We start from the raw sequence: 62,861 nt of genomic DNA on the forward strand, positions 1-62,861 counted from the left end.
TGTTCGAAGGATCAACAGTACTCGAAGGATTACTGTTGACTCTCGAACAATGATCTCGAAAGACTCAAGAACACGAAGGATTCCCTTTTGAAAGATCCTTATCTTTCGTGTTAAATCCTTATCTTTCGATCAACAAGTCTCGAAAGATTCACCAATACGAAGGATCCTAATCTTTCGGACACTAATCTTTCGAAAAGATTCCTTTCTCGAAGGATATGTTTCAGACTTCAAAGGATGGGTCGAAGGATATAAATCTTTCGAGCCCTCCTTGATCGAAAGATATCGAAGGATGATCTTTCGATGTCGAAAGATATCTTTCGATAGGTTCTGACACAACTGACTTTGATGTGAAAGGTTGGTGAAAAGGTGACAGGTTGGTAAGGTCAACTTTCGGCAAAGAGGTATGGGCAGGCTGTCCTATCACCACCAACTTTGAAAGTTTGCCAAAAATGACAACCCTATCTTCAACACCAGTCACCGGAATTTTAAACCGGAATATAGCCGGAAAATTCAAACTCACTTAAAACAATTTTTCAAGTTACCCAACCCCACTTTAAACACTCCCGGTTAGTTTAGACACGTTTTTACTCAAAGAAAATGCAAGAAATCAAGTAAAAACAGGTGCAAACACCAAGTGTTTCAACACACCAAAACTTGTAAAAACCCGGTTTTAAACAAGGTTAAGAGCCTTAGCTCTGATACCACTTGTAGGTCCCTTTTCGCGGAGGATTACGAACCTAAACCTTGTTATACAAACCTACTAGCAAGTGCGGAATCCAAGCTAGCAAGCAAACCGAGTTAGTAGCAAGTAGAGAAACAAACACACGAGGATTCACCGATTAACACAACTTGTATTAATGCAATGAGGGTTCGGTTACAAGCTCAATGTTTACAGAAGTGTTCTATAAACTCTCAAAGTGTGTGTGTGAGTTCTGGACAGAATGCTCTCAATGCTCTCTATCTCTCGGGTGTGCAAATGGCAGAACTCTGTCTCACACAACACATGCATGGGTATATATACCCAGCTCAGCAGGTCTGCTCGAAGGATCCGAAAGATGGGCCGAAGGATCATCTTTCGGATACAATGCTTTCGAAGGATAAGCAGGGACCTTGAAGGATAGTCTTTCGAGGTCTATCGTTCGAAGCATATCTTTCGATGAGATCGAAGGATCCAAGTTATCCTTCGATCTCTACATCATCCTTCGATCAGAACATCTCTCAACATACAATCTGTTGTCCAAGTCAAACCGGAGGATGGTTGACTTGGTCAACTTACAACACAAATCAGGACATCGTTACATAAGACCGAATACAGACAAAGTACAGACACAAGTGCACCAACAAAACGAATTGTGGTTTAGATAGAGTGATAGAAAGATTATATTGGATCCATCAAAGTAAAACGGGTCAAGTTGATCCGGGTAAGATCCAAGCGGGTATCAGCTGTTGAAAACAATTTTTCAACACTTTGTGCTTAAATGATTGTACAATGGGCTTCAAATGGTTGTACAATGGCAAATGACCATTCTTGCCCTTCCTATAGGAGAAGGATCCGTTAGGAAGGACCCTTTATTGCGAGAACCGCGAGAACCAATGTGAACACAACCAAAAATACCTAAAAATAGCTAAAAAACACAATTTTTTTAATATTTTTTATAAAAAAATCGCTACTTTTAGTAGCAAAAAAAAATTTAGCGATTTTAATGTAAAACATATTAAAAAAGAATTTTTTTTTTTTTTGTGTTTTTTTGATTTTAATGTAAAACATATTAAAAAAGAAAAATAATGGAATCAATTTAACTCATGCAATCATGAGATCCAACTCCCAAAGCAATCCGTACCGATAACGTTTTATGTAACAACGATCTATTAGCAACCAATATACAAGTATAATAAAACCAATATACAAGTATAATAAACAAGAGAATAATACTAGAGATCATGTAGAGAAAGAGAATTCTTATTCATCCATATGAATACCATTTACAAATGCCAATATATATATATATCTACTATCACATTCATATGAATATCATATACAAATGACAATATATATATACTATCACATTGATATACATATGTATAAATGTAATATGGGAGTTGGGAATGAGGATATATAGTCACTAATAATTAGTATTCATAACATAATATTGTTTAGTTTGTTATGTTCTTAAAAGTCACGTAAGTGCTTCTTAAGAGATTTTCACATCCCAAGTTTTTCAAGAGATCGTCAAAAGAAAAAAAAAACAACTGTGTATTTAGATTGTTGAAAAATATTAGATATTATGTGTAATACAGAAAAACAAATTCAATTGTAAAAGAAATACTGAACGGCGACTACACCATTTGCAAAAATTTTTCATAGTCTTTTAAAATTACCCATTTAAAAATACTAAAAAAACTGTGAAAAACGAAAAGATTGAAATTTATAAATATGAAGTTTACCAGCTTTTCTTGTAAATGAGTTGGTGATAACTTTTTGTTCATGATCCTAATTTATTATTATATATATAAAAACAAGAAAAAGAACACTGTGTTTTGGCATCCTCGGAAGCAGGAAATGTTTGTTGTCGCAATCAAAGTATAGAGCTATAAATGCTTACAGAACTAGAGAAAACTTAAGAAAAATCAAATGAACATATGTGGACGAATTACCACCACCATTACCGGAGATATTGCAACCTCGTCCATCTATATAAAGGGGTTTGCTAGATACCAAAATACACAAACTTAGCATTGTAGCACAAAAAGATCATGGATATCATACCAAGTTTGAATACTCTTAGAAGCATTAGGACCACCAAAAATGAAAAAACATTCAAGTGTTTTAGGAAAGGAGAGGACCACGACCAACCACTAAGTCCGATGGCTCGGTTGTTTCATGAACCTGGTTCTAATGTCTATATCATTGGCATCATGGGCGTAAAAACAAAAATTCGCCCGGATGTTTTCAAAGAAAATTTAGTTCATACTTTTTTAAAAAATCGCCGCTTTTCAAGCTTGCAGGTGAAGTACACCCATGCATTATTTTCGTACCTTTTTGTGATTTTTTTTAATTTAGTTTCTACGTGTTTTAACATAATAATAAGTATGTAGACGAGATTTTTGAACTTGTTTTAGTTTCTAGGGAGTCCACCTGTCAAAGAAGCAAACTCATTCTTTTAGTTTGCCATTTTAGGCTATAGAAGGAATTCGCTTGACGTGTGGATATTTGGTGTCAATATTTTTAGAGTCTGGTGCCTTGGGTAGCGAACTCCATATAATCTTAGCACGTTCAAAAAAAGTTTCTAATAACACTTGTTGAATTGAAACACCTAGGAATCAAAAAACTTCCTAATTTCATCTTTTGTTTTTTTTTTATGTTACAGGTAATGGACAAGGAAAACGGGAGCATGAAATGGATTCCAACACATGTAAACATAGATGACCACGTAATAATACCAGAACTTAATCCTAAAATCGAATCACCTGATAAGTTTGTCGAAGATTACATCTCCAACCTTAGTAGATCACATATTGAAAACACCAAACCCTTGTGGGATCTCCATATCCTAAATATTAAGACATCAGAAGCTGAAGGCATGTGTGTCTTCCGTTTCCATCACTCCCTTGGTGATGGAATGTCCTTGATGAATCTCTTACTTGCTTGTACACGTAAAGTCTCCGATCCGGAGGCTCTACCGACCCTTCCAGGGAATAATAACAAGTCGGGTGTGGCTAAAGTTGCTAGCATTTGGTCAAGACTTGGTGTCCTTTGGAACTCTTTTGTTGCTCTTTTGATGTTTGTGTTGACTGCACTGTTCCTACAAGACACAAAGACACCAATGAAAGGCTCAAAAGGTGTGGAACATAGGGCTAGAAGATTCATTGTTAGAAGTGTAAGCCTTGATGATATTAAGTTGGTTAAAAGAGCAATGAATGTGGTAAGTTTTTTTTTTTCTTGACACGATAATAAACGAAAGATAATCACTTTTGGATTTTCTTTCTTCGCCTGATAGCGTATAACGATTTTTCACATGTTTTGTTATATTTTGGTAGACGTTGAACGATGTAGTACTTGGAGTCACACAAGCTGGATTCTATCGCTACCTACGTGGGAGATATAGTAAGTTTTTCCATATGAAACCTCCAACATCTTTGTATGTGTTTCTTCAAGACTCATTTTTTAACTATGATATCTCAGGTGAAACAGATGATAAAAGAGCTGATATTCCCGATAATATGCGCTTTCGTGCAACCTTTTTCTTCAACCTTCGAGCCGCTACAAGGATCAATGTGAGTATGCAGCCATGCATGTGTCCTGGCTCATTTCTAATAGTTATAGTCTTATAGTGCTCGATCTTTAAACGATTCCTGATCAGTTGTTTGTGTTATTAGGATTACACTGATACAGATGCATTTGGGACATGGGGAAACAAGATAGGCTATTCATTACTTCCATTCGACATCCGATTCAAAAAAGATCCATTAGATTACGTTCGAGATGCGAATTCCATAGTAAAACAGAAGAAGGCTTCTTTGGAGCCTTTGTTCACTTACTTCTTTACTAAGTTATTCATAATGTTGTTTGGCATAAAGGTAACTTATATATATTTTCTATGACCTTTGATCACATGCATACTTTTGAAAATTGATTTGATCATCCTTAATTTAATTTGAATGCCTATTATATTCCAAAAGAGAGAGTTTTTTTTGTTTTCAACTTCTGATTTTTACTGATTTTATATAACACCAGTCTCAGTTTAACATTTATATTTATCTTGACAACATTATCTAATTAATTGGAGACATGAAACAAAATTTATAAACTACACATTTGAAGAATCATGAAGATTAATATAGTTTTGCTCTTTTACACTTTCATCATCGATTTTAATTTTATATATACTAAATGCAAAACCTAAAAACCTTTTTCAAATTAACTAAATTGATCTAATCTTGTTTTAGGTGAAAAATTAAGTTGGCCAACTGTATAATGAAATAATCGGTTCCAAAAGTCTTTCTAGAGGTTTTTTCTAGTTTCATTAGGTTTCATCAATTTATGTCTCTAATCAATAAATATAATTGTTTAAAAAGTGTACTAAATAATAAAATTCTTCCAAGATTATATTCCAGATGTCTTAGTTTAAATGGTATATTAACAAAAAATGAAAAGCAGGCTGCAGGTAAATTGAATCACAAAGTTTTCTACAACACAACACTATGGTTCTCTAATGTCCCTGGACCACAAGAAAAAATCACTTTTTTTGGACATGAAGTAGCATACATTGCTCCCAGTTGTTATGGCCAACCAAATGTAAGTTTCATTATATTAACAATTATATGTGTGTAGTGTAGCTAATATGGGCAAACTCCAAATTCAATTTCTAATCAAATTTCCTAATTCATTCAAGGCACTCATGATTCATGTGGTGAGTTACACGGACAAAGTAATCTTTGTCATATCAGCTGATGAAGAAACCATACCGGACCCTCACAAGCTTTGCGATGATCTTGAAGAATCCCTACGCGACATCAAAGCGTCTGCTCACTTGCAAATGGTTAAATAAATAAGTAGTGTTTTATCTATGGATGCATATGTATGTATTAGTGTGTCATACATGAAATAAACATTGATCCATGATCAATATACTTGTAATCTTAAGTTATGTGAGAACACTCGTTATAGATATTAATATACTATAGTCTACATTTGCTTGTATTTATACAATATTTAACTACTCTATGTTTAAATCTATTTGATCAGCAAATCCCATGAAATTTTCGGACCATACTTAATCCCTGGTGACATCTTCAGGAGGCAATATGATTTGGGTTTGAAATCTAACAGTATCAACTGAAGATTACTCGATTGTTTGTGCATGTCCTTAAATTTTTAAAGTCACTAAACGTTGCTCTTTACTATATAATCTTTCTCTCACAACTATAATACACCAAATGGATTCACTAGTACAAAAAAACTTTTTAAAGCGAGTAACTACATTTGATAAAGCGGTTATGGAACACAGTAAATTACTTTGCTGTAAAAAATAAGGACTTTTTTAAGCGGATCCAAAACCGCTTAAAAAGAGAATAAATCCGCCAGATTATCTCAGTTTTAACGTTTCACCAACCACTAAAAAATATAACCCGCCAAAATTAATCCCTACAAATTATTACGCTTCATAAACCACTCTAAAAAGAAAATGAAGCCGCCAAGATTATCTCAGTTATAGTGGTTCACTAATAGCGGTAAAAGGTAACTAGCCAAAATCAATCCCTATCAATTACAGCACAACCTAAACGGCTTTAGAAAGTCAATTACAACGATTCCACAAGCTCACTTAAAAGAAATCTGGAAAATAAATATTAACCTTTTACAACGGTGCCAAAATGGAACATATGACCAAAATTTGCTCTAAAATGAACATTCACTTTCAGATTCCTAGAGATAACCACAATATTTATGTGACAATAACCACAACATTGAAAGAGACGTGTGTCGACGCACAACCAGGGCCGACGTTGGGCCCGGCAAACCCGTGCCGACGCCCGAGGCCCAAAATTTCAAAGGGCTCGAAAAGTCTTTATAAGCTTGTATATATTTTATTAAATTATATATTTTGTATATTTATCCGTATGTTATGCAAAAAAGTATTGGTGGTCTAGTGGCAAAAACCATCTCAAAATAATGTAAAGGTCAATTCTTTGCTCCATCACTAAGTTTTTATTTTTGTAATTCATTTACCCTTAACCATAATTTTGAGCCCAATTCTTTTCGTCGCCCGAGGCCTAAATTTTTTTAAGAGTTTTCGGGGACGGCTCTGCGCACAACACGTGGACCCACACCCTCAAAACATTTACACGTGGGTAGTTTGTGCATAGACGGCCTTAGAATGCATGACTTGAACATAAACCCCCTACACGCCACAACAAAAGTTTCGGCATCCTCAACTACCTCTGATAGAATGTTTTGGCACTAACGCAAAGAGTCCTTAGACATTTATTTTCTGTTTTGAAATTTACAACACTAAAATTCTCTAGGTGCAACGCCAGCGACGTAGATCTAAAGAGTGAAACATTCAGAATGTAAGCATTCCAGTGAGAGCTATGTGAGACTTAATGTCTAGTACCGTGTGTCCAGGTTGTAGAGAGCGAAGTAGATGTGCACTCTTTCGGTATATTGTAATTTGTGCTGGTTATAATGAAACGAGTTATCTACTTCTTCTTTCTTCTCTGATTATGCTTCCGTCTCAATCAAGAGTGGTGTATTGTATACATTATCGGTCCTAGGGGGTCCCGAGGACTCTCACTTCCACAAGTTGTCTCGCACCAAAATTAATATCTTTTACTCCTACCCTCAAGGTAAGCTTCTCATCACTCATGTCGGCCATTGCCCTCGATGTGGCTAGAAGGTCTTCCCATGATGAGTGGTACTTCTTTGTCCTCCTCCATGTCTAATATTACAAAATCAGCTGGAAACACAAATTCACACCTACAAATTCTCAGTTGTTCCTTTTGGATATTTAAACGAACGTTCAACTAATTAAATGGTAATCTTGGTTGGGACTGGTTCTCTAATACCCAATCCTATGAATATCGAGGCATGTATAAGACTGATACTTGCACCTAGGTCGGCTAGTGCATTGCTTACCGTGAAGCCACCTGGATCTAGCTGTTTTTTAGGGATTTTGTTGAGGAAAACAGCTGAACATTCTTCTCCCAAACCAACCTAATGCAATTGATTGAACCCTTTCTTGTTTAACAAGAAATCTTTCATGCATTTTGAATATTTTGGCATTTAGGTTAGAACATCGAAAAATGGAAGGTTTACATGGAGTTGTTTGAGTAGGTTTATGAATTTTTCAAACTATTCTTTTGTCTTTTGTTTGATTAAGTGGCCTAGGTAGGGAACTCAAGGTTTCTTTGTGAGTTCTTCTAAGGTTACAAGGGTGGCTGAGTTGTCAGGTTCAGGTGTGGAAGGGGATGTTTGAGTTGTCAAGTTCAGGTGTGGAAGGGGATGTTTGAGTTTTTTCACGAGTGGTTTGGATGACAAGTATTAGTGTAGGTTGTTTTTCAGGCCCTACTTTTCTGCTCCAAGGGTGATTGCATGTGCCTAGGCTTTTGGGTTGGTTTTAGTGTTGCTTGGGAAAGCTCCTTGGGTCGTTTAGAGAGCATCTTTGCAATTTGCCCAATTTTTTTATCTATGGCTTGAAAAGCTGCTTTTTTGAATATGTTATTATGCTTCAATATGTTGAAATTGTTCTTCATACCTTTTATAAGCTTCTACAAAGAGACGGGTGACCGTGTCCTCCAATCAAGACCCATCGTTTGGTGAGCTCCCGCCTTGGTATTGTTGAAGAGGAGCAAATTATTGCTTGTTTCTTAGTTGTTGGAAGTTATTTCTTTGGTTTAAACTAGATGGTTGTTGATTGTGTCCACTAGACTCCTTCTGGCTAAAATTTAGGTGGCTTCTCCATTCAGCATTGTACTACGTGTGCTATAAAGGCCTTGGCATCTAGGGAAATTGTTTACAAAGTTAGTTACTTCAGTTTGGTTGTTGCCTTCTTTATGCTCAAGCTGATGTTACTAGCACCTACCACCCAGGGAGAGTTGCCCAGAATTGTACAACTCTAGTTTTCATGCTGTTCTCCGCATCCTTTAGAAGCCAACCACTGCGCCTAACTTACTTGCTTCAAGCTTTTTATATTTAGAGGTTAAGGCCTCTATTTGAGCTTGAAGTAAGGTAGTTTTATCAACCTTGTAAGCATCAGGGGATTTAGCTTTAGCACTTTGTGGAGTGTGCCATTGGAAGCTAGTTTGGGCTATTTCTTCAATTTAAGTGAACGCTTTTACTAGGCGTATATTTCCCAAGATTCCTCCAGAATTGGAATCTAGGACTTGATGCATGTGTGGTTGCACCCAATATGAAAGATGGAAACTTCATGTTATACCTCTAATCCATGATGTGGACATTTTCTAAGGAATACCTTGAAAAGTTACCAAGTTTCATACAAAGATTCCCCATCATCTTGAGTGAAAGAATAAATTTCAGGCATGAGTTTAGCGGTTTTAATAGTTGGGAAATATTTGTAAAGGAATTTTTGAGCAAGGGTGTCCCAAGTGGTGATGAAACCATGGGGTAAGGTATTTATCCATGCTTTTGCTCGGTTTTTAGTGAAAAAGGGAACATTCAGAGTCTAACAGCGACATCAGAAACACCATTAATTTTAGAAGTGTCACATATTTCCAAAATTTTGGAAATATGGAGGTGAGGGTATTCACAGAGTAGGTCATCAAAGTGGCGGAGTTTTGAATCACTTGGATAACCAGGCTATAATCATGCTCAGCCGACGGGTTATATGTTGTGCGAGCCCGTGACTTGTACGACACATGATTTTTTGGTAAACTGTTAAATACCGACAAACTATCACCCTCCTGATCTGTCGGGTCGGATTCACCGGTGTGTATGTCCTACTCGTCATTCATGCTGTGGAGTCTGAGACGGTTGCTCAGTGTAATGACTCACCCACAAATATCCTAAAACACTCCGTAAGTGGATACCCGAACTCCTGAAACCCTAATGTACATGAAAAACCAAGAGAACAAGAAAATCAAGTTTCAGGCGGGCCGCGTAAAGGTAAGCATAAGCTTACGCGGGCCGTGTCAACTTAAAATCATTCCGGATAGGTAGGAAGGCTTCACACAGGCCGCGTAGGTATTCCTCCAAGTTCACGCGGGCCGCGACAGCAAGGTAGATCTCCGGATAAGCTTAAGGGACACGCGTCACGACCACCGGTGACTCAGCATATTCCGATCTGATCCACACACCCACGCGGGCCGCGTAAGTCTTCCTTTGATTTTACGCGGGTCGCGAGACTCCCTAGTTTCAGCCTATAAATAGCAGTCGATAGTTTCATTTCATTTCGCTCAATTCTTTTCTTTCTATTAGCTTCTATTATAGTAAAATAGTAGCTCGGGATTATACCTTCTAAATCCCGAAACTCTGCCCGTTATTAGGGTACTAACTCTAATCACTGGTACGATACCTAATCCGATCGATTGAGACTATCCGATGGATGTTTAAGTGATGCTCAAACTCGGGTTATACTTTGTCATTCGTCGTGAATTCGATGGATGTTTAAGTATCGCACTTTGTCATTCATTGTGAGGGTTTCTATCTTGTGATTATCGTTAAAGTTGAATTGAGTTAATACACTAATACGAGTTCCATTGTATCTAGAAATTAGAACTCGTAAGCAAGGAACTGCTAGAATACTTAAAAGCTAAGTAAACTTAATAAGTTAAATAAACTTAGCTGAGTAGATTAATTAATCTGTTAATTAAGTTAAGTATGATTAATTAATCAGTTAATCAAGATTAATTAAGTTAATCCAGATTAATTAAATTAAGCAAGATTAATTAAGCTTAATTAAGTAAGTTAAATGTAAAGTAGATAATATCAAAGGAAGGTGCAAGGAAGCTGTAAGAAGATATATATATGTGGGTAGGAAGCTTCCTAGAAGATGTATAAGTAACTTCCTAGGAAAGTTATAGGTAATTTCCTAGAAACACAAAGGAAACTTCCTAGAACTTTCATACTTCTTACCTATAAATAGGAAGCTTAGGAATTCATTTTCCTTTGTTCATTTCTTCTATTCTTCTCTCTATACGTTGGTGTTCTAACCAATAATCACCAAAGCGATGTTCTGTCCGATCGATTCAAGAACCATCTAACGAATGCCAAAGTTTTATACTTTGTGAATTTCGTTAAACGGAATCCAAAGTACTATACTTTGTGAGTTCATTAATTGGATACCAAAGTACTGTCTGAATAAGACTATACTTTGTGAAATTCGTTAAGGTTCGAATCTCGTGATCATCGTTAGGTTTGATATGGTTTTACACAAATACATATTCCATTCTGTTAAACTATATGTTTAATCATCCGAATACTCCCAACTATACGCTTACAATCAAAATGGATGCTTAATCATCAGAAGATCCAAAATAATAAAGTATATGCTAAATTATCAGAAGGAGTAGAATCAAGAATCTTGTTAAATCAATACTGCATGCTTATACTGTGAGTCATTCTCTTTTTATCAATTGTTTTACAAAACTCCAAATTATTTTCAAAGTTATAATTACAGGATTAAGTCTATGTAATCACCAAATTACAGCCGGTATGTGGGGTTTTGTATACATTACTTGATAATCTTCACCATTGGACAACGAGTTAGCCAAGGGGTGATATGACCATAGTCACAGACACCATTGGACGAATGGGCCAATGGGTCGAGTGACAAATATTGTGGGTAGTTGGTTGATATCAGAAACATTGTAATCACTCTTAATACTGTAAATTATAACAAATGTGTCGTTTTCAGTAAACTGAATGATTCACTCAGTATTTCCCTGCTGACAAAACCTTTTTAAAACGCGTTTCAGGTAATTACAGTAGATTGGAGTAAGAGTTGGATACAGCACTGAAAGGCTTCAAGAAGTGGCATATTTTTTTAATTAAATCAACTTAAGAAATATTGTTTTTGGGTTTATCCCTTATTAAAAGCTACCTTTGTAAAACATGAATTTATTCAATCTGAAATCCGGTGTTTTCTAAACTCTGATATTTTTCCTAACTTACGGTCCTGAGGAAATTTCCGCTGCAATGTTTTTCAAAAATAACCACCGGTACCACGGGCTGCTCGCGGCTCCCGATTCCGTCTAGGGTGGGGTCGGGGGTCGTGACACTCAGTGGTGTTCGTTTGTGTGAATGAGTGTGATAGTTCTCGTAATGCCTTTCTGTGTCAGCACGAGTATCCCGTGTGGTGTTGATACTCTGCCTTCATGGCAAAGGTGACCTATGGCGTTGGTTGCTGTTTGTTCGTTCTGACGGCACGTACGACAGTGCGCATTCTTGCTGAGGATAGTTTTAATCTAGCTGCCTGGGCGCCGGAGTCACCGCAGGAGCTTGTTGCGCCTGAGCTTGGGCTGGGGTTTGAGTTTGTTGTGCACATACTTATGCATAAATGGTGTTAAGTGTTTCCGGGCTTTTGATGCACCACGAGGTGGGAGATTCCCCTTGGCAACAATGACGACAGTTACGCCGATGGTCCAACACCATGGCTTGTTGGGGTCACGTTTTGAGTGGTACGAGTACCACTGGCGTGCATAGCCCCAACTGTAATGCCCTGCATCCCTAAAGTTTAGGCTTTTGGTAAGTTTAGTCCCTGGACTTTGTCTATTATCAGTTTTAGTCCCTAATCTATGTAATGTTGATACTTTTGATACTTTGAGTTTTAAATACTATGATACTTGATCCTTGATACTTGATCCTTGATACTTGAATCTTGATTCTTGATATTTAACAGTATGAGACCTGACACTTAAATCTAGATACTTGATACTTGGATTCTTGATACTTGATACTTGGGAAACTAGACTCTTGACTCTTGATACTTATTTGGTGCTTGACTCTTGAGACTCGTGCAACTTGATTCTTGGTTGAATGAGAGACTGGAGTCTTGTCACTGGCAGAATCTATGAAACTTGGAAACTTTTGGTGTTGATGATGTGATACTTTTACCAAATTATACGCAACAAAATTCTTAACCTAACTCGCAAACGAATCAAGGGCGGGAACGCGGAAAGGATAGGATTGACCAAGCGCAATCCGATCGGAACCATCCGATCGGATGACCATCCGATCGGAACCATCCGATCGGATGACCATCCGATCGGATGACCATCCGATCGGATGACCATCCGATCGGATGATCACCTGATCGGATGGCCACTCGATCGACCCGCCATCCGATCCGAGTGCACACCGCCCTAGTCCCTCTCTCACACTATAAATAGGCCTGTCACATCAGTCCTTCACTGATGTGACAGCCTCACTCGACCCAGACGCACGCACACCACATTTCTTCGATTTCTCGGCAATTTCGGTACGTTTTACACTAGATTTTTGTACTTTCTTGATCTACACTTCATTCTCTACGTGATTCTCCTTTGAAATCACATTTTTCACCGTGAAATCTCTTAGATCTAAGTTCTTGAGGATGATGTCATCATGGTGGTTTGTACAAACTACTATATGATGTCATTCCTAGTAAGATCTAGCTCAGATCTGAGGAATTCCATGTGCTTTGCACTGAATCTATGTTAAATCTAGACTTTTCAAGCTAAAACTTAAAGCTATCTTCATCTTTTCTTCAACTTTTCACTTTAAACGGAGGAATCCGGTCTAAACGGATTGTAGACTTGATGAATGGTCTGGAGTTGGTTTGGAAACGGATAGTTGCCGGAAAAGATGGCCGGAATACGGATTCCGACATAAATCGTTATGAACACACGACTGATCGGGCAGGGGTGATTCCCATCCGATCAGAACGGCTGTATGTTGAGCAGTTTACTGTTGTCTCAATAGGTACCGTGCCGTCATCGTTAAACCAGAAACTTAGAAACTTTACAAAATTATAGACGAGACGAGGACCACTCGATCGAGTGGCAATCCGATCAAGGCAACCAAGACACTTAGAAACACTTGACACTTGGATCGAGTGGCAATCCGATCGGATAGCCATCCGATCGGACAGCCACCCGTCCCACTCACACATTAGTCACCCGATCGAATGGCAATCCGATTGGATAGCCATCCGATCTAACAGCCATCCAATCCAGTGACTAATCCGACACTTTGTGCAATCTCGTTACTCTGCCTGACTCTTATTTGTTGTAATCTAATCAGGCTAATTCTAAAGGAGCTCCCTTTGATCCAATAATAGTCTTAACTGTTAAGCAATCACTGTGAGTATACTCGATCCCTTTTTGCTTTAAACTTTGGGATGTAACAAGTATTCTATAAACTATGAAACTCGATACTTTTGAATCTAAACTCTATCCTATGTGTACGTGAAATTTGTGATTCTTGATTCTTGATTCTTTGTGCTATGTGATGTTTAATCCAGAAGTGTGTAGTTCCGCCTTAACAATAGTAGCGCAATAGGAGATGCACCTCCACATTATTCTCGGGGGTATTGTTAAGAGGATTCTAGTTTACCTTGAGTCTTGGGTAAACACTAAAGCATCGGGATACTTGGGCTATCACTGGTTGGACTGCGACACTAGCACGGCTGAAACTATTTTTATTACTTACATTGTGGATATGAGTTGTTTTAATCTATTATTCTATATACTCAAACATGTATACTCGCCGGTACATTTTGTACTGACTCTATTTTAATACATGTTGCAGGCTGATAGGATGCTGTGAATCAATAACATGCTAGGATGCTGCTTAGAAACACATCTTAGTTAAATTTAGAAACTTGAAACTATTTTTGGATGATTGTATTTGTTATTTGTGGGTTAATGCTTTTTAGACAATTTATTATGAAATTTGATTAATGACTATTGGAACATATAGTGTTATGGAATCTCATGAGTAATCTGAACGCTTAGTGCTCGCACCCTGATGTTTCTGCCATCGGTTGGGGTGTGACATATTGGTATCAGAGCCATAACTATAGGGAATTAGGATAAGTAGGGTTAGTCCTAATGCGGATAAGTATTTTGCACCATACCTGCTTTCTAGCAGCACATTTCCTATTAAACTTACATGCTTCCTAGCAGCACATTTCCTATTAAACTTACATGCCTTTCCTAAGGCTAATACAATATACACTTGATACTTTGAAGACACTGTTAATCGGTGTCTGTATTTTGCACGAGATATGCCCTCAAGTCAGGAGTGACATCCGAACCTTGATGGGAAATCTCCATATTATTCTAGTAGGTCTTGTCTGCGGATAAGTACCCACGCTATTAGGGTACGATGTTGTCAAGTTAGAGGTGAAACTCAGACCTTGATAACTAGTCCCACTTGATGCGTGTGAAGTGTCGTGTAGTTTTTAATTTATATTTTAAGCCCTTAACACTTTTTAGCCAAGTTTTAAATTTATAAAACACGATTTTTACTAACACTAAACACACATATGGGCAAGTGCACCCATCGTGAGCGTAGTATAGTGTTGGTAAGATACCGAGGTCGTCCAAGGACACAAGAGCTTTTAATACCGGTTTATCCTCAACGTCTAATCAAATCAAAAGTTTAGAAAAAAGGTTTTTAAACTAGAAAAATAAAACTAACTAAAATGCTGAAAAATAAAATAAAAATAAAAAAGATAGACAAGATGAATCACTTGGATCCAACTCGTGTTTAGTGTAACCTTTGATTATTTCCGCACTTTTGCAATTTTTAAGAGACTATCTTAGTTATAGTAGTAGGCCCCTCTTTTGAAGGTGACGTTACCCTTAACCCACTAGTTTGAGTCAGCAAGGATACAATCCTAAAGGGTCGGATTATTGAAAGATAATTAATTAAGTTATTAATGCATAATGTGGTAGGCCCCTCTTTTGAAGGTGACATTACCCTCGGCTAAGTAGTCTGAGTCAGCAGAGATACAGTACTAAACATCACTCTTTACTATATAATGCACCAAAGATAATTAATTAAGTTGTTAATGCATAATGTGGTAGGCCCCTCTTATAATACACCAAATGGATTCACTAGTACAAAAAAAAAAAAAAAAAAAAAAACCTTTTTAAAACGATTACCTACATTTGATAAAGCGGTTATGGAACCACAGTAAATTACTTCGCTGTAAAAAATAAGGACTTTTTTAAGCGGTCCCAAAACCGCTTAAAAAGAGAATAAATCCGCCAGATTATCTCAGTTTTAGCGGTTTACCAACCACTATAAAATATAACTCGCCAAAATTAATCCCTACAAATTATTACGCTTCATAAACCACTCCTTTAGAATAAATAAGCGGTTATGGAACCACATGTGGACCCACACGCACAAAACATTTACATGTGGTAGTTTGTGCATAGACGGCCTTAGAATGCATTTGAGCATAAACCCCCTACACACCGCAACAAAAGTTTCGGCATCCTCACCTATCTCTGATAGAATGTTTTGGCACTAACGCAAAGAGTCCTTAGACATTTATTTTCTGTTTTGAAATTTACAGCACTAAAATTCTCTAGGTGTAACTCCAGCGACGTAGATCTAAAGACTGAACAGAATGTAAGCATTTCAGTGAGAGTTATGTGAGACTTAATGTCTAGTACTGTGTGTCCAAGTTTTAGAGAGCGAAGTAGATGTGCACTCTTTCGGTATATTGTAATTTGTGTTGGTTATAATGAAACGAGTTGTCTATTTCTTCTTTCTTCTTTGATTATGCTTTCGTCTCAATCAAGAGTGGTGTATTGTATACATTATCGGTCCTAGGGGGTCCCGAGGACTCTCACTTCCACAAGTTTTCCTGCACCAAACTTAATTTCTTTTTTCTCCTACCCTCAAGGTAAGCTACTCATCACTCATGTCGGCCATTGCCCTCGATGTGGCTAGAAAAGGTCTTCTCATGATGAGTGGCACTTCTTTGTCCTCCTCTATGTCTAATATTACAAAATCAGTTGGAAACACAAACTCGCACCTATAGATTCTCAGCTATTCTTCTTGGATGTTTAAACGAACGTTCAACTAATTAAATGGTAATCTTGGTTGGGATGGTTCTCCACTACCCAATCTTGTGAACATCGAGGCATGTATAAGACTGATACTTGCACCTAGGTCGGCTAGGGCATTGCTTACCGTGAAGCCGCCTGGATCTAGTTGTTTTTTTAGGGATTTTGTTGAGGAGAACAGCTGAACATTCTTCTCCTAAACCAACCTGATGCAATTGTTTGAACCTTTTCTTGTTTAACAAGAAATCTTACATGCATTTTGAATTTTTTGGCATTTGGGTTAGAACATCAACAAATGGAAGGTTTACGTGGAGTTGTTTGAGTAGGTTTATGAATTTTCCAAACTATTCTTTAATCTTTAGTTTGATTAAGTGGCCTAGGTAGGGAACTCATGGTTTCTTTGCGAGTTCTTCTAAGGTTACAAGGGTCGCTGAGTTGTCAAGTTCAAGTTCAGGTGTGGAAGGGGATGTTTGAGTTGTCAGGTTCAGGTGTGGAAGGGGATGTTTGAGTTTTTTTCACGAGTGGTTTGGATGATAAGCAGTAGTGTAGGTTGTTTTTCATGTCCTACTTTTCTGCTCTAAGGGTGATTGCATGTGCCTGGGCTTTTGGGTTGGTTTTAGTGTTGCTTGGGAGAGCTCCTTGGGTCGTTTAGAGAGCATCTTTGCGATTTGCCCAATTTTTTATCTATGTCTTGAAAAGCTGCTTTTTGAATATGCTATTCTGCTTCATTATGTTGAAATTGTTCTTCATACCTTTTATAAGCTACTACAAAGAGTCGGGTGACCGTGTCTACCAATCGAGACCCTTCGTTTGGTGAGCTCCCGCCTTGGTGTTGTTGACGAGGAGCAAATTATTGCTTGTTTCTTAGTTGTTGGAAGTTATTTCTTTGGTTTAAACCAGATAGTTGTTGATTGTTTCCACTAGACTCCTTCCAGCTAAAATTTGGGTGGCTTCTCCATTCAGTATTGTATGTGTCACACCCCAAAAACGAAGCAGCGAAAATACAAACGTGGCGGTGACGGAGGTTGGTACCCATAAACAATAATTATGTTGGACATCTGGTTTATTTTAAAACATAGTTTTTAAAGTTTCCACATTCATCACAACCACATCATAGTTGTCTGACCCTTAGGGGTCTTATTACACACGATCCCAAAAGTAGTTAAAAGTGTCCAAACATTATTTAATTATATTAGCATCACACAACCACATGACAACACAAGCCAAATTTCTCAAAGCCGAACTCATGTACCTGAAGAACACGTAAAAAAATCAAGTGTCAACACAAAGGAGGGTGAGTTCACATATCAAATTCGTAACAATTTGTTTAAGGAAAAACCTTCTTAATATAGAATTTTAATAATTTAAAAAAAAACATCCAAATATGCTTAAGAAACTCAATTTTATTTCCTTTATAAAATCCATGGTTGAATCATCCGGAATAGGCTCAGCAAGCATATCTCCGATGAAAACTTGTACCCATGGTTTTTAGATATTAAATGCTGTCATACTTTCGGTTTCGTAAGTTTGCAAGACGTTACGAGCTAAAAATTACGATTGAGGTTCTAATCAATACTAGACAATTAAAGAATAACAATTCGCCGCTATGTGGACCGGAGCTAGCTGTCACGACGGGGTAGTCAACCCGATAGATCTATCAACAATTCCACGCGTGTTTTAGTTATATGATTATACATTGTGGCATGGATGTTTCCTTTGCGCATCCCCAATTCATTAATATATATAACCTACTAAATAACAATTTAATATCTTATGTTGTACAAATTTCCGTTGTCCCCCACGCAATGTAAGCCTCACCGCCGCTTACACTCTTGAGACCCGGTAAATTTGTCCCAACCGAAATTGAAATTTTTCCATGATCGTTTTAATCAAAACACCGTAATCTAAACCCGTTTTTTCTTTAAAACATATTTAAGTCAAACACCTTTCCAAATCCATGTTTTTCTATAAAACATATTATATTATTCCAAAAATCATATTTTCTATGGAAATATATTTTATAAAATTCAAAGGCATATTTTATACAAAAATGTATATTTATCCTTCATAACGACGTATTCTTCCCCCAAACAGTATATAAAACAGTAAAAAGAGGGGCGTAGTGATACTCACTAAAACACATTTATTCAAAAGCATCTTTCATACTAAAACATTTAGTTACCCTTTTTAAAGGCGTGTTTTCCCCAAGAAAAAGTTCATAAAACAATAAAAAGTGGGGCGTAGCGATACTCACTAAAACACATATTCAAAAGCATGTTTCATACTAAAACATTTAATTACCCTTTTTAAAGGCGTGTACTTCCCCCAAAACAGTCATAAAACAGTAAAAGAGGGGTGTAGTGATACTCACCTTTGGGTGCGTTTTTATTATCGCAATCCTTCATATTGAATCTACATATCCTAATTTAAATAGAAATGATTTAATAACTAATTGTTCTACAAACCATCAAGGTTCTTCAATATTTAGAATTTTCACATATCTTTGACATTTTTATGAAAATTCTTTGTTTTGATTATGTTGGCATTTATATATATAGAGAGCGGTTAACATACAAAAGCCCTTATCATACTTCACGTACGCGACAATGGTAACCGTCAGATCAGGGCTATAATCACGCATAGAACAGATAATAACGCATGGGATCAGTTGTTTTGTGATAATCACGCATGGGATCAATAATCACGCACGTTAAGTTGATCAAAAATGTAATCACGCATGTTATCTATTTGGTTGCGTACGTTAATGTACGTTAAGCCGTGAAGTACATTATACTTTCTCTCTCTCTCTCTCTCTCTCTATATATATATATATATATATATATATATATATATATATATAGAGTAGGGTTCGCACGGAAAGTGTGTTTTTCCTAGAAAGTCTAGGAAGCGATCTGGTCCATCCGATTGGTGTGTTTAAGGGTTGAGATTAAATCAATGGCAATCTTGTAATATTTGAGTTTAATTAATTGATTGTTTTAAATGAGTATGAGCAATTTTGTCACTGGCCGTGTTTTAAATCAATTAGATAACCACCCAGTTCCTAAAATCAAGCGATTTTCCCTCTCTCTCTCTCTCTCTCCAAACCCATCTTGGAAACCCCAATCCCTACCAAAAATAACTACAATCATGGAAGAAGATAACTTTAGAAACGATGGAGAGCATCGGATCAAATTAAAACACTTCTCCAATCTCCACCATCTACGAGTTCATCATCACCATTCAAATATTGTTCTTATCATCTCCGTTTTCTTGACGATGTGTTTTAACAGCAAGCAAATTAATACAGTTGTGTTTTAGCAGCAAGCAGATTCATACAGTTGTGGTTTAGCATCCAGATTCATACAGATGTGTTTTAACAGCAAACAGATTCATACAGTTGTGTTTTAGCATTCAGATTCATACAGATGTGTTTTAACAGCAAACAGATTCATACAGTTGTGTTTTAACAGCAAGCAGATTCATACAGATGTGTTTTAACAGCAAGCAGAGTCATACTGTTGTGTTTTAGCATTCAGATTCATACAGATGTGTTTTAACAGCAAACAGATTCATACAGTTGTGTTTTAACAGCAAGCAGATTCATACAGATGTGTTTTAACAGCAAGCAGATTCATACTATTGTGTTTTAGCATTCAGATTCATACAGTTGTGTTTTAGCATCCAGATTCATACTGTTGTGTTTTAACAGCAAGCAGATTCATACAGTTGTGTTTTAGCATTCAAATTCATACAGTTGTGTTTTAACAGCAAACAGATTCATACAGTTGTGTTTTAACAGCAAGCAGATTCATACACTTGTGTTTTAGCATTCAGATTCATACAGTTGTGTTTTAACAACAGTCAGATTCATACAGTTGTGTTTTAGCATTCAGATTCATACAGTTGTGTTTTAACAGTAATCAGATTCATACCCTGTGTTTTACCATCTTTATATTGTGGGATCTATAAAAAAAATTGACTTTAGCCCTGTAAACTGTTAAAACCCAGCACCAAGAACATGCTGATAAATTCCAGTAATCTTCTAAACAATGGAATATGCGATGTAATGTGACATGGAATTTTAGTTAATGAACACATTGACTTCCAGATTTGAATTCGAAAATAATAAAAATTCCGAAAATCATGGAATTTTAGTTAATGAAGATACATTCCAAAAATAAAATTAAAATGTGAAATTACATAATAGCCTTTCTACTAAAAATCCCTCAATGACACATGTCCAATTCTTATTCCTTCCTAGACTTTGTAGGAAAAATAGACTTTCCACCCAATTCCTACTATATATATATATATATATAGGGAGGTTCATTTGAGAAGAAAAAGAATAAATGATACAATGGTAAAATATTAAGTAGTTTTTCCTTCATCTTATTTATTACTATCTTTAAGTAATTTTGCTATTTTTTTGCCTACACACATAAAAAGTTATCTGACACATTTCGAAAATTATGCTACACATATTTAAATTTATCCTACACAACTCGTAATTTATCCCACACACCTAATAATTTGTCCTACATTCTAAATTAACTGTTTTTTTATTTTTTGAAAAATATATTTTTTTTTTAAAATAAGTTACAAATTTAATTTAGTTAGTTATTAAAGAGAAAGACTAATAATTAATGATCTATGTAAGTTTACAAATATACCCTTACATTAAAATTAAATGCAAATATTAAATGAAGTAAAATGACGCATTTTTATTGGTTGAAAATTCTTTCTTTTTTCTTCTTACAAAAAATTCTTCTCATTTGAACCCTCCACTATATATATATACTAGGTTAGAACCTCGTGTATTACACGGGTTGAATAAATATAATTTTATATATTAAATAATAAAATAAATTATATCTTTGAGAACCCCGTGTATTGTACGGGTTGAGTAAATTTAATTTTATATATTAAATAATGACAAAAGTTACATTTTTAAGAACCTCGTGTGTTATACGGGTTGAGCACATGTAATTTTATATACCAAACAATAAAAAGTTATATCTTTGTAAACCCTATGTATTATATGGATTGAACAAATCTAATTTTATATACTACATAATAAAAAGTTATATTTCTTAAAAATCACGTGTATTACACGAGTTGCATAAATGTAATTTTGTGTAGTAACTTCTTTAAAAAAAACTAAAGGATATACTTGATATACGATGGATGAGGTGATTGCGTTGACCGTTCTTATAAATGTCACGTAAACATAGTGATTACCGTATTTGAGTTGAGAATTGAACACGTAGTATAGAACCAATAAACATTGATTAATATTTTTGTTTACCCCTTATAAACATTTTTGAAATAGGTTATATCCTTAACTACTTTAGGTTAATAAAATAAATAAATCATTTACATCTTATTAGTTTATATCGAAGGTATTAGTCCAAGCGTTATGTGATGTGTTAACCATATGGAAAACGCACGTTTTGACGTATCTGATTGAACTCGATATATCCTATAGTTGCATTGCGATTGGATCAAAACGTAACGTAAATCTAATTTATATCGTACAATCATAACGTATTATACGCGACCCGACTAACTCAAATTTATATCATCAAGGCAAAAACTCTTGAGGGGGTTAAAGTGTCATTTACAAAGTTCATAGAAAGTTAAGTGGTTAAAAATTGGATTTCCTGAATTTAAGGGCTAAGAAAGGGTAAAGATAAAATTTAATAAAGTTTTGGGGTAAGAAAGGAAACTATAACAAACTTATAAATATTATAAAATATTATATTTTCCCCTATACTAATTATTTAAATTTATATTAAATTTAATTTTATAATTAATTTTTAATTGATATTGATTATCTATAAAAATAGAAGGGTTCAATGAATGACATGTGTCCTTTTATTGGTTTCTTTTATTATATAGTGTATATATATATATATATATATATATATATATATATATATATATATGGGAAGGTTCATTTGAGAAAAAATTTAATGTGAGAAGAAAAAGAAGAAAGGGCATAATGGTAAAACTTTAAATAGTTTATAACTCCTCCCATTAATTATGTTATCTCTAATTAATAAAGCAAAAAACATTTTATCCTACACATTTCAAAATTTATCCTACATGTATCTTACACTTACCGAAATTTACCCTACACATATCTAAATTTATCATACACATTTAAGAATTTATCCTACACATATACTAAAATTTATCCTACACATGTCGAAAATTGTCATTCACCCTTTTATCTTGAAAGAGTATATTTAAAAATGAGTTACAATTTTAATTAGTTACTAATTAATTACAATTAGAAATTTACCTATATGCCCTTATTAATAACATTAAATTCACATATTAAATGAAGTAAATGGAGCATTTCTATTGGTTTAAAACTTATTCTTTTTATTCTTACAAAATTTTTCTTCTCATTTGAACCTTCCACTATATATATATATATATATATATATATAGAGAGAGAGAGAGAGAGAGAGTAGGGTTCCTATGGAAAATGTGTTTTTCCTAGAAAGTCTAGGAAGCGATCTTGTCCATCCGATTGGTGTGTTTAAGGGTTGAGATTAAATCAATGGCAATCTTGTAATAATTAACTATATTTAATAGACTGTTTTAAATGAGTAGGGGCAATTTCGTCCTTATGTTTGTTTTAAACCAATTAAAAATAACCGTCAGAGATATCACATCTCCTTAATACACGCCAATTTCCCTCTCTCTCTCTTTCTCTCTCTAAACCCAAATTCGGAAACCCCCAAAATCATACCAAAAGTACCTAAAATCATGGATGAAGATAAGAGATTTTCCTTGTTCCATATACGTAAGATCAAGCTTTCATTGTACCGCGTGTTTTACAAAGCGATTACGGGTGACTCTTGTTTGTAATTGACAATATTTTGCTGGTTGCAGGGAAGAGATTCAAAAAGCAAGAAACTTTGGAAATGATAGATAGCAGCGGGACAGTTACCGGAAGCCGATCGAAAGCTAGGGCGAAATCTGCTGATGTAAAACACATTTGTATGAATCTGCTTGCTGTTAAAACACAGCTGTATGAATCTGAATTGCTGTTAAAACACAGCTGTATGAATCTAAATTGCTGTTAAAACACAGCTGTATGAATCTGCTTGCTGTTAAAACACAGCTGTATGAATCTGAATTGCTGTTAAAACACAGCTGTATGAATCTGAATGATAAAACACATTTGTATGAATATGCTTGCTGTTAAAACACAGCTGTATGAATCTGAATGATAAATCACATTTGTATGAATCTGCTTGCTGTTGAAACACAGTTGTATGAATCTGACTGCTAAAACACAACTGTATGAATCTGCTTGCTGTTAAAACACATTTGTATGAATCTGCTTGCTGTTAAAACACACCTGTATGAATCTGAATGCTAAAACACAGCTGTATGAATCTGAATTGCTGTTAAAACACAGCTGTATGAATCTGAATGCTAAAACACAACTGTATGCATCTGCTTGCTGTTAAAACACAACTGTTTGAATCTGAATGCTAAAACACAACTGTATGAATCTGCTTGCTGTTAAAACACAGCTGTATGAATCTGAATGCTAAAACACAACTGTATGAATCTGCTTGCTGTTAAAACACAACTGTATGAATCTGAATAATAAAACACAGCTGTATGAATCTGCTTGCTGTTAAAACACATCACCAAGAACAAACTGTTAAAACACAGTACCAAGAACATGCTGATATATTCCAGCAAGAAAACGAAGAAATGATTGATATTACGTGAGATCAGAAATCGAAAACAAAAAATTCTGAAATTTATGTATAGTTAGTTATTGAAGATAATTTCCTAAAATAAAAATAGATTGTGAAAGTACATAAATGCCCTTTTAGATAAAATCCTTCAATGCCACATGTCGCGTTCTTATTGCTTCCTAGACTTTCTAGGAAAAACACACTTTCCACCCAACTCCTACTCTATATATATATATAGGGTTAGGATCATGTGAGAAACACTAGGTTAATTGAGAAACTTGAGAAGCATTTTGGACCACACATTTTTTCTAAGCTTTTCGTAATATACATATATGTATAGTTTAAAATTGACTATATACATATGTGTATAATTCAAGATTTGACAATATACATACATGTATATAGTCAATTTTAAACTATACATATGTGTATATTACGAAAAGCTTAGGAAAATGTGTGGTCCAGAATACTTCTCAAGTTTCTCAAATAGGGTGGACTTCTCTTAGGATCCCTACCATATATATATATATATATATATATATATATATATATATATATATATATATAGGATTAGGATCATGAGTGAACAACTTTTTGAGAGTGAACTAAGTGAACTAATCTTGACCCTTGATTAGTTTTTAGATTAAAAGGGTAAGATTGACATTAGCCAAGTACTTTTAATTAGAATCCCTTAATTTTCTCCTCTCTTAACTCTCTTAACTCTCTCTCTCTCTCTCTCTCTCTCTCTCATTTTTAATTATTAATTATAAGAGATTGAATGGCTAATTTTTTTTATATAAATTGTTATGTTCTTTTTAAAATTAAATATTAAACCTAATTAAACTGATTTTTAACATATGTGTATACAGGTCAGTATATACAAGATTTATACACTTGTGTATTATTACATCTTGTTTCCACGGGTCGCTATAAACCAGATTATACACTTGTGTATTATTCAAGTACATATGTGTATATGGGTCGGTGTATACCAGACATATACACCTGTGTATTATTCAAGTACATAGTGTATACATGTCGAAATATACCAGACTTATACACTTGTGTATTACTACATATTGTTTCCACTATACATATTTTCATCAAACATTGATCTAATACATATATGTATAGAGAATGTAATTAAATATTTTTACTTGTGTTCTAGATGGAACAATATTTGATAATGTTTGTATTTTTTTAAAATTATGTAATGTTAAATTAGGTAATATGTGAGAGAAAAAAATATAAAGAATGTAATTAAATATTCTTTTAATTGGAAAGAGAAATCAGGAGAGAGAAAAAATTAATTAATTAAATGAAGATAGAAATATACAATTATACCCTTGTGTCTATTAAAATACATGCAAGTTACAAAAGTTAATTACAATCTTGCCACTAAAGAAAAAATCTAGATCTACAAAATCAATGGTCAGGATAAGTTCATTTTGTTCACAAATAAATCGATGTTCACTCATGAACCCTGCCCTCTATATATATATATATATATATAAGAGAAGGTTCAAATGAAAACCACTAGTTATTGTGAAAACTCGAAAACTAATTAAAAAAAGCCAAAAAAACATACAAATTTTTTTTTTTTTGCAAACCAAATTTCGCAGGTTTTTTTATATAAAAAAAATTTTTCAAAAAAAAATTTTTTTTTTGTGTAGTGCACATGTGTAATACTACACATGTGTATGTGTACTAGACATGTGTATTATTACACATGTGCGCTATACAAATTTTTTTTTTTTTGAAAAAAAGTTTTTTTATATATAAAAACCAGCAATTTTTATTAAAAAAATTGAAAAAAAACTTTTGTGTGTTTTTTAGGCTTTTTTTAGTTAGTTTTCGAGTTTTCGCGTTAAAAGTGGTTTTCATTTGAACCATCCCCTATATATATATATAAGGGATGGATCATGAGAAAACTAATTTAAATGAGAAAACCAAAAAAACTAACTAAAAAAGCCTAAAAAACATACCAAATTCTTTTTTTTTACAATTTTTTATAAAAAAATCGCTAGTTTTATGTATGGAAAAAATTTTCAAAAAAAAAAAAATTGTTGTATTGCACATGTGCACTATTACGGATATAGTGCACATGTGTAGTACACATATAATGCACATGTTCAGTACAACAAAAAAAATATTTTTTTGAAAATTTTTTTATATATAAAAAATAGCGCTTTTTTATAAAAATTGTAAAAAAGAAAATTTTGGTATGTTTTTTAGTTTTTTTAGGCTTTTTTAGTTAGTTTTCTCATTTAGATGTAGTTTTCTCATGATCCTCTCCATATATATATATATATATATATATATATATATATATATATATATATATATATATATATATATATATATATATATATATATATATATATATATATATATATATAGGGGAAGGTTCAAATGAAAACCACTATTTATTGTGAAAATTCAAAAACTAATTAAAAAAGACAAAAAAACATACCAATTTTTTTTTTTTTTTTGCATACCAATTTTTGCCATTTTTTATATATAAAAAAATTTCAATTTTTTTTTTGTTGTGCACATGTGTAATACTACACACGTGTATGTGTACTACATATGTGTATTATTACACGTGTACTACAATTTTTTTTTGAAAAAAAAAGTTTTTTTATATAAAAAATCCTGCGATTTTTATAAAAAAAAATTGAAAAAAAAATATTTTGGTGTGTTTTTTAGGCTTTTTTAGTTAGTTTTCGAGTTTTCACAATAAAAGTGGTTTTCATTTGAACCATCCCCTATATATATATATATATATATATACACACATATTAAGATTTTTGCGATTTGAATGATTTTATTGGTGACCCTTTATGTTATTATATCTACTTATTTACAATATATCAACGATTTGCACTTCGTAATATATATGTATCTCACATAAGTATAGACATATTTGACATATATTGTATCTCACATATTACATTACTTCACACATTTATTATTCCTAAACACTTAAATTCCAAATAGCTCATCAAGTTAACCTAAGCATTATTTTTCATGTTCATCACAATTTACACACATGGGGTGGTTTTTGATCTAGTTAACCGTTTTTACCGTACAAACGCCTAAACATAATATCAATTCATATCATCATGTATTCACTTAACAATTCACATTATTCATTTTCATATTCACATACCACTCTTTAACACAAAAGTTCACCCTAGAACATCCATTTTCGCGTACGTTGAAAAATACGTATTTTAACGTTTTTCGGTAACGTTTTTGGGCGTTAGATGTCACATTTGATTAACCAAACACCAAAGACACTTAATATAAGTTAAAATACTTATGTTTATTATAAAAAAAATATCAGTTTATAATATGATTTAAGCAGTTTTGCGAAAATAACTTTAAAAGCCGATTTTTACCGTTTTTAACGCATAGTCTTCCACCGAACTTTACTATAACTATCCCAAATCATCACGACTTGTTATTTTAACATAACACATGTAATCTACTGATTAAAATAGTAATTATACCCATGATAGTGCAGGTCTCATGTATGACACAAAAATCATGCAATTTCACTCATTTTACTACTTTTTAAGCTACATGTATAACGTGTAAAGCTACCAAATTTATGACATAATTTTCATAACATCAAAACACACATTCTATAAGTTTATATTCTGATTTGTATATATCTTCATCATACCATAACATTTTCATTCTCTTATGATCATTAAATCATCATGCAAGCTTATGTACAATCATCTAATGCACATTTACTTCATCATCATCATCCAATATTAAATACACTCATACTACATTTATTATGATCTTTTAACCTATTCAAATCATAATTCTTGTTCAATCATTCATCAATCATTGATATCATCAAATGCATGTAACATCTTTAACATTTATGAACATGCAAACAATCCTACATTTTCATAAATACACATTCAGCCATGTATACATACATATAACTTCCAAAATTTCACTTTTTCTTGTATTTGTTTCAAATCATAAGACTTTTATTATGACGCTTTTATGAAAACCCTTTTGATTTGAACATGCATACTTTCCCAGATTCTTATAAATCAAAATCAAATAATCAATCAAAACACAAACTTTAACATACATGCACATATATTTCGACCATATATATACATACTTTTAATGTTATTTGAAATAAAATCCAAGGCACCATCATCACTTCAATCATACATGCTTTAATACATATCCTTTTGATCATTCAAACAATCACCTTCCAAGAATCTTTTTAATCAAAACTCAAAACACAAACTCTAATCCATACACACACATACCTACGGCTCATACATATACACACATATATTCTCATTTTTATTTTTATAAAAATCATTTGTTGTTTTGTTTCCAAGAGTTTTTGAGAATCCAAGTATTTGAGAATCATGCTAATCATCATCATCATCATCAAGAAACAAGTTTAAAAGTAGTAAAAGTTTTATACCTTTCAAGAATAAAAGTGGGTTTATGATGAGATTCTTGATGAAAACAAGCTTGTTCCTCTTTGAAATCACCTTGGAATCACTTTTAAATCTTCAAATCGACTTGAAACTAACTTGAAATGGCTATGATCTTCAAAGAAATCGGCGATGACCTATGTTTCACACGGCACACGATTCCATGCATAGTTTCATTCGAGATCGTAATGGAGGACATAGCTTAGGATCATCGGCTTTGATCATTCCACTAGGCATTTGATTAGGACATTACACAATGATCCGAACACTTTGTCACATCTCTTCGATACAAATACAGTAACGATCATAGCGATCTCCTCTGGTACCTACTGGTACGTCAGGATCCGATTGGTCATGAACATCATAAGGTGTGTTTCGGCATGAACATTATCAGCATCATCATCAACCTCATCATGAACATTATCAGCATCATTATCAACATTATCTACATCATTATCATCATCATTGTCAACATCACCACCAGCTTCTTCATCTTCATTAACAACCAGCATATTTTTTTGCCTTTTTGGACATGGCTTTTTTCGAATAACATCTTCAAATTGTGGCTTCTTAGCCTTCCTAATAATTGTTTTCTTTTTCTCCTTCCCATCATGGCGTTTTGGCTCACCACCATATATCCTCTTCAATAATTTTTCCTCAAACATTTCTAGGACTCTCACTGTAACCCATTCTATTGGGTAACCTTCTTTTCTATCCAACCTTTTTCTCTTGCAAGCATCATTTACCACAGCCAGCTACGTTAAAAGATATTAGTTTTAGGTTGTTATTGAGCAAACAATGTTATATAATTTTAGTTCATACTGCAAGTACGATCAAGGGCCCTGTGAAATGCTTTGTTAGCGTCCATGCACTATTTACTTGTTGTAAAAATTCAATGAGGTAATCACACCACTTCATTTGGTTTATTTCATTGTTTGGTTTAACGTTATGCAAAAATCGTTGGTTAACAGTTGTGTTATCACTTGCATGCCCAATTACGATGAAAAATGCAACAAGGAAGTTTAGTCTGAAGATTTTTCCGTAATCATGCATCTGAGGTAGAATGTTATCAAAGTATGGCTTCACACCTGGTCTTGCTATCCAGGTTGTCCCGCTAAACTGTTCTCTCCACTGAGCGACTACTTGGTCGCTTTTTGACAATCTTTTTACCGTCACGGCCGCGTCCCTTTTGGTATACCCATTAATGAGTGGATCAATCCTGCGTTGATATAAATGGTATGGTGGCCAACATCATTTGTTTTTTCATTGTAATTTTCTGTTAACTAGTAGCCAAGCATTGTTGGGATACTGTCTATTTTCATTTTTATTGCAACACCAAATCCCATGTTCTATACAACTTGTATTGACAAGCCGTTTGGTATACCCATTAATGAGTGGATCAATTCTGCGTTGATATGAATGGTATGGTGGCCAACATTTAAATTGTTTGTTTTTTCATTGTAATTTTCCACTAACTAGTAGCCAAGCATTGTTGGAATACTGTCTATTTTCATTTTTATTGCAGCACACCAAATCCCATGTTCTATACAACTTGTATTGACAAACCGTTTGGTATACCCATTAATGAGTGGATTAATTCTACGTTGATATTAATCGTATGGTGGCCAACATTTAAATTGTTTGTTTTATCATTGTAACTTTCCACTAACTAGTAGCCAAGCATTGTTGGGATACTGTCTATTTTCATTTTTATTGCAGCACCAAATCCCATGTTCTGTACAACTTGTATTTAGTTTGCATTAAGATTGGCAAACCAAACAGTCAAGTTTGTTAGTTTCAATCTTAATAAAACTCAAACTCCACTGAACTGATAAAAAGGTTCTTCCTAAACCTCAACCTCGTGACTTGTAGCCTTTCTCTTTTTGGTGTTTTCGCCCTTTTCACTATGCACCTTGAGTTTCACTTTCAACCCCTCTGTGTCTAAAGTATGAGAATAAGAAAATAGTGTTTTAGTGGGTTGTCGCGTTTTCAATAGTTAATACACATTTGGCATTCAAAGTTTTCACAAGTAATCATGTGTTCACTAACATTTAGTCATAAATCAATAAGCTCAGTTGGGCTTCACAGTTTGCATGGCGTTTTACATGAATTTCAATAGTTAATATACATTATGGTGTTAAGTAACTTTCTATGGTTATGATGAATGTAAAAGGTCCATAATTGCGTTTTCATAACACATTTGGCGTTCAAAATTTGCACAATACATTAAAACATTAGTTATCCTTCACAGTTTAAAGATATTTCAAAGTTATACGTTATATGGCATTTACAAACCCAAACTTAAAGTATACATGTACAACGTTTATAGAAATCATACATCAATAACCACAGTTTTACATAGCGTTTTACATGAATTTCAATAGTTAATATACATTATGCCATTCAGTAACTTCTATAGTTATGATGAATGTAAAAGGTCCATAGTCGACCCAACTTGCACGCTATGAATGGGCTTTCATGCCTTTGTTAATTTTTTGTTTATTCTAACAAGATACGTTTTAACACTGCGTTGCCTCGGTTGGAGCGTAGGTGTAAATGTTTAGTTTAATTTGCCTGGATTGCATGCCAAGGATTTGGCCCCTGGCGGGTATAGACAAGTTCCAGCTTTATTTTGGCGTGTAACGCGTCAGTAAATATAATTTGTTGCTTTTAAATTGTTTGTTACAATATATGCGTGTGATAACTACTTTGTGCAGGCATCGCAAATAAAGATTGGCGTAGCTCATGTGAGAACGGCGTGTGATCCGGATTCACGCAAGAAATTGCGGAAACCATTGAAATCGTAGTGTTCATGAGGTCTTAATTTAGCCATTATGTTTTTGTGCATACCTAAAGTGGTAAATGCATTTGTAACTAGTTTGTATTTAGGAAATAAAAAGGAAAATAATGTAAACAACACTTGTATTAATAAACTTGTCAGGCGCAATTCCATCGCTTACAAAGGTTGTGTTTTACATATAGCATTTTTCGTAATTGTTGTGCATTCCAAGCTCGAGGAACAATGTGACAGTCTAACTGTAATACCTCGGAAATTCATTGCGAATAATATGGCAACACGTGTCCAATCAACTCTCAAATATTCTCGATAAGTTGGAAGAGAGGGACTAATTTTGCAAAACTGTGGAAGTATGGATGTGGAGGGGTCAAACATGGCAAAATGCCAAACTTTTGGTTCTGAAGGTCCAATGTGGACCACAAGGCATATGCCTTCTGGTCCGTAAAGCGTCATTTTTTTTTAATTTCTGGACATCTCATGCGGACCGCAAGGCTCAGTCCGCATGGCATTTAAAATCTGTGAGCGCCTGAAGCTCATGCGAACCGCATGGATTACCTCATACGGTTCGCATTTGGTTCACTAGTAGTCCAGAATTAGCTGGTAACTGCAGTCTACTTCCCTGCCACTTTGGTCGCAATTTTGGCCACCTTGCTCAGTCCTTGGACACCTGGGGTGCCACCAATCCCTTCCTTGACACCTCAGAGGGCACTTAGCATCATTTGGGAGCTCAAGATCATCTATAAATAGCCTAGTTCTTGAGCATTTCCAACTAGCACCTTTCTCAAATTCTTTCTCTCATCTTTGGAGATTGATTCTGCTTATAGAGGCCTCCTACTTGAAGCTTAGTGTGACACCCGACTATTTTGAGCCTGTACTATACAAGTGTGACGCGTGTTATGAAAATATGAAAGCACTAAATTATTAAATAAGACGTTAATAAAATGTATTTGAAGTGTTGGTAAATCCAAACTTTGTTAAATATTATGTTGCCAATAATAAGATAAACGTTTATCGCGTAACGAACAAAAATGCGAAACGGACGTCAGTGACGCCCAGAAAATGTTAAAATCCTAAAACTGTTCCGTTATAATTAAAATCCTATTTTTCATCACATTCGTGAAGAAAAATAAATTAAAACCCTTAAAATCCTTATTTTGCGAATTTAATTGCCTACTGCGCACTACCGCGCGTATACTGCAAAATACAGACAACGCAGCCAGTCTAGGAAAACAAAATATTGTTCAGCAATATTATGGCAAGTTAATTTTATAGAATGACAAAAATAATTATAAACGCCTTAAAACGCAGTTAAAACGCAAAATAAAATACCCGGTAGTCAGTTAAATACTTGTTTCTTGCATGGATATATGTGTATATATATATATATATGTAAGAGAGAGAAATGTGTGTGTATAGGTAAAGGTGGGGGCACAATGGGGTGTCCACCAAAACCCTAAGTCAATCAATGATTTTCCTGAAACTCAACGATAAATGATCTACTAGAGGAGTTATGCAGTTAAAAACTCTTGGATTATTCACAACTCTTGGAAACTAAACAACAAATGATCTTATCAAAATAAAAATGAAATTATATGTATGTATGTGTGTGTATGTGGGCCGTGAGCGTGTGTGTGCTGTGTATGTATGATTTAAGTTGAAAACATGAAAAGTGAATTCTTTGATGATTATGCATGTGCCGTGTATATGTATATATGTATGCATACACATGAGTTTTGTTTACTAGTTCTTAAATGTTACATGCAATGATGTGAAAATGATTGGATGGATAAGTTAAGTGAAGATGGTGTCTTGGATTAATTGAAATGATATTAAATGTATGTATGTATGTATGGCCGTAGACATATATGCATGTATGATAATGTTTGTGTTTTGCTTTCTAGTTGATTTATGATTGATAAGAATCTTGGAAAGTTATGTATGTTCAATCAAAAGGGTTTTTATAAAAAGTGTCATATGAAGGTCCTATGATTTGAAGTGAATATAACAAAAGTGAAATCTTGGAAGTTTGTGTGTATATATATATGAGCCGAATGTATATATATGTATATGTACATGTGGGTTATTTTGTTGGTTAGTTCATAAATGAAAGAATGCTAATGCATTTAAGTCAAGATGATTAGATGATGATTTTATGATGAAGTCTTCAATTTTATGATATTAAATGTATGATTGGATGCATTTAAGTTTTTAGATGATGAAGAAATGATGGTCATGCATTAAGTTCATGTACATAAGTGTTAGTGATATCTATATGATGATATGAAGGTCATTTGATAATGAAATGATATAGTATATGAAAGCTGAATTAAATCAAGTTGTATGCATGTTAATATGGTGTTATATGATGTGTTTTGATTATACACAATTATGTCATAGTTTGGTAGCTTTGCATGTTGTACATGTAGCTTAAAAAGTAGTAAAATGGGTGAAATTGCATGATTTATGTATCTTACATGAGACCTTCACTATCATGAGTATAATCACCATTTTAATCAGTAAATAATATATGTGTGTTAAAATATCAAGTCGTGACGATTCGGGATGGTTATGGTAAAGTTCGGTACAAGACTATACGTTAAAAACGGTAAAAATCGGCTTTTAAAGTGATTTTTGCAAAACTATTTTAAATCAGATTATAAACTAATATTTTTATAATAAATATAAGTATTTTAACTTATATAAGTATATTTGGTGTTTGGTTAGTCATACGTGACTCCCGACGCTCGAAAACGTTAAAATGCGCATATTTCGACGTACGCGAAAATGGACTATTCAAGGGTGAACTTTATATATTATAAAGTGATATGTGAATATGAGTATGAATAATATGATATTTTAATTGAATACATCATGATATGAATTAATACTATGTTTATGCGTTTGTGCGATGGAAACGGTAAACTAAGTCAAAAGTCATGTTATGTGTGTAAATTTTGTTGAGCATGAAAATGATGCCTAGGTTAACTTGATGAGTTATTTGGTGTTTAAGTGCTTGAGAATGTTAAAATGCATGAAATGATCGAACACGTGAATTGTGATATATGTCGAATATGTCTGTACTTGTGCAAACATATTACGAAGCACAAATCGTAGATATGTTGTATATGAGTGGACGTAATAACGGGTATAACATTTAAAAGGTCACCAATAAAATCATTCAAATAGCAAAAATCTTCATATATATATATATATATATATATATATATATATATATATATACCAACATAATCATAATAAAGATTTTTCGAGAAAATCTCAATGTTATGTGAAAAATTCTAAGTATGGGAGAAACTTAGTTGTTTGTAGGACAATTGGTTATTAAATCATTCCTCTTAAAATTAGGATATGTAGATTCAATATGCGGGATTGCGGTAATAAAAACGCACCCAAAGGTGAGTGTCACGAGAACCCCTCTTTTACTTTTTACTGTTTTATATACTGTTTTGCGGGAAGAACACGTCGTTATAAAGGATAAGTATACGTTTTTGTATAAAATATGCCTTTGAATTATATAAAATTATATTTTCGTGGAAAATATGATTTTTGAATGATATGATATGTTTTATGGAAAAACATGGATTAGGAAAATGGGAGCATGAAATGGATTCCAACAAATGTAAACATAGATGGCCACGTAATTATACCGGAACTTAATCCTAAAATCGAATCACCCGAAAAGTTCGTCGAAGATTACATCTCCAACCTTAGTAGATTACATATTGAAAACACGAAACCCTTGTGGGATCTCCATATCCTAAATATTAAGACATCAGAAGCGCTGAAGGCACGTGTGTCTTCCGTTTCCATCACTCCCTTGGTGATGGAATGTCCTTGATGAATCTCCTACTTGCTTGTACACGTAAAGTCTCCGATCCGGAGGCTCTACCGACCCTTCCAGGGAATAATAACAAGTCGGGTGTGGCTAAAGTTGCTAGCATTTGGTCAAGACTTGGTGTCCTTCGGAACTCTTTTGTTGCTCTTTTGATGTTTGTGTTGACTGCACTGTTCCTACAAGACACAAAAACACCAATGAAAGGCTCAAAAGGTGTAGAACATTGGGCTAGACGATTCATTGTTAGAAGTGTAAGCCTTGATGACATTTAGTTGGTTAAAAGAGCAATGAATGTGGTAAGTTATTTTTTCTAGACATGATAATAAACGAAAAATAATCACTTTTGGATTTTCTTTCTACGCCTGATAGCGTATAACGATTTTTCACATGTTTTGGTATATATTTTGGTAGACGTTGAACGATGTAGTACTTGGAGTCACACATGCTGGATTCTATCGCTACCTACGTGGGAGATATAGTAAGTTTTTCCATATGAAACCTCCAACATCTTCGTATGTGTAGCCCTTTCTTCAAGATTCATTTTTAACTATGATATCACAGGTGAAACAGATGATAAAAGAGCTGATGTTCCCGATAATATGCGCTTTCGTGCAACCTTTTTCTTCAACCTTCGAGCCGCTACGAGGATCAATGTGAGTATGCAGCCATGCATGTGTCCTGGCGGCTCATTTCTAACAGTTATAGGAGCTCAATCTTTAAACAATTCCTGATCAATTGTTTGTGTTATTAGGATTTCACTGATACAGATGCATTTGGAACATGGGGAAACAAGATAGGCTATTCATTACTTCCATTCGACATCCGATTCAAAAAAGATCCATTAGATTACGTTCGAGATGCGAATTCCATAGTAAAACAGAAGAAGGCTTCTTTGGAGCCTTTGTTCACTTACTTCTTTACTAAGTTATTCATAATGTTGTTTGGCATAAAGGTATTATATATATTTTCTATGACCTTTGATCACATGCATACTTTTGAAAATTGATTTGATCATCCTTAATTGAATGCCTATTATATTCCAACAGAGAGAGTTTTTTGTTTTCAACTTCTGACTTTTACTGATTTTATAAAACATCAGTCTCAGTTTAACATTTATATTTATCTTGACTACATTATCTAATTAATTGGAGACATAAAACAAAATTTATAAACTACACATTTGAAGAATCATGAAGATTAATATAGTTTTGCTCTTTTACACTTTCATCATCGATTTTATTTTTATATATACTAAATGCAAAACCTAAAAACCTTTTTCAAATTAACTAAATTGATCTAATCTTGTTTTAGGTGAAAAATTAAGTTGGCCAACTGTATAATGAACTAATCGGTTCCAAAAGTCTTTCTAGAGGTTTTTTCTAGTTTCATTAGGTTTCATCAATTTATGTCTCTAATCAATAAATATAATTGTTTAAAAAGTGTACTAAATAATAAAATTCTTCCAAGATTATATTCCAGATGTCTTAGTTTAAATGGTATATTAACAAAAAATGAAAAGCAGGCTGCAGGTAAATTGAATCACAAAGTTTTCTACAACACAACACTGTGGTTCTCTAATGTTCCTGGACCACAAGAAAAAATCACTTTTTTTGGACATGAAGTAGAATACATTGCTCCCAGTTGTTATGGCCAACCAAATGTAAGTTTCATTATATTAACAGTTATATGTGTGTAGTGTAGCTAATATGGGCAAACTCCAAATTCAATTTCTAATCAAATTTCCTAATTCATTCAAGGCACTCATGATTCATGTGGTGAGTTACACGGACAAAGTAATCTTTGTCATATCAGCTGATGAAGAAACCATACCGGACCCTCACAAGCTTTGCGATGATCTTGAAGAATCCCTTCGCGACATCAAAGCGTCTGCTCACTCGCAAATGGTTAAATAAATAAGTAGTGTTTTATCTATGGATGCATATGTATGTATTAGTGTGTCATAAATGAAATAAACATTGATCCATGATCAATATACTTGTAATCTTAAGTTATGTGAGAACCCTCATTATAGATATTACTATACTAGTCTACATTTGCTTGTGTTTATACAATATTTAACTACTCTATGTTTAAATCTATTTGATCAGCATGTCCCATGAAATTTTCGGACCATACTTTATCCCTGGTGACATCTTCAGGAGGCAATATGCTTTGGGTTTGAAATCTAACAGTATCAACCGAAGATTACTCGATTGTTTGTGCATGTCCTTAAATTTTTAAAGTCACTAAACGTTGCTCTTTACTATATAATCTTTCTCTCACAACTATAATACACCAAATGGATTCACTAGTACAAAAAAAAAAAAAAAAAAAAAAAAAAACTTTTTAAAACGATTAACTACATTTGATACAGCGGTTATGGAACCACAGTAAATTACTTCGCTGTAAAAAATGACTTTTTTAAGCGGTCCAAAACCGCTTAAAAAGAGAATAAATCCGTCAGATTATCTCAGTTTTAGCGGTTCACCAACCACTATAAAATATAACCCGCCAAAATTAATCCCTACAAATTATTACGCTTCACAAACCACTCTAAAAAGAAAATGAAGCCGCCAAGATTATCTGAATTATAGTGGTTCACTAATAGCGGTAAAAGGTAACTCGCCAAAATCAATTCCTATCAATTACAACACAATCTAAACGGCTTTAGAAAGTCAATTACAACGATTCCACAAGCTGACTTAAAAGAAATCTGGAAAATAAATATTAACCTTTTACAACGGTGCCAAAATGGAACATATGACCAAAATTTGCTCTAAAATGAACATTCACTTTCAGATTCCTAGAGATAACCACAATATTTATGCGACAATGATCACAACATTGAAAGAGACGTGCGTCGACACACAACACGTGGACCCACAATCTCAAAATATTTACACGTGGGTAGTTTGTGCATAGACGGCCTTAGAATGCATGATTTGAGCATAAACCCCCTACACGCCGCAACAAAAGTTCCGGCATCCTCACCTAGCTACCTCTGATATAATGTTTTGGCACTAACAAAGAGTCCTTAGACATTTATTTTCTGTTATGAAATTTACAGCACTAAAATTCTCTAGGTGTAACGCCAGCGACGTAGATCTAAAGAGTGAAGCATTCAGAATGTAAGCATTTCCGTGAGAGCTATGTGAGACTTAATGTCTAGTACTGTGTATCCAGGTTGTAGAGAGCGAAGTAGATGTACACTCTTTCGGTATATTTTAATTTGTGTTGGTTATAATGAAACGAGTTATCTACTTCTTCTTTCTTCTTTGATTATGCTTCCGTCTCAATCAAGAGTGGTGTATTGTATACATTATCGGTCCTATGGGGTCCCGAGGACTCTCACTTCCACAAGTTGTCCTGCACCAAACTTAATTTCTTTTTCTCCTACCCTCAAGGTAAGCTTCTCATCACTCATGCCGGCCATTGCCCTCGATGTGGCTAGAAAAGGTCTTCCCATGATGAGTGGTACTTCTTTGTCCTCCTCCATGTCTAATATTAAAAAATCAGCTGGAAACACAAATTCACACCTACAAATTCTCAGCTATTCCTCTTGGATACTTAAACGAACGTTCAACTAATTAAATGGTAATCTTGGTTGGGAGTGGTTCTCCAATACCCAATCCTATGAATATCAAGGCATGTATAAGACTGATACTTGCACATAGGTCGGCTAGTGCATTGCTTACCGTGAAGCCACCTGGATCTAGTTGTTTTTTTAGGGATTTTGTTGAGGAGAACAGCTGAACATTCTTCTCCCAAACCAACCTGATGCAATTGTTTGAACCTTTTCTTGTTTAACAATAAATCTTTCATGCATTTTGAATATTTTGGCATTTGGGTTAGAACATCGAAAAATGGAAGGTTTACATGGAGTTGTTTGAGTAGGTTTATGAATTTTCCAAACTATTCTTTAGTCTTTTGTTTGATTAAGTGGCCTAGGTAGGGAACTCAAGGTTTCTTTGTGAGTTCTTCTAAGGTTACATGGGTGGCTGAGTTGTCAGGTTCAGGTGTGGAAGGGGATGTTTGAGTTGTAAAGTTTAGGTGTGGAAGGGGATGTTTGAGTTTTTTCGCGAGTGGTTTGGATGACAAGTAGTAGTGTAGGCTGTTTTTCAGGTCCTACTTTTCTGCTCCAAGGGTGATTGCATGTGCCTGGGCTTTTGGGTTGGTTTTAGTGTTGCTTGGGAGAGCTCCTTGGGTCGTTTAGAGAGCATCTTTGCAATTTGCCCAATTTTTTTATCTATGGCTTGAAAAGCTGTTTTTTTGAATATTCTATTATGCTTCGATATGTTGAAATTGTTCTTCATACCTTTTATAAGCTTCTACAAAGAGACGGGTGACCTTGTCCTCCAATCGAGACCCTTCGTTTGGTGAGCTCCGCCTTGGTATTGTTGAAGAGGAGCAAATTATTGCTTTTTTCTTAGTTGTTGGAAGTTATTTCTTTGGTTTAAACCAGATGGTTGTTGATTGTTTCCACTAGACTCCTTCCGGCTAAAATTTAGGTGGCTTCTCCATTCAGCATTAATTGTATGTGTGCTATAAAGGCCTTGGCATCGAGGGAAATTGTTTACAAAATTAGTTACTTCAGTTTGGTTGTTGCCTTCTTTATGCTCAAGCTGATATTATCAGCACTTACCACCCAATGAGAGTTGCCCAGAATTGTACAACTCTAGTTTTCATGCAGTTCTCCGCATCCATTAGAAGCCAACCACTGCGCCTAACTTACGTGCTTCAAGCTTTTTATATTTAGAGGTTATGGCCTTTATTTGAGCTTTAAGTAAGGTAGTTTTATCAACTTTGTAAGCATTAGGGGATTTAGCTTTAGCACTTTGTGGAGTGTGCCATTGGAAGCTAGTTTGGGCTATTTATTCAATTTAAGTGAACACTTTTACTAGGCATATATTTCCCAAGATTCCTCCAGAATTGGAATCTAGGACTTGATGCGTGTGTGGTTACACCCAATATGAAAGATGGAGACTTCATGCTATACCTCTAATCCATGATGTGGACATTTTCTAAGGAATACCTTGAAACGTTACCAAGTTTCATACAAAAATTCACCATCATCTTGAGTGAAAGAATAAATTTCAGGCATGAGTTTAGCGGTTTTAATAGTTGGGAAATATTTGTAAAGGAATTTTTGAGCAAGTGGTGATGAAACCATGTGGTAAGATATTTATCCATGCTTTTGCTCGGTTTTTAGTGAAAAAGGGAACATTTAGAGTCTAACGGAGTCTAACGGCGACATAAGAAACACCAATAATTTTAGAAGTGTCACATATTTCCAAAATTTAGTAATATGGAGGTGAAGGTATTCACCGAGTAGGTCATCAAAGTGGCGGAGTTTTGAATCATTTGGATAACCAGGCTATAATCATGCTCAGTCGACGAGTTATATGTTGTGCGAGCCCGTGACTTGTACGACTCATGATTTTTTGGTAAATTGTTAAATACCGACAAACTATCACCCTCTTGATGTGTCGGGTCGGATTCACCGGTGTGTATGTCCCACTTGTCATTCATGCTGCGCAGCCTGAGACAGTTGCTCAGTGGTGTTCGTCTGTGTGAATGAGTGTGATAGTTCTCGTAATGCCTTTATGTGTCAACGCAAGTATCCCGTGTGGTGTTGATACTCTGCCTTCGTGGCAAAAGTGACCTATGGCGTTGGTTCCTGTTTGTTCATTCTGACGGCACGTACGACAGTGCGCATTCTTGCTGAGGATAGTTTTAATCTAGCTACCTGGGTGCCGGAGTCACCGCAGGAGCTTGTTGCGCTTAAGCTTAGGCTGGGGTTTGAGTTTGTTGTGCACACATCTATGCATAAATGACGTTAAGTGTTTCCTGGCTTTTGATGCACCACGAGATGGGAGATTCCCCTTGGCAACAATGACGATAGTTACGCGAAAGGTCCAACACCATGGCTTTTTGGGGTCACGTTTTGAGTGGTACGAGTACCACTGGCGTGCATGGCCCCAACTTTAGTGTATTCTCCCTCGGCATACTCGTCAATTGGGTGGTTTTGGACATGCACGTTGTCCGCTGCCTGTCTCGACTGAGAGTTCAAACCGAGAAGGGAAAAATGTATTCCTGGATCCGCCATTCACAAGCTTGCGTCGTAGAAGCTTGCGTGGATGTTCTTGAAGGTGATTAAGTCTGAAGTTCAAATACTAAGTTCACTTGTTTTGGGTATGGCCTTCCGCGTGCGATGCAGGCTTGTTGTTGCGCATGTCGGCGCGGGATTTGGGACCATACCCTTCAATGATATTATGAGATATTTGTATACACAGATCTAGGTATAAAATGATCTAGATTAGCACCTAACTTGTATAAATAGGACACTGGGGGCTCATTTACAAATATCCCACAACCCACACACAAAACCTACAACACTAATACAAAACTCACAACACTTGTAACCTTATAAAAGTTTCTTGTACTCTTGTTCTTGTAATAAATATAAAGAGTTGAATCATTACGATACCAAGTCAAAAGGCTTACCTAGATTAACGTCTAAGATCGCACAAAAGTTGAAAAGCTAACTCTGTTACAATTGGCACATTAATTAGTGCGAAAATAACCACATTATGTTACACATAAGCTAGTTAGCAATATCCAAGTGTTTAAAAAAGCTTTGTATTTTGCAGTCTACCAAACCCATTATTATCAAAATACCTCATAGGTCGCAAATTTATTTTTAAAACGATCAAATCTAAATCACCATTATTAAAAGATTAAATGTAAAGTATAGTTTCAGTCTCTTGGGTTTAAACCCAATTGTAGGTTAGTTCTTATTTGAAAAAAATTCAACAGTCCAGTCCTTGACGTTGTCAATTGCTCTCAATCAAGTCCCTGGTGCAAACTATCGTTAGTCAACAGTTAGTTGACCAGGGTATTGTTATCTTTTTACTTAAAAAGGAAGGGCAATATCGTCATTTCATATTTTCTAACCCAATATAGCACATACCATCCCTCTCAAACCCCCAAATTAAACAATTCAGTCCTCCCATCTTCTCCAAAATAGTTGTTCATGTCCGATATGTTGTTTCCAGTCCGATATGTTGTTTCCGATAAAAGGACGTGATTGAGAGCAATTGACATCGTCAGGAACTAGGGACTGGAGTGTCACACCCCAACCGATGGCGGAAACATCAGGGCGCGGCACTGAGCGAAACAGATTGTCCAGGAGAATCCATAACAACTATTAATTATAATATATTAAAGGTTCATATCCCATACCACAAACATATAAAATAAAACAGTTATTACAGACGTTGTTCTTAAAGACAAATATCCATTCCGACAACTCGGATTTTATTTAGTTTGTTTCTAGACTCTCCTACTTGATTTCCACATAGCAAGCATCCTAGCATCTCAAACACCTGTCACATACGTTAAAATAGAGGTCAATACACATAGTGTAAAGGTGAGCATACAAGTTTAATAGTATAATAGATAGCGAAATTGTTTTACGCATAACCAGCATGTAACATGTAGCAAAGTGAAGCTAGTAGGTTATCGACAATGAAATATGCACAGACGTGACTGCGAGTTGTAGAGTGCACGACACATATCACCACTGTGACACGTGAAGAAATACCCTTAGCAACCCCCGTCCACGACAAGTGCTGAGTCCAAATTATAGTACTATCGTTGCTAAGGTGTCAGGCAACAATCACTGTGTAAACATAACATACAAGCTTTCATCGAGTAACACATATAACATGCAGAGTCGGTTAGTGCATAAAAGGGTTTGCGTTGTGTGATCGATGTGATTTAGTATAAGTAACGTATGTAACACCCAAAAGTGCGTAAAGCAAAAAGGGATCGAGTAGACTCACAGATAGCGTTTAATAACTAAACACTCTCTTGGATTGAAGGGAGCGCTAAGAGATTAGCCTGAACAGTTAACGATAGCATAAGTGATGAACAGGGCGTTAAACGGAGATGAGTGTATTGAGTGAAGAATGGTCATCCGATCGGATGACAATCCGGACGGGTGGTCATCCGGTCGGATGACAATCCGGACGGGTGGTTATCCGGTCGGATGACAATCCGGACGGATGGTCATCCGGTCGGATGGCCATTCGATCAGATTGACATTCGTTTGGGATGGATGTGTTTGTGTATGATGGCTTTGAAGTTTTCGTTATAGCATTTTAAAAACAGAGAAGTATCTCTACCTTTCAGGTCGTCCGGTCGAACGGTCATTCGATCGGATGGCGATCCGTCCGGCGAGGTATCTCTCAGAGAATAAGTTCACAGCAGGATGGTAATTCGATCAGATGGTCTTCCGATCAGATGACCATTCGCTGGGTTTTGACATGTTTTGAAGATGTTGTAATATGTTTAAGTGTTTGGGACCATGTGTCATCAGATCAGATTGTCGTTCGATCGGGCGGCAATCCGATCGGACGGCAGTCCGTTTAGTGACTTGCTTGTTTTGAAATTTGTGAAGTTTGAAGGTTTGCGGTTTGATCGAGACGGTATGACAACGTGTTTAAACAACAAAACCCTATCAAGTCCGAGTCATCCGACCGAAGTGGGAATCACCCAGTCCGATCGGTTAACCGTTCTTGATGGTTGTTCATGTTCAACCTGCTAAGTCGGTTATCACGTTGATAGGAATAAGATCTCAGACCGACACTTCACTAGGAAACGAGTAGAAGGCCTGAACGAGCTCCGATTCTATCGGTTTTAAGTGCAAGAGTGTAAAAGAGTTGAAAGAAAGTTATGAAAACATCTTTCACTACTTATTAATCTTGAAAACGTTTAGATTTAGATGAAATTAGTGTTTAATCATGTGGAAATCTCTTAGATCTGAGTTGTTCTTGGTGGAATGAGGCCAAATCTTGAAGTTCATAAGAACCCCATGATGACATCACCCTAGAACACCTCAAACCAGTCGATTTCATGGTTAAAAGTGAAGATTTAATGGTGAAAAAGATGAAGAAGTGTGTGTAGATCATAGAAGTACAAGATTTGAAGGTAGAAAGTTACAAGAATCACGAGAAATCGAGAGAAAAGAGGGCTGGAACGTGCTGGTCGATGAGAGAGCTGTCACATCACTGTTTGTGATGTGACAGGTGGTATTTATAGGTGTCCAAAAGAGGAAAGCAGGGCACAAGTGACGGATCGGATGGCAACCTGATCGGATGGTCATCCGGACAGATGACCATTCGATCGAATGGTCATTCGATCGAAGGGTTGCCGCGAGTTGTGTTTCGATATTTCGTTTCGTGCGTTGGGCATTGCGATGCGTTTGAGCGAGTGTCGATTAAGCGATGCGCTAGATTTAAATAATAGTCACGCAAATAACCTAACTAACATAAACAACCTTCGTTTAGCGTTTGCGATTTTGATTGCGTTGCGATTGTGTTTTCGATTAATCACCACAAACACAAATAAACATGCACAAGTAACACATAAATTGCACACACACGTAAAACAATATTCAGAACGCATAAATCAAGTTGCGAATGCGATTGCGATGCGATTAGCGATAAACTGCGATTATTAATATACTCCACATAATACAACTAAAGCATTCATTCAAATTAAAGGATTCGATTACAAGTCAAGAAGTACAATCAGAAACTAAGCAAGGAGTGATAGATCGCAATTAGCAACCTTGTCTTCCTTTGACTTTGACTTGTACTTTGACTTTCAAAACTCGGGTTGAAATTAAGGCGCATGCGTAACAAAGAGCTGTGGATACTTCGCTTTCATGTCACTTTCGAGTTCCCAGGTGAACTCTGAGCCGTGTTTGCCTTCCCAGCGAACCTTCACAATGGCAATGCGTGAGCGCCTGAGCTTCTTTGTTTCTCGGTCCATGATCTCGACAGGCTTCTCCACGAAGTGTAATGTTTCGTCCACTTGTAGATCCTCAAGTGGCACTTGTAAATCCTGCTCGGCCAGACACTTTCTGAGGTTCGAAACGTGGAAAGTCAGGTGGATGTTGCTAAGTTTCTCCGGTAGTTCAAGTCTGTAAGCCACTTTGCCAATCCTTTCCAGGATTTTAAAGGGTCCAACATATCAAGGCGCGAGCTTTCCTTTCTTGCTGAATCTGATCACACCCTTCCAAGGTGAAACCTTTAGGAGTACGTGATTGCCAACGTCAAATTCAAGGGGCTTGCGGCGTCTATCGGCGTAACTTTTCTGACGACTCCGAGCTTTCAGTAGATTGCCTCGAATTTGGAGGATTTTGTCAGTCGTTTCATGCAACAGCTCAGGACTGGTAATTTGCGCATCTCCGATCTCGTGCCATACAATGGGCGGTCGACATTTTCTTCCGTATAATGCCTCAAATGGTGCCATTTGGATGTTAGAATGATAACTGTTATTGTACGAGAATTCGACCAAAGGTAAGTGCGCGTCCCAATTACCACCAAAATCTATGACACACGAGTGAAGCATGTCTTCAAGGGTACGAATCGTTCTTTCAGTCTGAGCGTCGGTTTGGGGATGAAAAGCGGTACTTAGATTGAGAGTAGTACCAAGAGCAGACTGAAACGTGTCCCATAGATGCGAGGTAAACCGACCATCGCGGTCAGAGATGATGTCACGAGGTGTCCCGTGTCGACAGATGATTTCGTCGGTGTAGATCCATGCTAATAGTTCTACCTTATAGTCTTCTCGTATCGGCAGAAAATGGACAGATTTAGTCAAACGGTCAATGATAACCCAGATTCTATCGTGACCTGATGGCGTGCGCGGAAGTTTCGCTATAAAGTCCATAGCTATACTCTCCCATTTCTACATCGGGATCTCGGGTTGGACGAGTAAGCCAGAGGGGCTTTGTTGCTCGGCCTTGACTTTGGAACAAGTCAGGCACTTTGAAACGTAGATAGCGATATCCTTCTTCATGCCAGGCCACCAGTACCGTAGACGAAGGTCATGGTACATCTTATCGACATCGGGATGAATCGAATATCAAGACTTGTGGACTTCGTCCTGCAGAATTTGTCGTAAGTTAGTGCGCTTGGGGATCCAAATTCGGTCTAGAGAGTGGAATATCCCATTCGATTTATTCACTAGCTGCTCGCCATTATTGATAATCCTTTCCTTCTTCAAAGTGTGTTCGGTAAAACAAGCATGTTGGGCGTTACGGATAAGAGCTTCGAGATTATGCTGGGCTTGGACATTACGAATGCTATGCAAATAGCTTCGTCGACTTAGAGCGTCGGCAACAACATTAGCTTTGGCAGGGTGATAATGAATCTCACAGTCGTAATCATTAAGAAGTTCAACCCATCGGCATTGGCGCATATTCAGTTCCTTTTGATTCAAGATGCGTTGTAGGCTCTTATGGTCTGTGAAGACCGTACACTTGGTACTGTAAAGGTAGTGTCGCCAGATCTTTAATGCAAAAACCACTGCACCAAGCTTGAGATCATGGGTTGTATAGTTCTTCTCGTGGATCTTGAGCTGACAAGACACGTAAGCGATAACCTTGTCTGTAACATCTCTCACTAAAATAATTACTTATTATGTTAATTGTCCAATAAGGAAACCCTAATTAAGAAACCCAAGTAATTCTGTACAAACCCTAAAATTTTCAGAACAATCAGAACAGGATCAGGGCCCCTAAAACTCAAGGGGGGTAAACCCTAAGTGACGATTATCCACATAAATAGTTGTCAAAATCGAATTTTGAAAATCTGTCAACTCAGCTAAGCTAGTTAGGGACGTGGCTACCCTATGGTGTAGGGTGACCCCTCGCGTCACGCGACGCCCCCACATAGACCCCTCGCGTCACGCGAGGGGGTCAAATTTTCAGTATAAATAGAGGGCTTTGGGACTTGATTTCTGGAGTTGAAACGACGTAAAATCAAATCGTGCACTGAATTATCGACTGTTTACTACAAACACACAAAAATCACAAAACACTGCCGCGATAACAGGGTAATAACTCGACCGCTATTACGATTCAACGTCCAATCGATTGAAACTATCCAACGAATGTTTAAGTGCTGCTCAAATTGGGTTTATACTTTGTCATTCGTCGTTAATTCGATGGATGTTTAAGTATCGCACTTTGTCATTTGTTGTGAGGGTTTAATCTCGTGAATTGTCGTAAATGCTGAATTAGTTACTAACCCAGTTCGTGTGCATTGTTATTTAAATTAGGTTACAAGGCTAATCAGTAGGCTTAAGCTTTGCCCGCATAAATCTGCAATGTGAGTCATTCTCTTTTTATCAACTGTTTTACAATACTCCAAACTATTTTCAAAATGTTATAATTACACGGATTAAGTCGTGGTTATCTTAATCACTGGCTAGTGGGGTATTGTGCACATTACTAATTTCTCACGGTTAGGCTAATAAGCCCTAACACAGGTTAGGCAAATAAATCCTAACAGTGACAAAACGTCACTACTTGGGTGACTGGACCCAATAGTGGTATGACCATCGTCACACGGGTGGCAAGGCCAGATAAAAATAAGATACATGCCATTGTAATAGCTCTTAATACTGTGGATTATAACTAATGTGTCGTTTTGTGCAACTTGAATGATTCACTCAGTATTTCCCCGCTGACAAAAATATTTTTCAAAACATGTTTCAGGTGACTTACTGTGAGTCAAGGAAAAGTGCCGCGTAGCACTATCAAGCTTGAAGTAGTGGCTCAGTAAAAGAAATAAAACATGTTTTGTAAAAAAAACTAGGGGTTTCATAGTGAAATTATCCTTATTGTAATTTACGGGGTTTGTTCCAACTTATGAAATAAAATAATTGGGCATTTTCAAAGTTTAAAACGATCCTGCAAGACTTCTGCTGTAAATACCACGGGTTTCCTGTCCCGCGGCTCTGGACCGGGTCAAACCGGGGCTAGGGCCGTGACAGGAAAAGGTGGTATCAGAGCCACTGATTTAAGCCAATTAAGTATTTGGAAATACTTAAATTAATTAATTGCCCTTATATAATTATGCATTTTTTGAATAGTTGTTAATTTATGAGTAAGCAAAGAATTTCGGACAATTATTGTCAATTAGATAGGGGAACCTCATCGAATTCCTCAAGATACTCAGCAGATACTAAGGAAGGAATATTTATTCGTAAGGCACAGTCTGAGAAACCACTTACCACTAAGAAAAGAAATCAGATTATTAGAAAAGTCCAGAGAAAGTAAAGAAGTCACCATCAAAAAGGAGTAATAGTCAATAAGGAAACTCGGGAAATAAGCATTAACCCACTATGGGAATACGAATTAAATGAACAATGGTCAAATCTCTATATGTTAGCCACAACAACAGTAAATTAAGTTAATCTGTCAACTCCGGATCAACCAATAAAATTAAATTTCACTCAGAAAAATTTATACTTTATTTTATCCCTCAACACCCTGATCCAGTACTAGCACCCATATCACTTATAAGCTAGAAACTTTAAAGTAACTTTGCCCATTTAGTAAAAAGAGAGAGAGAATAAACCTTATATAAAATCATGCTAAGCATAATATTCCCAGATAAACTAAAATAAATTTTGAATACACTACCCTTCGTGTATTTGGAGTTTTAGTTGTAAATTGTAATAGACATATATCAAACAATTTTGGCTATACATGTGTGGTATAATTCTATGCAATTAATTATGGCATTTGGTGGTTATTTATTTTAACTTGTATATATTATTAAATTATCAGATGGAAAACGCTGGTAATGAACCAGTCAACGAGATTAACCAATCTGAACAAAATAATGAGGATCACTTCCTCAATAGGCAAGATATAGAGAATATCGTTGCCCAAGGAATAGCCAATGCTATTCCAGCAATCCTTGCTGCTACCCGAAATCCAGTTGAACCTCCACCTACTCCCAGCAAACATACTCATGAGGACAACTTCAGTAATAGTATTAATGGAGGCGGCAACAATAATAACAATGATGATGTGATGGAATCACTTCTTAAGAAGATGAAAGCTGCAACGCCTGGTTGCACCTATAAGGAATTTCTTGCCTGTAAACCTGTTGAATTTGCAGGCAATGAAGGGGCAACTGCTGCGCTGCGGTGGTTGGAGAAAACTGAGGTGGTGATTAAAATAAGTAAATGTGCCGAGGAGGATAAGGTCATGTATGCTTCGCATCTTTTTAAAGAAGGGGCACTCGAATGGTGGAACACCGTATTACAAGCCAAAGGAAGTGATGTGGCGTATGCCATGAAGTGGGAAGAATTTAAGAGTCTAGTGGAAAGAAAATTATGTCCCGAATACGAAAAGGAACAAATGACAAATAAGTTCCTGAACCACCGAATGGTGGATGTGGACTGTCGAGGGTATACTTCGACATTCTTCGAATATGCTAGAGTTGTACCAACCCTGGCTTCGCCAGAGCCAGTACTTATTTCTCGCTATATTTGGGGTTTGATTAGCAAAATTCGTGATATCGTCAAAGCTGCAAGACCCTGTACAATTGACGATGCAGTAGAATTAGCTAACACCTTGACTGACAGCAATTTTAATAGGAAAAAGGAATTGGCTCAGAAAATTACCCAAGGATTTCGTGTAGGTAATAATAGCAATTTTAAGAAAAAGGGTACTGGGCAATTCTCCACCCCTCCATTCTGTAGAATTTGTAAAACGAAACATTTTGGAAAATGTAACGAAGTCTGCAATTTCTGCAAGAGACCAGGTCACCGAGAAGAAGATTGCAGGAAAAAGTCAGTAATCTGCTTCAACTGCGCTGAAACCGGACATTTCAGAACCGACTGCCCGAAATTGGTCAAACCAGCTGACAATAAGGCTAAACCAGCTGAAGGAACTACCAAGAAAAATGTAAGAGCCTTTCAGCTAACGACTCAAGAAGCAGAACTGATTCCTGACATAATAGCTGGTACGTTCTTAGTTCACAACGTTTATGCAAAAGTATTATTTGACTCTGGTGCAAACCAAAGTTTTATAAATACTTCATTCTGCCAAGCTCTTAAGCTACCCTTAACCAACCTTAGGCAGATTTTTACAGTCGAAATGGTAGATGGTAATTCGGTTAACATAGATAAGGTTTTGCAAAATGTAAAGATAGAACTCTTAAGTCATAAATTTTCTACAACCCTATTACCTATGAATTTAGCTGGATTCGACATTGTATTAGGAATGGATTGGTTGGTAGCCAATCATGCTCGAATTCTTTGTGATAAGAATTCTATAGAAATTCATACACCTACTGGAGAATTAGTGGTTATTACAGGAGATAAACCACGAAAGCCATTGAAATTCATTTCGGTAATGAAGTTGGCCAGTTATGCATGAAAACAAGAAATGGTGTATATGATTTCAGTAATCATTAACACGAAAAGTAAAGAACTTAAGGAAATCCCAGTAGTCTCAGAATACCCCGATGTATTTCCAGAAGAACTACCTGGATTACCACCCGACAGGGAAGTAGAATTTAGAATTCATCTAATTCCTGGAACTACACCGATAGCTAAAGCACCCTATCGGTTAGCACCCACAGAAATGCTAGAACTTAAGAAACAATTAGATGAGTTGCTTGGTAAAGGATTCATACAACCTAGTTCGTCCCCGTGGGGAGCACCAGTGTTGTTCGTGAAAAAGAAAGATGGATCGATGCGAATGTGTATCGATTATAGGGAGGTGAATAAGGTTACAATTAAGAATCGATATCCATTACCTAGGATCGACGATCTTTTTTATCAACTCCAGGGAGCTAGGTATTTTTCTAAGATAGACTTACGCTCCGGATACCATCAGTTGAAAGTACAAGAGGAAGACATACCTAAAACTGCTTTCAGAACTAGGTATGGTCATTATGAGTTTACAGTCATACCCTTCGGACTAACAAATGCACCTGCATCATTCATGGACATGATGAATCGGATCTGTAAACCATACTTGGATAAATTCGTAATTGTCTTCATCGACGATATACTTATTTATTCCAAAAGCCAGGTAGAACATTGTGAGCACCTGCATGCACTCTTAACTTTGTTAAGAAAGGAAAAGCTTTACGCCAAATTCTCGAAGTGTGAATTTTGGCTACAGGAGGTACAATTTTTGGGTCATATGGTGAATCACGAAGGTATTCACGTAGATCCCTCCAAAATAGAAGCAATTACTAAATGGAAGGTTCCGCAATCGGCTATGGAAGTTAGAAGTTTTATTGGATTAGCTGGATACTATAGGCGATTCATTAAAGATTTTTCTAAGATAGTCGTACCATTAACTAAGCTAACCTGTAAAGCCGTTAAGTTTGAATGGGGACCTAGACAAGAAGAGGCTTTTAAGATTTTAAAGCAAAAGTTAACAAATGCTCCAATTCTAGCCTTGCCCGAAGGAACGGAAGATTTTGAAGTATAATGTGATGCTTCAAAGTTAGGATTAGGATGTGTGTTAATGCAACGCAAGAAGGTAATTGCGTATGCCTCAAGACAATTAAAGAAGCACGAGGAAAACTATACAACTCATGACTTAGAATTAGGAGCCATAATATTTGCCCTTAAGATTTGGAGACATTATCTGTATGGAAGTAAGTTTACTATTTATACAGATCATAAGAGTTTAAGATACATATTTGGGCAAAAAGGATTAAACATGAGACAAAGAAGATGGATGGAAATCCTAAGTGACTACGACTGTGATATTCAATATCATCAAGGAAAAGCAAATGTAGTCGCAGATGCTTTAAGTCGTAAGTATCATGAAAAGCAAAAGCGAGTCCGTGCCCTTAGATTAAATCTACAGTTAGATTTAATGGAACAACTAAAGAAAATGCAAGAAACAACAATCGAAGACAATGATGAAGGAATGAAAGGACGAATAAAAGAGTTAGAGCAACAAAAAGAATTAAATATGAGACAAAGAAGATGGATGGAAATCCTAAGTGACTACGACTGTGATATTCAATATCATCAAGGAAAAGCAAATGTAGTTGCAGATGCTTTAAGTCGTAAGTATCATGAAAAGCAAAAGCGAGTCCGTGCCCTTAGATTAAATCTACAGTTAGATTTAATGGAACAACTAAAGAAAATGCAAGAAACAGCAATCGAAGACAATGATGAAGGAATGAAAGGACGAATAAAAGAGTTAGAGCAAGGAAATGATGGAATTTGGAGATTTTATAAGAAACGAATTTGGGTACCTAAGCAGGGAGATTTAAGAAATAAAATTTTAGAAGAAGCTCATAAATCTAGGTATACCATGCATCCAGGAAACAATAAAATGTACCAAGATCTAAGAAATAATTTTTGGTGGATAGGAATGAAAAAGGACATAGCTAGATATGTTTCTAAGTGTCTTACTTGTTCGCAAGTTAAGGCAGAACACCAGAAACCTTCAGGTCTACTTCAACAACTAGGAATGCCTGTATGGAAATGGGAACTCATAACAATGGATTTTGTTACTAAGTTACCCAAAACCAGAAAAGGTAATGATGCAATTTGGGTAATTGTGGATCGATTAACCAAATCAGCTCATTTCCTACCCATGAAGGAAACCTTTAGTATGGAGAGGTTAGCCAAGTTGTACGTAGATGAAGTAGTATCCTTACATGGAGTTCCGCTCTCCATTGTATCGGATAGAGATAGTCGTTTCACTTCCCACTTCTGGACAAGTTTCCAGGAAGCAATGGGAACCCGACTAAATTTAAGTACTGCATATCATCCACAAACAGACGGACAAAGTGAAAGGACAATACAAACCCTGGAAGACATGCTCTGAGCATGTGTAATAGATTTTGGTAGAAATTGGGAGGACCATCTACCATTGATCGAATTCTCTTATAATAATAGTTATCATGCAAGTATCGAAGCTGCCCCATTCGAAGCACTGTACGGACGAAAGTGCAGAACTCCTGTATGCTGGGCAGAAATAGGAGAAAGTCAATTATCAGGTCCTGAGATTGTGCAAGAGACCACCGACAAGATAACGCAAATCAAAGAAAGACTAAAGACGGCTCGAGATCGTCAGAAAAGCTATGCAGACAATCGCCGCAAGCCACTAGAGTTTCAAGCCGGAGACAAGGTACTCTTGAAAGTTTCTCCTTAGAAAGGAGTAGTACGATTCGGTAAGAAAGGAAAGCTGAGTCCAAGGTACGTAGGACCATTTCCAGTAATCTAACGAATAGGACCAGTTGCCTATCGTTTACAACTACCAGAAGAATTAGCTGGAGTACATGATGTGTTTCATGTATCCAACCTCAAGAAATGTCTATCTGACGAATCCCTGGTAGTACCTCTTCAAGATGTGGAGGTAAACGAAAAGTTGAAATTTGTGGAAAAACCCTTACAGATAGAGGATAGAAAGATTAAGTTTCTTAAACACAAACGACTAGTGCTAGTCAAAGTCAAGTGGGATTCAAAGAGAGGACCGGAGTACACTTGGGAGCTAGAATCGGAAATGAAGCGAAAATATCCTCATCTATTCCAGTAAATTTCGAGGACGAGATTTTTATTAAGGTGGGGAGGATGTAACAACTCTCACTAAAATAATTACTTATTATGTTAATTGTCCAATAAGGAAACCCTAATTAAGAAACCCAAGTAATTCTGTACAAACCCTAAAATTTTTAGAACAATCAGAATCAGGATCAGGGCCCCTAAAACTCAAGGGGTAAACCCTAAATGACGATTATCCACATAAATAGTTGTCAAAATCGAATTTTGAAAATCTGTCAACTCAGCTAAGCTAGTTAGGGACGTGGCTACCCTATGGTGTAGGGTGACCCCTCGTGTCACGTGACGCCCCCACATAGACCCCTCGCGTCACGCGAGGGGGTTAAATTTTCAGTATAAATAGAGGGCTTTGGGACTTGATTTCTGGAGTTGAAACGACGTAAAAACTCAAATCGTGCACTGAATTATCGACTGTTTACTACAAACACACACAAATCACGAAACGCTGCCGCGATAACAGGGTAATAACTCAACCGCTATTACGATTCAACGTCCGATCGATTGAAACTATCCAACTAATGTTTAAGTGCTGCTCAAATTGGGTTTATACTTTGTCATTCGTCGTTAATTCGATGGATGTTTAAGTATCGCACTTTGTCATTTGTTGTGAGGGTTTAATCTCGTGAATTGTCGTAAATGCTGAATTAGTTACTAACCCAGTTCGTGTGCATTGTTATTTAAATTAGGTTACAAGGCTAATCAGTAGGATTAAGCTTTGCCCGCATAAATCTGCAATGTGAGTCATTCTCTTTTTATCAACTGTTTTACAATACTCCAAACTATTTTCAAAATGTTATAATTACAGGGATCAAGTCGTGGTTATCTTAATCACTGGCTAGTGGGGTATTGTGCACATTACTAATTTCTCACGGTTAGGCTAATAAGCCCTAACACAGGTTAGGCAAATAAATCCTAACAGTGACAAAACGTCACTACTTGGGTGACTGGACCCAATAGTGGTATGACCATCGTCACACGGGTGGCAAGGCCAAATAAAAATAAGATACATTCCATTGTAATCGCTCTTAATACTGTGGATTATAACTAATGTGTCGTTTTGTGCAACTTGAATGATTCACTTAGTATTTCCCCGCTGACAAAAATATTTTTCAAAACATGTTTCAAGTGACTTACTGTGAGTCAAGGAAAAGTGCCGCGTAGCACTATCAAGCTTGAAGTAGTGGCTCAGTAAAACAAATAAAACATGTTTTGTAAAAAAACCAGGGGTTTCACAGTGAAATTATCCTTATTGTAATTTACGGGGTTTGTTCCAACTTATGAAATAAAATAATTGGTCATTTTCAAAGTTTAAAACGATCCTGCAAGACTTCTGCTGTAAATACCACGGGTTTCCTGTCCCGCGGCTCTGGACCGGGTCAAACCGGGGCTAAGGCCGTGACATTGTCCCGTTGCATAAGAACACAACCAAGACCAAGGTTCGAGGCATCGCAGTAGACAACGAAGTCATCGCTTCCGTCCGGTAGAGCGAGTACCAGATCGTTGCAGAGCGTATGCTTGAGAGTTTGAAAGGCAGTCTCTTGTTGAGTTCCCCAAATAAAAGGCTTAAGGCTTGTCTTTATGAGTCAAAGAAGTAAGCGGAACAACGATTTTCGAAAAGTTAGCGATGAATCGACGGTAATAGCCTGCCAATCCGAGGAACGAACGAACTTTGGATGGTGATTTTGGAGTAACCCAACCCTTAACAGCTTCGATCTTCGTGGGGTCGACGTGTATACCTTGGCTATTGACGATGTGACTGGGGAATTGAACCTCCTCTAGCCAGAATTCACACTTGGAGAACTTTGCATAGAGTCGATTCCGTTGGAGTAGTTCGAGAACCAAACGTAGATGATGCGCGTGTTCGGCTTTCAATTTCGAATAGATAAGGATGTCGTCGATGAATACGATGACGAAACGATCAAGAAATGGTTTGCACACACGATTCATTAAATCCATGAAAACCGCGGGTGCATTGGTTAAACCAAAGGGCATTACGACGAATTCATAATGGTCGTATCGGGTTCGGAAAGCGGTTTTCAGTATATCTTCCTCTTGAATGCGTAACTGGTGATAGCCTAAGCATAAATTAATCTTTGAGAAACACGTAGCACCTTGCAATTGATCAAACAAATCATCGATTCTGGGCAAGGGATAGCAATTCTTGATAGTGAACTTATTCAACTCCCTATAGTCGATGCACATCCGGAACGACCCGGCCTTCTTCTTGACGAAAAGGACTGGTGCGCCCCAAGGAGAGGTGCTAGGGCGAATGAAGCCTTTGTCAAGCAATTCCTGGAGTTGACTCGAGAGTTCACGCATTTCAGATGGAGCGAGACGATAGGGAGCTTTAGCAACAGGATTTGCTCCAGGAATTGAATAAGATCAATACGAAAGTCGATATCCTGACTCAGAGGTAAACCAGGTAAATCATCAAGGAAGACGTTAGGAAAATCACGAACCACAGGCACCTTATCCATCGCCTTAACTTCCTTTTTCTCCGCTACTACAATGTGTGCCTAAAAAGCTTGGTATTCCTTGCGGAGATACTTACTAGCCTGGACACGACATAAGTTGGAGTTTCTTCGATGCGACTTCACCGTAAACACACAGTTGATCACCATTAGCGAGCGATAAATAAATCATTTTATCAAAGCAAACAACTTCAACACGATTTTCACGAAGAAAATCCATGCCTACTATGATGTCAAAACTATTGAGCTGCATCAGAATAAGGTCGATAGGGAAGACGTGATTGTTGAGCTCAAGAGTACAATCATGTAGAATGGAATTGACAGCGACGGTTCTTCCAGTGGCAACTTCAACGTCGAACGTCGTAGGGAGATGGGCGCGCTTACGATTAAGGAGCTTTTCGAATTTAAACGATACAAAACAGTTATATGCCTTAGTATCAAACAAACACAAAGCATATATACCATTCACAAGATGCGTACCATTAACCACGTGGTTGTCTGCTTGAGCCTGGCGGGCATTGATGTTGAAAGCATGTCCGCGGGCTGCTGTTGCTGCTGAGGCTGCTGCTGTTGATGTTGTTGCGGCTGCTGCTGTGGCTCTTGCTTCAACACTCTGTTGGGGCACATGTTTGCAAAGTGGTTGGGATCACCACATGCAAAGCAAGCTCTAGCGTGAGCAGCGGGTACAGGAGCTGCTTGTTGGCCCTGTGGAGCAGGAAGGAGAGCTTGTGGTGCATGAGCTTGACCTTGAGCTGGAGCTGGAGCTTGGCGTGGACCGGTACGACAATTAGCAGAAAAGTGGCCGTACAGGTTGCAGTGAACACAAAATCTGCAGACAATCTCAGTAGGATGGTGATAAGTACAGGTAGGGCAAAGCGGGTGAGGACCAGTATATGCACGCTTGGCCGGCGGTGCATTGGTCACCGGTGCCACTACTTGGCGGTTCTGAGGTTGCGGTTGAGCGGGAACAGCTTGAAGCGGAGCGGGGCTGTGATAGCGCAATTCTTGCTACTGTTGTTGTTGTTGTTGTTCTTTCTTTTGGGGCGGGAGGACTTTGAAGCTTGCGGAGCGGCGGCAGTTTCAGCGGTGGGAGCAGCGGTAACTTGGTGAAGATTCTTGGAGGCTTTATCAAAGTAACCAGCCCGAACTCACTTGTCATTAATCTCGGAAGCAAGCAGGAAGGTTTCCTCAATGGTTGTCGTCTTCGCGGCTTGCACGAAATCAGCCACACAATCCGGTAAAGCACGGATGTATTTCTTGATGGTGATTTTAGGGGTAGTAACTTGGCCCGGACAAATGATACTCAGCTGCTTGAAGCGGGCAGTTAGACCAGCGTTGTCGCCACCCTCTTGCTTGATGTGCCAGAACTCGTCCTCCAGCTTCTGAAGCTCGTGGGGAGGGCAGAACTCCTTCATCATGATGTCCTTCAACTTATCCCACGTAAGCCCATAGGCTGCATCATTTCCACGCTTGTTCCTTTCGGCCGTCCACCAGTCCAGAGCCCTGGACTGGAAAACGCCAGTCGCGTTAACAGTGCGGAGATTATCAGGACAGCCGCTTTGGCGCAGGGTGACTTCAATTGAATCAAACCATTGAAACATGGCAGTAGGCCCGTCTTCTCCAGTGAATTCTTTGGGTCCGCAGGCTTTAAACTGCTTGAAGCTAAAAGTAGCACGTGGAGAATCAGTCCTGGACTCGTCAGAGGACTTGCTAGCGTTTTCATTCAGCTCACTGACAATTTGCGGAATGCCCTTAGCCATCTGCTTTGCGACTAGAGCAGCGATGCGTTTGTCCTCATGGTTTCGACAGGCAGTGCGGGAGGTGTGTGATCCAAATGACGACATTGTCTGCAACAGGCATCGCCATAGGATTCAAACACAATTTTGATTAAGTCGAGCATAGTCTATTATCTCACCCGAGCTACTTTATATAAAGCTGTTAGGACCGGTTTTGACTCCGTAACGATTGCGAACCGAACCGAACGTGTAACGTGCAGAATCCGTACACAAACGTGAACGAACACACGAGAACGTAATATAATCGGTGATTCTATTAACAGATCTAAAAACGTACAACACCTGAATCACCTACACGGAACTTTCTCTCTCTAGGCTTTCTCTCTCTAGCTCTAGATCTCCAAAGCTACAAATGCCAAAAGTCTCAAAAGTCTCTAACTCTAACTCTAACTCTTCTATTTATAGGCCAAGGCTTATAAGAGCTTTCCTCTTATTTACAATATTGTCACCTTGCCTTTTCTATCTAATTATAACAATATAAGGCTAGTTTTCTTCAGTTTTTGCTACGATCTAAATTGACGGAGGCGATAGACATATATGCACCAACAGACTCCCCCTTAGATATTATCGCAGTCAATCCGTAGTCAAACTCGTAGCAACTTGTCTTTCTCTCTCTCTTGAGTCTTCTTGAAGCTTTATCATCTATAGCAACATAGACTCCCTCTTGCTTGAATAGAATCCCCGTGGATCTGTCTTCAGCTTCAGCTTCCTCTTTCAGTAAACTCTTTTCTTCAGGCTCCCCCATTTATCAAGCTTCTGTGCTTTTGGGATCGACACCTGGCTTTCCGGATACAAGCTCCTTCAGGATAGTTTCCTGGCACCATGAATGCACGCTTCCTCTTGCGATGAGCTCGTCTTCAGACTCCCCCTTAGACTCAGCTATCGGGATCGTAGTCTGGAACAATATCTGCAACACTCATACATTTATAAGTAACAACTTTTGAATCATCCAGGATTGATAAACCTGGCTCTCTCAGCATAAGCTAAAATATTTCAACAGTGAAATCATTTTCCGATTGTCTAGGAAACGTGACCTGGCTCTTACAAACTTTCTAAATCAAGATCCTGGCTCTAATATATAATAATATGAATATATCCAGGATTAACTTGATTCTCTCTCTCTATCAACAATCTTCATGGATTTGGCAGTTTCAGCAACCAAGATCGGAAACTGGCTCTTTTACAGATTTTAACAATATAAGAATCCAAATCCTTCACGGTTAATTATCCAAGTCCAAATTAATGACCTTGGAGATATCACAAACTGTTTTTGATTTTTTTTAAAACTTCAAGTTTCAAACTAATGAACTTGTTTTATTTTCAGAAACAAAATCAGCATACATAGATTTTGAAACTCAGCATTCAGACATCGGTTGTCGAAAATAAAGTGAAATCAAAATCTTTTTGTATTTTTCTGAAACATAAAGCAGTAAAGAAATATTTACAAGCATATTTACAGACAATATTTTTGGTTGAGTTCGTGTCAGAAGATCATATCAGTTTATGACAAGTCACTAGTACCGTTGAGCTTTTTATCACTTTACGTTCTAAACGATTCACTTAGATTGTCAGTATACTGATCCACTTAAATTTTCACACAAAGTTTAATCGATTCGAGATACGGATTTAGTGTTTTAAGGACTTAACTTATTCGCGTGTCCCACCTCATAATATACTCCCGTATCCAGACTCCTATATTCAGTCTTACACGTGAATGTACACTAATGATATCTGTAAACGGGTAAATGCAAGACCATGAGAGCTCAGGTTAGAACTTCCGTTCAGACAAAGAGATGATGGCTCGACTTTAGGTGTGTCCCGTTTGGGGATCTTTTCTTCAACAGCACATGATTAGCATTTTTCAATGTTTCATCATTTTTTATGCTGAGTGTGGGCTTTATGATTAAAGCAGTGCAGAGTATTATACGAGGACTAGGCTATTGCTCCCGCAAAATCAGAAGTCCGGTATAATACCCCAGATATCATCACGTTCAAAGACCTAGTATGTCAGAAATAGAAAGCCCTTCAAACAAGATTTCGGGGGTTACCCATATATCCGAGAGATGTTCCCCACGAAATAAGTAAGTATTTGATATTTAGGTTTATATCTCGAAAACAATCTACTAAGCGTGTAAAAACCTACTGGCGTATCATCAGTGGGACCGTTTATCACATATTAACATTCTATTTCTTTAGCGTACTGTGATTGTCTACTGATGTACTATCATTTCCTCTTTTTACACAAAAACTCTTTTTCATTTTCTCATGTTTTTGTCGTTTTTCAATATCTTTCAATTCAGAATGAGTTTTGTGCTTTTTCAAATTTTCAAATGTTTTTGTATTTTCAAAATTTTTACTCCCCCTAAAATCCAAAACATTTAAAGAAAATTTGACAAACCGACACTGATAGCTTTGTCTCGCCATCCATTTTCTGCTTCTCATGCACTGATTTGCAGAAAATATAATGTACCCCCATGATTTACAACACATTGATATTTTACAGTTTGAAAACCGTTTTTCAATCTTGTGAAAGTAATCATGTTTGTTCAGCCGTGAGGGTTTCGGCGTATTCAAGTAACATATTTTTTTTAAATTTTGGATTTTTGAAAAATTTAAAAACAAACATATTATTATTATTATTATTATTATTATTATTATTATTATTATTATTATTTTGATTTTTCAAATTTTTGACAAAATAAAAACATATTTTTGGTTTTTAAATTTTTCAATTTTTTGGGTTTTTGAAATATTGTTTATTTATGTACAGAAAATCAAACAAACTCCCTGTTTAACCATCGCATGGATTAGCAGCCTTCTCTTCTCGTGCCAGGCTGCTCCGACACTCCTCTTGACATACAGTTTTCTTCGGAAGCACCTGGACATTCAACTTAATTCAATCATTTGAACAATTTAGCCCAGGTCTGTTTGACCTTAGGCATTTCAACACAATATGCTTCATTCAACTTCGGAAAATCTTTATCATTTTGTATAAAGACTTTTTCAATTTTAGCATCATCTACCGAAGTCACTTGTTTCTTAACACTCCATGTTTGACCTTTAGGAGTACCTCGTTTATAAAAATGTGACTCTTTTTGAACATTTTGATTCTGAACAAACACTTTTGGTTTCCAAAACTCGTTTGGTTTTGTTGCATCGACAGTTGTTTTCCAACTTTGTGTTGTTCTTAATTTGGGTGTCACTGGTTTCCGTGTTTGTTGTGAGTCAGCCTTTGACATTTTCAGCTTCCAAGTTTGCTTTGAATCAAACTTGGCTGACTTCTGAATCACAACATCATACTTCTTTTTCATCTCAACACCAACAGGTTTCAGATTTGGACACTTGCGAGCAAGATGTCGTGTTTGATCACATTTAAAACATGTTCTTTTTTAGACATCTTTGACCTGCTGTTGTTGCTTTTTCTGAGCATAGAACTCTTCATTAGACTGTCGTCTAAATTGGAGTTCTTTATCTTCTTCAGAACTTGTTCCGTGAACAAAATTCATTTTTGTCTGATAATTTGGAGTTTCATTTTTATTCCAACTTTGTTTCTTCTTATAACTCAACCCAACCTTCATGTTTTTCTTCTTGTAACCAGGTTTGTTATAAAAAGTTTTGTGACATTTTCCAGCAAACTTTGGAATTTCAGATTTTTCAATTTCAACCATCATTTTGAACACTTTATCAATCTTTTCTGAAATCACATTCTGAATCAGGAATACAATATCTAAGAATAATTTTCCGATCCAATCATGGTATAAACCAATCCTTTTGAATCATCATTCAAATTTTTCTCAGTTTTTGAGTTTTTCAGATATTCTTCATGAAAACTACCTTAATTTTCATCTTGTGATTCAGATTTACCTTTATCATATTTAGAATAGGTTACGTCAATGTTTAGAATAGGTTACGTCAATGTTATCTGGCAATTGATCGACCATGTTGAAAGCTTTTTCGACCTTCTTATCATCATAAAATGCGAACTTTTCCGGTGGTTGAACTTGATGAAACTCTGAGCCAATACCATTCTTGTTTTGCTCAGAATCTTTACCATCCGGTTTTAGATTGAAAATTCTTTCAAGCACATATGATGATGCATGATAACTATGTAACTTGTTGTTATCCTGTTCTAAATCAGCGATTTGACGCTTTAGCTTAGCAACATCCTCAATGTAAGAATTGACAACTTGTTGCTTTATTGAATACTGTCGCTTAAGCGTATCAATTGTTTCAGAACAGTATCTTAGTCGTGATTGAACAAGTTTCATTTGACTTTTCACGTCTTCATATGACTTTTTAGTAATGTGAAAATCCAATTTTATTGAATCGTATTCTTTTTTCATTTCTTGACATGCATTTTCCTTTTGTAAACACTCTTCTGTCATTTTCGAAACTTTTTCTTTTAAATTTTCATTTTCTTTTTCTAAATTTTTACATTTTTGTGTGAGCTTTTCGTCATTATCTTTCAAAACTTTTTCATTTTCTAACATCTCTTTGCATTTATTTTTGAAACTTCTTCAATTTTAATGAATTCAAGGTCTCTTGTTCTGAACTTTTCGTCTTTTTCAATACAAGCTCTGCATGTTTCCATGCATTTCTTGCATTGTTCAACAGTTTTTAAGATTTCAGATTCAGTTGGAGTATTTACATCAGTGATTGGCACTTCTGTTTTCGCTTCCGTCTGTGTCTGATCAGTTTTACTTTTCTTTTGTTCCTTACCAACACCATTATCACCATCCACTTCAACCAAACTTTCAACCTTCACCTTATTTTCTCCTTTCTTCTTCAGATCATCTTCAACTTT

At 36.3% G+C, this 62,861-nt stretch overlaps 2 protein-coding genes and 2 non-coding genes across 4 annotated transcripts; all 4 read left to right on the top strand.

The window, feature by feature from the left end:
* The first annotated feature begins 2,721 nt into the window (after positions 1 to 2,721).
* Positions 2,722 to 5,760, top strand: LOC110865789 (O-acyltransferase WSD1). The gene is made up of 7 exons (XM_022115111.2): positions 2,722 to 3,006; positions 3,369 to 3,923; positions 4,039 to 4,105; positions 4,184 to 4,275; positions 4,378 to 4,578; positions 5,159 to 5,296; positions 5,394 to 5,760. The coding sequence occupies exons 1-7, from the start codon at positions 2,755 to 2,757 to the stop codon at positions 5,547 to 5,549; spliced, it is 1,461 nt and encodes a 486-aa protein (XP_021970803.1). The 5' UTR covers positions 2,722 to 2,754; the 3' UTR covers positions 5,550 to 5,760.
* A 3,177-nt stretch (positions 5,761 to 8,937) lies between these two features.
* LOC118480077 lies at positions 8,938 to 9,044 on the top strand. Its single transcript, XR_004861715.1, has one exon. It is a non-coding gene; the product is annotated as a small nucleolar RNA R71 (small nucleolar RNA).
* A 25,553-nt stretch (positions 9,045 to 34,597) lies between these two features.
* LOC110864135 (O-acyltransferase WSD1) lies at positions 34,598 to 37,392 on the top strand. The gene is given in 9 exon segments (XM_035974189.1): positions 34,598 to 34,661; positions 34,854 to 34,939; positions 35,131 to 35,322; positions 35,325 to 35,675; positions 35,791 to 35,861; positions 35,915 to 36,063; positions 36,147 to 36,331; positions 36,902 to 37,039; positions 37,137 to 37,392. Coding segments are annotated over 9 exon segments (1,392 nt in total). The 3' UTR covers positions 37,293 to 37,392.
* Positions 37,393 to 40,379: 2,987 nt separating this feature from the next.
* Positions 40,380 to 40,486, top strand: LOC118480065. Its single transcript, XR_004861704.1, has one exon. It is a non-coding gene; the product is annotated as a small nucleolar RNA R71 (small nucleolar RNA).
* The last annotated feature ends 22,375 nt before the right edge of the window (positions 40,487 to 62,861 follow it).

Source organism: Helianthus annuus, chromosome 6 (genome assembly GCF_002127325.2).
Source record: "Helianthus annuus cultivar XRQ/B chromosome 6, HanXRQr2.0-SUNRISE, whole genome shotgun sequence".
Lineage (NCBI taxonomy): Eukaryota > Viridiplantae > Streptophyta > Magnoliopsida > Asterales > Asteraceae > Helianthus > Helianthus annuus.

What these genes read in the sequence shown, in the direction of transcription:
- LOC110865789 (XM_022115111.2), top strand. Translation starts at nt 2,755, where the DNA reads ATGGATATCATACCAAGTTTGAATACTCTTAGAAGCATTAGGACCACC. An exon ending in TTAAAAGAGCAATGAATGTG is followed by an intron (nt 3,924 to 4,038) that starts GTAAGTTTTTTT and finishes ATATTTTGGTAG; the next exon opens with ACGTTGAACGATGTAGTACT. An exon ending in TAATGTTGTTTGGCATAAAG is followed by an intron (nt 4,579 to 5,158) that starts GTAACTTATATA and finishes AATGAAAAGCAG; the next exon opens with GCTGCAGGTAAATTGAATCA.